Source organism: Tachysurus vachellii, chromosome 3, assembly GCF_030014155.1.
Source record: "Tachysurus vachellii isolate PV-2020 chromosome 3, HZAU_Pvac_v1, whole genome shotgun sequence".
NCBI classification, from domain to species: Eukaryota; Metazoa; Chordata; class Actinopteri; order Siluriformes; family Bagridae; genus Tachysurus; species Tachysurus vachellii.
Genome location: NC_083462.1, coordinates 5,456,403 through 5,528,491, shown reverse-complemented (window position 1 = coordinate 5,528,491; position 72,089 = coordinate 5,456,403). Strand labels below are relative to the sequence as shown.

Genomic DNA, 72,089 nt, shown 5'->3' with positions numbered 1-72,089 from the left:
TCAGTATGTGGACTTTGCAGGTACTCTGTCTATCCATGGCCGACGTGAGGAGAACTCTATGCAGAGTTAACCCATGCTGTCATGCTAGTCATGAGGCACATCAAGACCCAATTACCTCCTTCACTGGACACCCTACAGTTTGCGTATTGTCCAAACCGCTCCAGGGACGATGCCATTGCAACGGCCCTTCATTTAGCCCTCACTGAGAAAATCAATGGAGTCTCTCTTCCTTCTATCATGGGCACTTACACCACAAGCCATCAGACTCCTTAATAACTGAACTGTACTGAGCACAACGCACACACATCAAATATATGGACTGCACAGACCTACACTAAATACACACACTTCCAATATATATCCATCAATCTGTTTACATGGTGTTTTTTGCACACTTTTTGCTATTTGCACATTCTGTCTGACATTTCAGTCGATTGCTGTTTTGCACAATACTTTACAATATCTCAGGTAACTGCTGCTATAACACTGTGTTCATTCCAGTATTTCTCCACACGCAATATTGTTCAACATACAGTATTTACACTGGCGCTGATTCTGTTTGTCTTTTGTGTATTGTCTTGTAATTTTTTGTTGCACTGTCTTTTGTCCTGCACTGTCTTGTCTGTCTTGTTTGTCTTGTCCTGCACTGTTTGCACCAGGTTGCACAGTAGCACTTTATGTATCTAGGACTAACTTACTAAGTCCTTAGCTCTGTCTTTGTTTTATGTAGCACCATGATCCTGGAGAAACGTCGTCTCATTTCACTGTGTACTGCAACAGCTATGCATGGTTGAAATGACAATAAAAGCTTTTTGACTTGACTATTGACTTGATATTTGTGTTTTTTGTTTTTGTAAGTGTGTTTTGTGTGTGTGTGTGTGTGTGTGTGTGTGTTGTAGGGCACTCTGAAAGATGGGGAACGGAAGAAGAGGCACAGAGCCGGGATTCGAGCAAACAGTGTCGTGGTTTTATTTATCTTTAAGTTGCCGGTGCAATTTAGTGCAGCAGATAACCAGTGGTACCTTGAAAACAAACTTATCCCTTTTATCCAGGGGCTATAGGAGCTCTTGTGCAGGGATCCAGGCTTCCAGCCTAGGCAGCATGGACAGCAGAAGCAAGGTGAAGCAATCCTCTCCAGGAGCGTGGCGTAGTCTCAGCCGGCAATCTGGGGGTTTGGATCAGCTTGAAGTTTCTTCCAAAGAATATCAGAGAGATCCAGTCCATTAGTTCCATCAGGCATGCCCTCTTACCTCCCTTTAGACGCTGAGCCTAGCTTTCTGCTGTGCTCTTCTCCTGGATTGTGAATGTTCAAGCGGCGCTCCTGATTGGCCCGTGCTCTTTGGCGGGCGTTTCTGCCACCCCGCCTCACTCTCATTCCCAGCGACGCTGACCATGGTACTGAAGTTTGAGAGCTCGCGCTCAGCGCCGCTGGCCAATGTGCTGAACCGCCTCCTATTACACTCTCTCTCATCTTGGCTGCCGATGCAGGGGGCAAAGAGCGGTTCTTTCTCCATGAATTTGCGTCAGTGCACGCTCTGCCGTCACAGTGTGTACAGTATGTGTGTGTGTGTGTCTGTTTGTGGGTGTTTTTGTGTCTTGAGGTGGGATGAGTTTAAAAAATCTATTTTAAAGTAAAATAAGATCAAGTGATTGTTGTGTTGGAGTGAAAGTGGTGGCTGAGCTGATCTTTCCTGTCCTGATAGCTGACTGTAGTAATGTCAATATGACAAAGAATAAAAAAGCAGCATGAGGAGGAAAGAAACCTAATAACTTCACTTCATTTGATAGATTCACATTGTTGTTCTTAGAAATCAGATAATCCTGAGATTTACACAGATATATAGACTGTGATTAAAGCATGAAGATACCAGTGTGAATATATTTTAGCACAAACATTAGAGTGAGGCCTCTTGGGGCTGAGCCGCTCATATCTTAAAATACTAGTCAGGACGTGTTGAATAGAATAAAATGATTGTCATGTTGTGTTGTGGTTTTAAAGGTAAACATATGGTTACATATGTTAGTAGTGTAGTGTATAACACTGAAGGATGCTGTAGGATGAGTCCTGTGATGTCATAGATGATCCGGAACACAATGACATCATCACCATTTACATTTAAATTGTTGACAATCAAATTTAAACACAGTGAGCGAACTTCATCGAGCGAGCAACTATTTAGAGACACTGAGACTATTCACGATTTACACATCATACGTTATTATTTTCATACAACACACACCACACTTTTTACACAACACACAACACACATTTTACACAACACACACCACACTTTTTACACAACACACACCACACTTTTTACACAACACACACGACACTTTTTACACAGCAAACTTTCATTTGCACAAATTTGACTTTTCAAACGAGGCCCATCAAGTTTGGAAAATGGTAAGTTTCCTGATTATGACTTTGTTGATTAGTACATTTTAAAGAAATATTTACATTTAAATATATCTAATATTAATCTTGTATTTTTGTATTATATTAATATTTATATTAACCTTTTGTTTTATGTTTATGTTCTGTAAAGCTGCTTTGAGACAATGTCAATTGTTAAAGTGCTATACAAATAAATTTGAATTGAATATAAACAATTTAATTTGATCATCAGGATCCATTTTACGTAAACATTCATACTGTCTAGATTAATATTAAGTTTGTATAGATTAATATTCACATAAATTATTATTAATTTGATAGTAAATAGTAAGACAAGTAGCTTATTGTCTTAGGGAGCAGTAAAGCCTTAGACATGATGATTTAACACAGAAGTGGAAGATACAGTATAATAAGTAATAGATCCAGGTCTGTTTCTCATGAGAAATGTCATTATTTTCATCAGTAAGCCTCAGTATGAACCTGTTCATTTCTTTTTGTTTTTCTGAAACTATCAGTTTCTCTAAAAGCCAACTCTGTTTCTTCTTTCAGTTCCAACCTGAAGAAACAGTGTATGTGCCTGCCACTACACCTGACTCTGTACACGTCCAAGTCAACATCGACCCCGTCTACGACCCCGTGTACGACACTGTGGACAACCCCGTGTACGACCCCGTTTACGAACCCGTGTACGACACCGTCTACGACACTGTGGACAACCCCATGTATGACCCTGTCTACGAGCCTGTGTACGACCCCGTGTATTACCCCATGTACGACAACGTGTACGACCCCGTCTACAACACTGTGTATGACCCCGTCTACGACACCGTGTACGACCCTATGTATGACACCGTGTATGACCACGTGTACTACCCTGTGTACTACCCTGTGTACAAGCCCGTGGACTGTGAAGAGTACTACCACGTCCTGCCACTCGACGTCTACCCCAAACCCCCAACTGTGGAGAGTGTTGAAGAACTACTGGAGCCTGTGTCTCCACCTGAGACTCTGTCTCCTGTATTTATGCCTGAATCTGTGTCTCAATCTGCATGTCCAACTGAACCTGTGTCTCCCGCAATGTCGGTGTCTCCACTCGAGACTTTGCCTCAACTGGAGCCTGAACTTCCACCTGAGACCATGTCTCAACCCGACCATTTGTCTCCACTTGAGAATTTGTCTCAACCCGAGTCTGTGTCTCCTCCTGAGACTTTGTCACAACCCAACCCTGTGGGTCAGTTTGAGACTTTGTCTCCACCTGAGCCTGAACCTCACCTGGCCTCGGATCTGCCTCCTGTGCAGACCAATAATGCTGCGTCCATCGACTCTTCACCGTCTCCTCCAAAACTGACATGGGGAGAAATTATGGACTCACTGGTTGCTGAGCTGGAGGAGGCAGAGAAGCTCAAGGAGCAGGATGTCAGCGAGGAGAAGGAGAGTCTTAAACTGGTCGAGAAAAAGAGGGGGAAAGTTATTAAGAAGAAGGACAAGATTGAAGAGGTCATAGAAATGAAAGAAAAAGTTGAGGACTTGGCTAAAAAGAAAAAGATAGAGCAGAGGGAGGAGGCAGTGGATGTTTGGAAACAGAAGACTTCCTACAGCACACCAAACCCAAAGGTACAGCATTAAAATATGTCTGTACATCACAGACCTGAGAGGACGTGCCTTTGTGTCCGTATATGGACATGGGGACGTGCTGCTAATGTGATCTGATTATCATGAAGCTAGAGACACACTGCACTCACTTTTACATGCTGCTTTGTGATTTTCTGTTTATTTTTCTGTTTCATTGATTGATTTATTTAACACACTGGATGTTAACTGAACTTTTCCCTCTGTTCTGCAGGGAGTTGAGCTGTTCATTAGGGGTTTGGACTCTAATGTTGACGAGTATCCCCTCTACAAGGAGTTCCTCAAGTTTGGGAATATCAGCAGAGCAAAGGTGAACTACTAATCCCTCCAGTTTCTTCCTTTCCCAATACACTGTGTTCACTTCCCCTTACTCTCTCTTTTAGGAGACATGTGTTTTTTCCATACACTGTATTTTGTATAGCTGCTCTCTGAAATTTGATCAGTATAGATAGATAAGATGTATATATGGACTATAGGGGGTTCAATCACAGTTCCCTGATACTAACACAGCATAGCTGTTCTGTTTTATATATATTTTAGTGTGTGTAATGCTCATTGTTTGCTTTCTGTATCTCCTTGTACAGTTTTTGATGTTAAAAGGATATGGATTCATCACATATTCCTCTAAAGATGAAGCCTACACAGCTATCAGGGAGATGAATGGGAAGATTGTGGGAAGGAAGCAGCTGATTATTACTCTGTCTAAAACAAAAGAGCAACTAGCAGAGCAGAAGATCAGGAATTGCTGGACAAGAAGGATGAGTTAAAGCGAAGACTTAAAGAGCGTCTGATCATTGCTTTAATGAATGCGAATAAAAATGTATAAAAATACATCTTCCAAATGTTGCACAAATGGTCTGAGTTTTTAATCACAGTAAATAAATGTTGGTGTAAAAGACACACAGCAGCAGTAAAAGTGCTGTAAAATAATCAGCTCTAAAATTCCAGCTCAATAAAATAGAATTAGAAATGAATAACTGAACATCATTAAAACCTCAGTTATGAACTATGTAATAACTGATGAACAGTATTTATCATAACTGAGTAAATACATATAGATATAAATACAGATCATGTTTGTAACAGTAAACTGATCAGAGACTCACACAGTAGAACACGTGTGAGAGTCAGAACACACGTGAGATTTATTTATTGGTGTGGGGTAAAAACAGTAAAGATTCATTTGTACTTTTACTTAAGTACTTTTTTAACACCATCACTTTTACTTGAGTACAAATTTTCAGTACTCTTTCCACCAATGTTTATTAAAACCCTCATTAAAAAAAACTAATTTATATCCTACCGAACTATCAAATCCCATTTCAAACCTTCTGTTTATGTCTAAAATATTAGAAAATGTTGTGTCTGTTCAACTCTGCTCCTTCTTACAGGAGAACAATATCTTTGAAGAGTTTCAGTCAGGTTTCAGACCCCATCATCACACAGAACCTGCACTTGTTAAAGTTACAAATGACTTGTTCTTAGCTTCAGACCAAGACCGCATGTCACCATCAAGTAGAACTAATAGTTTTAAAACTTCTGCTTGTCTCAATATACAGTACATGCGTCCCGTAGGGAACATCATTAGAAGGCATGGGATTAGTTTCCATTGTTATGCTGACGATACACAGTTATATATCACATCAAAAACAGATGAAATATCTAAATTGCCTACGTTAACTGAGTGTGTTAAAGAGATAAATGTTTGGATGACCTGTAATTTTCTATTGTTATATTCTGATTACACAGAAATATTACTCATCGTCTATAAACCAGTACACAGAAGCACTCACAATTTAACTTCCACTTAGAGTAAATGTAAATAACATAATAAAATGATCATACTGCACATTTTCCCCATAGTTCAAACACTATTTAGATCACTTTAAATTCCCAAAATGTAAGAAACACTTTAAATGATTAGTGACATTTTCAGCGGCAGTGCGTCTGACATTTAAATGATCAGGATTCAGAAACCACTTCAGGTTAGCTAACGCAGAGAAAAATCCTTACTTGCATCTTATACCGATTTGCCGCAGTTAGAATAACAGTTTGTAAACACGTTAGCATGTTAACATATTAGCGATTAAAGCAGCTGTATGTGATATCAATGGAGGTTTGGCACAAGGTGCTGCTTCGTGTTTGTAGGTTGACTTGGTGTTGTGTCTGGAGCAATATGTGTGTGCCTGGAGGAAAATGTACGTGTCTGTATTACACACCGGTATGTACTGTAGACTACACACTGTACTAACGCACAAGCCATTCCTGAACCATTCCCATGGTGGGAAAATCCCACAAGACCTGGTGTTTTGGAGATTCTGGCAATTCTGCCCTTGTTTTAATATTATGGCTGATCAGGGTACAGCCTGTGTGTGTGTGTTTTGTCTGCATGTGCATGCGTGCATGTGTGTGCGTGTATGTACAGTATGTGTGTGTATATGTGTGTGTTTATGTGTATATGTATGTGTGTGTGTTTGTGTGTATGTGTGTGCATGCGCGTGCGTGCGCGTGTGTGTGTTTATGTGTATATGTATGGGTGTGTGTGTGTGAGAGAGTCTGTTTTAAAGTGTGTAAGAGTCTGTTTTATAAAAGATATAATCCTACAGAATAGGGTCAAATAGGGGGATTTAGAAATATAAAATACAACAAAATAAAAACAAAGTAGAATAGATTAAAAAATCTATTTTAAGGTAAAATAAGATCAAGTGATTGTTGTGAAAGTGTTGGAGTGAAAGTGGTGGCTGAGCTGATCTTTCCTGTCCTGATAGCTGACTGTAGTAATGTCAATATGACAAAGAATAAAAAAGCAGCATGAGGAGGAAAGAAACCTAATAACTTCACTTCATTTGATAGATTCACATTGTTGTTCTTAGAAATCAGATAATCCTGAGATTTACACAGATATATAGACTGTGATTAAAGCATGAAGATACCAGTGTGAATATATTTTAGCACAAACATTAGAGCGAGGCCTCTTGGGGCTGAGCCGCTCATATCTTAAAATACTAGTCAGGACGTGTTGAATAGAATAAAATGATTGTCATGTTGTGTTGTGGTTTTAAAGGTAAACATATGGTTACATATGTTAGTAGTGTAGTGTATAACACTGAAGGATGCTGTAGGATGAGTCCTGTGATGTCATAGATGATCCGGAACACAATGACATCATCACCATTTACATTTAAATTGTTGACAATCAAATTTAAACACAGTGAGCGAACTTCATCGAGCGAGCGACTATTTAGAGACACTTATACTATTCACGATTTACACAGCATACGTTATTATTTTCATACAACACACACCACACTTTTTACACAACACACACCACACTTTTTACACAGCAAACTTTCATTTGCACAAATTTGACTTTTCAAACGAGGCACATCACACCATCAAGTTTGGAAAATGGTAAGTTTCCTGATTATGACTTTGTTGATTAGTAAATTTTAAAGAAATATTTACATTTAAATATATCTAATTTTATTATTATTATCTTGTATTTTTGTATTATATTAATCTTTATATTAACCTTTTGTTTTATGTTTATGTTCTGTAAAGCTGCTTTGAGACAATGTCAATTGTTAAAGCGCTATACAAATAAATTTGAATTGAATAGAAACAATTTAATTTGATCATCAGGATCCATTTTACGTAAACATTCATACTGTCTAGTTTAATATTAAGTTTGTATAGTTTAATATTCACTTACATTTATATTCATTTGATAATAAATAGTAAGACAAGTAGCTTATTGTCTTAGGGAGCAGTAAAGTCTTAGACATGATGATTTAACACAGAAGTGGAAGATACAGTATAATAAGTAATAGATCCAGGTCTGTTTCTCATGAGAAATGTCATTATTTTCATCAGTAAGCCTCAGTATGAACCTGTTCATTTCTTTTTGTTTTTCTGAAACTATCAGTTTCTCTAAAAGCCAACTCTGTTTCTTCTTTCAGTTCCAACCTGAAGAAACAGTGTATGTGCCTGCCACTACACCTGACTCTGTACACGTCCAAGTCAACATCGACCCCGTCTACGACCCCGTGTACGACACTGTGGACAACCCCGTGTACGACCCCGTGTACGAACCCGTGTACGACACCGTGTACGACCCCGTCTACGACATCGTGTATGACCCCGTCTACAACACTGTGTATGACCCCGTGTACGACACCGTGTACGACCCTATGTATGACCCCGTGTATGACCACGTGTACTACCCTGTGTACTACCCTGTGTACAAGCCCATGGACTGTGAAGAGTACTACCACGTCCTGCCACCCGACGTCTACCCCAAACCCCCAACTGTGGAGACTGTTGAAGAAGAAAAACTGGAGCCTGTGTCTCCACCTGAGACTCTGTCTCCTGTATTTATGCCTGAATCTGTGTCTCAATCTGCATGTCCAACTGAACCTGTGTCTCCCGCAATGTCAGTGTCTCCACTCGAGACTTTGCCTCAACTGGAGCCTGAACTTCCACCTGAGACCATGTCTCAACCCGACCATTTGTCTCCACCTGAGAATTTGTCTCAACCTGAGTCTGTGTCTCCTCCTGAGACTTTGTCTCAACCCAACACTGTGGGTCAGTCTGAGACTTTGTCTCCACCTGAGCCTGAACCTCACCTGGCCTCGGATCTGCCTCCTGTCCAGACCAATAATGCTGCGTCCATCGACTCTTCACCGTCTCCTCCAAAACTGACATGGGGAGAAATTATGGACTCACTGGTTGCTGAGCTGGAGGAGGCACAGAAGCTTAAGGAGCAGGAGGTCAGCGAGGAGAAGGAGAGTCTTAAACTGGTCGAGAAAAAGAGGGGGAAAGTTATTAAGAAGAAGGACAAGATTGAAGAGGTCATAGAAATGAAAGAAAAAGTTGAGGACTTGGCTAAAAAGAAAAAGATAGAGCAGAGGGAGGAGGCAGTGGATATTTGGAAACAGAAGACTTCCTACAGCACACCAAACCCAAAGGTACAGCATTAAAGTCTGTCTGTACATCACAGACCTGAGAGGACGTGCCTTTGTGTCCGTATATGGACACGGGGACGTGCTGCTAATGTGATCTGATTATCATGAAGCTAGAGACACACTGTACTCACTTTTACATGCTGCTTTGTGATTTTCTGTTTATTTTTCTGTTTCATTGATTGATTTCTTTAACACACTGGATGTTAACTGAACTTTGCCCTCTGTTCTGCAGGGGGTTGAGCTGTTCATCAGGGGTTTGGACTCTAATGTTGACGAGTATCCCCTCTACAAGGAGTTCCTCAAGTTTGGGAATATCAGCAGAGCAAAGGTGAACTACTAATCCCTCCAGTTTCTTCCTTTCCCAATACACTGTGTTCACTTCCCCTTACTCTCTCTTTTAGGAGACATGTGTTTTTTCCATACACTGTATTTTGTATAGCTGCTCTCTGAAATATGATCAGTATAGATAGATAAGCTGTATATATGGACTATAGGGGGTTCAATCACAGTTCCCTGATACTAACACAGTATAGCTTTCTGTTTTATATATATTTTAGTGTGTGTAATGCTCATTGTTTGCTTTCTGTATCTCCTTGTACAGTTTTTGATGTTAAAAGGATATGGATTCATCACATATTCCTCTAAAGATGAAGCCTACACAGCTATCAGGGAGATGAATAGGAAGATTGTGGGAAGGAAGCAGCTGATTATTACTCTGTCTAAAACAAAAGAGCAACTAGCAGAGCAGAAGATCAGGAATGGCTGGACAAGAAGGATGAGTTAAAGCGAAGACTTTAAAAGGGTCTGATCATTGCTTTAAGGAACCCTTCTTCTTCTTCCTTGATAATTAATTCAATGTTGTTTAAACATGATTCTTGTTACTTTCTTTGGAAAGAATGGAAGATTCAGTAAATGCTGTTTTATGTTAACTAGTCTTGTCTCCTCTTTATTGTCGTAGTGTTATTCCTAATCCTTAAAAACATACATTTAAAGAAAAGACCACCACAACAATCATTTTCAGAAACAATGTTTCCATGCTGTTTAGAGCCACTGAGAAAACTACAGTGTTTGAAAAACATCTACACACATGAGTAGTCTACAAATTAGCCAATGTTGGTAGATGGGATCACAAGACCCTGCAGCGGATAGTGAGGACAGCTGAGAAAATCACTGGAGTCTCTCTTCCCTCTATCTTGGACATAAACCAGTAGCATTGTGTATGACCCCACACACCCCTCACACACACACTCTTCACCCCACACACTCTTGACCCCACATACCCCTCACACACACTCTTCACCCCACACACCCCTCACACACACTCTTCACCCTATTGCTGTCTGGAAAAAGGTACCGAAGCATTCGGTCCCTCCTGACCAGACTGTTTAACAGTTTCTTTCCACAAGCCATAAGACTCCTTAATAACTGAGCTGACCTGTACTGAGCACAACACACACACACATCAACTGTTTGGACTGCACAGACCTAAACAAAATACACACACTTCAAATATATATCCATCAAACTGTTTACATGCTGTTTTGCACACTGTTTTTTTGCTCTTTGCACATTCTGTCTCACATATTAGTCGATTGCTGTTTTGCACAATACTTTACAATATCTCAGGTAACTGCTGCTATAACACTGTGTTCATTCCAGTATTTCTGCACATGCAATATTGTTGAACATACAGTATTTACACTGGTCAGTGCTGTTTCTGTTTCTTGTCTTTTGTGTATTGTCTTTTGGGTAATGTCTTGTATTTTTTTTGTTTGCCCTGCAATGTCTTGTTTGTCTTGTCCTACACTGTTTGCACCAGGTTGCACAGTTGCACTTTATGTGGCTAGGACTAACTTACTAAGTCCTTAGCTCTGTCTTTGTTTTATGTAGCACCATGATCCTGGAGAAACGTTGTCTCATTTCACTGTGTACTGTAACAGCTATATATGGTTGAAATGGCTTCTTGACTTGATCTATGGACTTCCACCATCAAGGCGGGAGGCTAGAGCTCATGTGGGTATTAATTTATTCAATGGATTGTTTTAACCCGACTATTTCCAGTACATGGACACCAGAGACACCGGTGTATACAACCACCAGGAACTAATAAAATACAGAAATCGTGCAACAACCAACCTGCACGATGATGTACTGGAAAGGCTTCGTGAACTCAGCTTGCTGTGGAGAAACCAGGCATCCAGTCCTCGGTGTCGCCTGATACCGGAGACCAGGAGAGGGGACGCTGAAAGCGGTGCGCGAGGAAGTGGAAGATCGGTGCTGTCCGTGCTATAGGCTAAAAACAAACCCTAGCCGGCCGGCTCTCCCGTCCATTCTACTCTCCAATGTTTGCTCCCTGGACAATAAACTGGACTACATCCGACTCGAATGCGCTACATGGCGAGAGTTTTATAACTGCTGCGTGTTTGTTTTCACAGAGACATGGGTCACACACAGAGTTCCGGACACTGCCATTCAGCTGGAAGGGATCACTTCATTTAGATTCAAGATTCAACATTTTTATTTGTCACATACACAATTATATAGAGCGTATATAACCAGCAGTGAAATGTGAATCAGGTCTGCTCCATGGACAGTGCAATTATTAAAAAATACAACACAGATGAAAATAAAGTGAAATAAAAGTAAACAATAAACATATAAGAATAAAATATAAAAGAAGATGTATACTGTGGAGTTAAATATAGAATGAAAAATAGTGTGCATGAAAGTAAACTGTTGTCATAAATATTGAGATACACAGAGATGTACAAAAGGCAATGTGCATATGTGCATTATACTGTAGTCTTAAATATTAAGATACACATTAATGTGCAAGAGGCAAATGTGCAAACAGGTTGACAGGTGTGTGTTTACATCAACACTGAATGGTGTAAGAGCTCTGTGCTTGTTTCTAGTTACTGCTCATCGTCAGTAGAGTTTGTGACGGTTAGATGCAGGCCATTTTTGTATTTACCACGGGAATTCACCAATGTTTACATTGTCGAATTTAGAGATGCTAATGCTAAAGAGGAGCTAATTCTAAAGGGCACTAACACTAAAGGGGCGCTAATGCTAAAGGGGCACTAACGCTAAAGGGGCACTAATGCTAAAATGTGGCACTAATGCTAAAGAGGCGCTAATGCTAAAGTGGCACTAATGCTAAAGAGGCGCTAATGCTAAGTAGTCGCTAATGCTAAAGGGGTGCTAATGCTAAAGAGGCGCTAATGCTAAAGAAGCGCTAATGCTAAAGGAGCGCTAATGCTAAATAGGAGCTAATGCTAACGTGGCACTAATGCTAAAGAGGCGCTAATGCTAAATAGGCGCTAAAGCTAAATGGGTGCTAATGCTAAAGAGGCGCTAATGCTAAAGAAGCGCTAATGCTAATGGAGCACTAATGCTAAAGAGGCGCTAATGCTAAAGGGGCACGAATGCTAAAGAGGAGCTAATGCTAAAGAGGCGCTAATGCTAAAGAGGCGCTAAGTGAGCTATATGGGGCTATTAGCGATCTGCAGAATGTTCACCCCGACGGACTGTTTATCATCGCCGGAGATTTCAATCATGCAAATCTCAAGTCAGTGCTCCCTAAATTCCATCAGTATGTGGACTTTGCAGGTACTCTGTCTATCCACGGCCGACGTGAGGAGAACTCTATGCAGAGTTAACCCATGCTGTCATGCTAGTCATGAGGCACATCAAGACCCAATTACCTCCTTCACTGGACACCCTACAGTTTGCGTATCGTCCAAACCGCTCCAGGGACGATGCCATTGCAACGGCCCTTCATTTAGCCCTCACTGAGAAAATCAATGGAGTCTCTCTTCCTTCTATCATGGGCACTTACACCACAAGCCATCAGACTCCTTAATAACTGAACTGTACTGAGCACAACACACACATCAAATATATGGACTGCACAGACCTACACTAAATACACACACTTCCAATATATATCCATCAATCTGTTTACATGGTGTTTTTTGCACACTTTTTGCTATTTGCACATTCTGTCTGACATTTCAGTTGATTGCTGTTTTGCACAATACTTTACAATATCTCAGTTAACTGCTGCTATAACACTGTGTTCATTCCAGTATTTCTCCACACGCAATATTGTTCAACATACAGTATTTACACTGGCGCTGATTCTGTTTGTCTTTTGTGTATTGTCTTGTAATTTTTTGTTGCACTGTCTTTTGTCCTGCACTGTCTTGTCTGTCTTGTTTGTCTTGTCCTGCACTGTTTGCACCAGTTTGCACAGTAGCACTTTATGTATCTAGGACTAACTTACTAAGTCCTTAGCTCTGTCTTTGTTTTATGTAGCACCATGATCCTGGAGAAACGTTGTCTCATTTCACTGTGTACTGCAACAGCTATGCATGGTTGAAATGACAATAAAAGCTTTTTGACTTGACTATTGACTTGAGATTTGTGTTTTTTGTTTTTGTAAGTGTGTTTTGTGTGTGTGTGTGTGTGTGTGTGTGTGTGTGTGTTTGTGTTGTAGGGCACTCTGAAAGATGGGGAACGGAAGAACAGGCACAGAGCCGGGATTCGAGCAAACAGTGTCGTGGTTTTATTTATCTTTAAGTTGCCGGTGCAATTTAATGCAGCAGATAACCAGTGGTACCTTGAAAACAAACTTATCCCTTTTATCCAGGGGCTATAGGAGCTCTTGTGCAGGGATCCAGGCTTCCAGCCTAGGCAGCATGGACAGCAGAAGCAAGGTGAAGCAATCCTCTCCAGGAGCGTGGCGTAGTCTCAGCCGGCAATCTGGGGGTTTGGATCAGCTTGAAGTTTCTTCCAAAGAATATCAGAGAGATCCAGTCCATTAGTTCCATCAGGCATGCCCTCTTACCTCCCTTTAGACGCTGAGCCTAGCTTTCTGCTGTGCTCTTCTCCTGGATTGTGAATGTTCAAGCGGCGCTCCTGATTGGCCCGTGCTCTTTGGCGGGTGTTTCTGCCGCCCCGCCTCACTCTCATTCCCAGCGACGCTGACCATGGTACTGAAGTTTGAGAGCTCGCTCTCAGCGCCGCTGGCCAATGTGCTGAACCGCCTCCTATTACACTCTCTCTCATCTTGGCTGCCGATGCAGGGGGCAAAGAGCGGTTCTTTCTCCATGAATTTGCGTCAGTGCACGCTCTGCCGTCACAGTGTGTACAGTATGTGTGTGTGTGTGTCTGTTTGTGGGTGTTTTTGTGTCTTGAGGTGGGATGAGGATCATATAGAAATTGTTGAATAGATATTACATAGATATTAAATGACATGTAGGATTTTTAAATCTGTCCTTTCTACAGTATTTGCTGTGTACTTTTGATAGGTTCTGCAGCAAGGATGGATGGACGTCAGAATTCCACAGAGCTAAAAAATCTTGGTAAATAATGTATGTGGAAAAAAGGAAAACGTTTTTCTTCTTTTACTGTGTAGTCAGGTGAAAAGTATCAGCCTTATTAAAGTAAATACATGTATTAGTGTCCTTGTTATTGACTGTGTCAGACATCAGCTTTTAAAAGCGTATATGGTCACAATTTTTATAATGAAATTTGAACTCTATTGATGACACACAATCATACAGGATACCACATGCAGTGAGCTGCTATTTACAAGAGTCTGTTTTATAAAAGATATAATCCTATAGAATAGGGTCAAAATAGAGTTTTAGAAATATAAAATACAACAAAATTAAAACAAAGTAGAATAGTTTAAAAAATCTATTTTAAAGTAAAATAAGATCAAGTGATTGTTGTGAAAGTGTTGGAGTGAAAGTGGTGGCTGAGCTGATCTTTCCTGTCCTGATAGCTGACTGTAGTAATGTCAATATGACAAAGAATAAAAAAGCAGCATGAGGAGGAAAGAAACCTAATAACTTCACTTCATTTGATAGATTCACATTGTTGTTCTTAGAAATCAGATAATCCTGAGATTTACACAGATATATAGACTGTGATTAAAGCATGAAGATACCAGTGTGAATATATTTTAGCACAAAAATTAGAGCGAGGCCTCTTGGGGCTGAGCCGCTCATATCTTAAAATACTAGTCAGGACGTGTTGAATAGAATAAAATGATTGTCATGTTGTGTTGTGGTTTTAAAGGTAAACATATGGTTACATATGTTAGTAGTGTAGTGTATAACACTGAAGGATGCTGTAGGATGAGTCCTGTGATGTCATAGATGATCCGGAACACAATGACATCATCACCATTTACATTTAAATTGTTGACAATCAAATTTAAACACAGTGAGCGAACTTCATCGAGCGAGCAACTATTTAGAGACACTGAGACTATTCACGATTTACACATCATACGTTATTATTTTCATACAACACACAACACACATTTTACACAACACACACGACACTTTTTACACAGCAAACTTTCATTTGCACAAATTTGACTTTTCAAACGAGGCACATCACACCATCAAGTTTGGAAAATGGTAAGTTTCCTGATTATGACTTTGTTGATTAGTAAATTTTAAAGAAATATTTACATTTAAATATATCTAATATTAATCTTGTATTTTTGTATTATATTAATATTTATATTAACCTTTTGTTTTATGTTTATGTTCTGTAAAGCTGCTTTGAGACAATGTCAATTGTTAAAGTGCTATACAAATAAATTTGAATTGAATAGAAACAATTTAATTTGATCATCAGGATCCATTTTACGTAAACATTCATACTGTCTAGATTAATATTAAGTTTGTATAGATTAATATTCACATAAATTATTATTAATTTGATAGTAAATAGTAAGACAAGTAGCTTATTGTCTTAGGGAGCAGTAAAGCCTTAGACATGATGATTTAACACAGAAGTGGAAGATACAGTATAATAAGTAATAGATCCAGGTCTGTTTCTCATGAGAAATGTCATTATTTTCATCAGTAAGCCTCAGTATGAACCTGTTCATTTCTTTTTGTTTTTCTGAAACTATCAGTTTCTCTAAAAGCCAACTCTGTTTCTTCTTTCAGTTCCAACCTGAAGAAACAGTGTATGTGCCTGCCACTACACCTGACTCTGTACACGTCCAAGTCAACATCGACCCCGTCTACGACCCCGTGTACGACACTGTGGACAACCCCGTGTACGACCCCGTTTACGAACCCGTGTACGACACCGTCTACGACACTGTGGACAACCCCATGTATGACCCTGTCTACGAGCCTGTGTACGACCCCGTGTATTACCCCATGTACGACAACGTGTACGACCCCGTCTACAACACTGTGTATGACCCCGTCTACGACACCGTGTACGACCCTATGTATGACACCGTGTATGACCACGTGTACTACCCTGTGTACTACCCTGTGTACAAGCCCGTGGACTGTGAAGAGTACTACCACGTCCTGCCACTCGACGTCTACCCCAAACCCCCAACTGTGGAGAGTGTTGAAGAACTACTGGAGTCTGTGTCTCCACCTGAGACTCTGTCTCCTGTATTTATGCCTGAATCTGTGTCTCAATCTGCATGTCCAACTGAACCTGTGTCTCCCGCAATGTCGGTGTCTCCACTCGAGACTTTGCCTCAACTGGAGCCTGAAATTCCACCTGAGACCATGTCTCAACCCGACCATTTGTCTCCACTTGAGAATTTGTCTCAACCCGAGTCTGTGTCTCCTCCTGAGACTTTGTCACAACCCAACCCTGTGGGTCAGTTTGAGACTTTGTCTCCACCTGAGCCTGAACCTCACCTGGCCTCGGATCTGCCTCCTGTGCAGACCAATAATGCTGCGTCCATCGACTCTTCACCGTCTCCTCCAAAACTGACATGGGGAGAAATTATGGATCACTGGTTGCTGAGCTGGAGGAGGCAGAGAAGCTTAAGGAGCAGGAGGTCAGCGAGGAGAAGGAGAGTCTTAAACTGGTCGAGAAAAAGAGGGGGAAAGTTATTAAGAAGAAGGACAAGATTGAAGAGGTCATAGAAATGAAAGAAAAAGTTGAGGACTTGGCTAAAAAGAAAAAGATAGAGCAGAGGGAGGAGGCAGTGGATGTTTGGAAACAGAAGACTTCCTACAGCACACCAAACCCAAAGGTACAGCATTAAAATATGTCTGTACATCACAGACCTGAGAGGACGTGCCTTTGTGTCCGTATATGGACACGGGGACGTGCTGCTAATGTGATCTGATTATCATGAAGCTAGAGACACACTGTACTCACTTTTACATGCTGCTTTGTGATTTTCTGTTTATTTTTCTGTTTCACTGATTGATTTATTGAACACACTGGATGTTAACTGAACTTTTCCCTCTGTTCTGCAGGGAGTTGAGCTGTTCATTAGGGGTTTGGACTCTAATGTTGATGAATATCCCCTCTATAAGGAGTTCCTCAAGTTCGGGAATATCAGCAGAGCAAAGGTGAAACACTAATCCCTCCAGTTTCTTCCTTTCCCAATACACTGTGTTCACTTCCCCTTACTCTCTCTTTTAGGAGATGTGTTTTTTCCATACACTGTATTTTGTACAGCTGCTCTCTGAAATTTAATCAGTATAGATAGATAAGATGTATATATGGACTATAAGGGGTTCAATCACAGTTCCCTGATACTAACACAACATAGCTGTTCTGTTTTATATATATTTTAGTGTGTGAAATGCTCATTGTTTGCTTTCTGTATCTCCTTGTACAGTTTTTGATGTTAAAAGGATTTGGATTCATCACATATTCCTCTGAAGCTGAAGCCTACACAGCTATCAGGGAGATGAATGGGAAGATTGTGGGAAGGAAGCAGCTGATTATTACTTTGTCTAAAACAAAACAGGAACTAGCAGAGCAGAAGATCAGGAACGGCTGGAAAAGAAGGATGAGTTTAAACGAAGACTTAAAGAGCGTCTGATCATTGCTTTAATGAATGCGAATAAAAATGTGTAAAAATACAACTTCCAAATGTTGCACAAATGGTCTGAGTTTTTAATCACAGTAAATAAATGTTGGTGTAAAAGACTCACACAGCAGCAGTAAAAGTGCTGTAAAATAATCAGCTCTAAAATTCCAGCTCAATAAAACAGAATTAGAAATGAACAACTGAACATCATTAAAAGCTCAGTTATGAACTATGTAATAACTGATGAACAGTATTTACCATAACTGAGTAAATATATATAGATATAAATACAGATCATGTTTGTAACAGTAAACTGATCAGAGACTCACACAGTAGAACACGTGTGAGAGTCAGAACACACGTGAGATTTATTTATTGGTGTGGGGTAAAAACAGTAAAGATTCATTTGTACTTTTTCTTAAGTACTTTTTTAACACCATCACTTTTACTTGAGTACAAATTTTCAGTACTCTTTCCACCAATGTTTATTAAAACCCTCATTAAAAAAAAACTAATTTATATCCTACCGAACTATCAAATCCCATTTCAAACCTTCTGTTTATGTCTAAAATATTAGAAAATGTTGTGTCTGTTCAACTCTGCTCCTTCTTACAGGAGAACAATATCTTTGAAGAGTTTCAGTCAGGTTTCAGACCCCATCATCACACAGAACCTGCACTTGTTAAAGTTACAAATGACTTGTTCTTAGCTTCAGACCAAGACCGCATGTCACCATCAAGTAGAACTAATAGTTTTAAAACTTCTGCTTGTCTCAATATACAGTACATGCGTCCCGTAGGGAACATCATTAGAAGGCATGGGATTAGTTTCCATTGTTATGCTGACGATACACAGTTATATATCACGTCAAAAACAGATGAAATATCTAAATTGCCTACGTTAACTGAGTGTGTTAAAGAGATAAATGTTTGGATGACCTGTAATTTTCTATTGTTATATTCTGATTACACAGAAATATTACTTATCGTCTATAAACCAGTACACAGAAGCACTCACAATTTAACTTCCACTTAGAGTAAATGTAAATAACATAATAAAATGATCATACTGCACATTTTCCCTATAGTTCAAACACTATTTAGATCACTTTAAATTCCCAAAATGTAAGAAACACTTTAAATGATTAGTGACATTTTCAGCGGCAGTGCGTCTGACATTTAAATGATCAGGATTGTCAGGACTCTGCCTGGACTTTGGCCATGTGCCTTTTGTTTATGTTTTCATGTTCACGTGTCTGCCCCGCCCTTGTCTTTTCTGCCCCGCCTCTGCACTCCTGTCCCTCATGTTAATTAATTATTTGTGTTATTTAGTTGAGCCGCGTTGCATTGTGCAGCGCGGAATCCTCTTGTCTATTGTCTCCTGTTATTGTCTTCATGTCTGTTGTTGCCCTTGTCCTGTTTCGTGTTTCTTTTGTTTATTAAACCCTGTTTTTGTTAAGCTGTCCTGCGTTTGGGTCCGTTTTTATCCCGCGTTCGCTGACAAGGATTCAGAAACCACTTCAGGTTAGCTAACGCAGAGAAAAATCCTTACTTGCATCTTATACCGATTTGCCGCAGTTAGAATAACAGTTTGTAAACACGTTAGCATGTTAACATATTAGCGATTAAAGCAGCTGTATGTGATATCAATGGAGGTTTGGCACAAGGTGCTGCTTCGTGTTTGTAGGTTGTCTTGGTGTTGTGTCTGGAGCAATATGTGTGTGCCTGGAGGAAAATGTACGTGTCTGTATTACACACCGGTATGTACTGTAGACTACACACTGTACAAATGCACAAGCCATTCCTGAACCATTCCCATGGTGGGAACATCCCACAAGACCTGCTGCTGTTTTGGAGATTCTGGCAATTCTGCCCTTGTTTTAATATTATGGCTCATCAGGGTACAGCCTGTGTGTGTGTGTTTTGTCTGCATGTGCATGCGTGCGTGTGTGTGCGTGTATGTACAGTATGTGTGTGTATGTGTGTGTGTTTATGTGTATATGTATGTGTGTGTGTGTGTGTGTTTGTGTGTATGTGTGTGCATGCGCATGCGTGCGCGTGTGTGTGTTTATGTGTATATGTATGGGTGTGTGTGTGTGTGAGAGAGTCTGTTTTAAAGTGTGTAAGAGTCTGTTTTATAAAAGATATAATCCTACAGAATAGGGTCAAATAGGGGGATTTAGAAATATAAAATACAACAAAATAAAAACAAAGTAGAATAGATTAAAAAATTTATTTTAAAGTAAAATAAGATCAAGTGATTGTTGTGAAAGTGTTGGAGTGAAAGTGGTGGCTGAGCTGATCTTTCCTGTCCTGATAGCTGACTGTAGTAATGTCAATATGACAAAGAATAAAAAAGCAGAATGAGGAGGAAAGAAACCTAATAACTTCACTTCATTTGATAGATTCACATTGTTGTTCTTAGAAATCAGATGATCCTGAGATTTACACAGATATATAGACTGTGATTAAAGCATGAAGATACCAGTGTGAATATATTTTAGCACAAACATTAGAGCGAGGCCTCTTGGGGCTGAGCCGCTCATATCTTAAAATACTAGTCAGGACGTGTTGAATAGAATAAAATGATTGTCATGTTGTGTTGTGGTTTTAAAGGTAAACATATGGTTACATATGTTAGTAGTGTAGTGTATAACACTGAAGGATGCTGTAGGATGAGTCCTGTGATGTCATAGATGATCCGGAACACAATGACATCATCACCGTTTACATTTAAATTGTTGACAATCAAATTTAAACACAGTGAGCGAACTTCATCGAGCGAGCGACTATTTAGAGACACTTATACTATTCACGATTTACACAGCATACGTTATTATTTTCATACAACACACACCAAACTTTTTACACAACACACACCACACTTTTTACACAACACACACCACACTTTTCATACAACACACAACACACTTTTTACACAACACACACCACACTTTTTACACAACACACACCACACTTTTTACACAACACACACCACACTTTTTACACAGCAAACTTTCATTTGCACAAATTTGACTTTTCAAACGAGGCACATCACACCATCAAGTTTGGAAAATGGTAAGTTTCCTGATTATGACTTTGTTGATTAGTAAATTTTAAAGAAATATTTACATTTAAATATATCTAATTTTAATCTTGTATTTTTGTATTATATTAATCTTTATATTAACCTTTTGTTTTATGTTTATGTTCTGTAAAGCTGCTTTGAGACAATGTCAATTGTTAAAGCGCTATACAAATAAATGTGAATTGAATAGAAAAAGTTTAATTTGATCATCAGGATCCATTTTATTTAAGCATTCATACTGTCTAGTTTAATATTAAGTTTGTATAGTTTAATATTCACTTACATTTATATTCATTTGATAATAAATAGTAAGACAAGTAGCTTATTGTCTTAGGGAGCAGTAAAGTCTTAGACATGATGATTTAACACAGAAGTGGAAGATACAGTATAATAAGTAATAGATCCAGGTCTGTTTCTCATGAGAAATGTCATTATTTTCATCAGTAAGCCTCAGTATGAACCTGTTCATTTCTTTTTGTTTTTCTGAAACTATCAGTTTCTCTAAAAGCCAACTCTGTTTCTTCTTTCAGTTCCAACCTGAAGAAACAGTGTATGTGCCTGCCACTACACCTGACTCTGTACACGTCCAAGTCAACATCGACCCCGTCTACGACCCCGTGTACGACACTGTGGACAACCCCGTGTACGACCCCGTTTACGAACCCGTGTACGACACCGTCTACGACACTGTGGACAACCCCATGTATGACCCTGTCTACGAGCCTGTGTACGACCCCGTGTATTACCCCATGTACGACAACGTGTACGACCCCGTCTACAACACTGTGTATGACCCCGTCTACGACACCGTGTACGACCCTATGTATGACACCGTGTATGACCACGTGTACTACCCTGTGTACTACCCTGTGTACAAGCCCGTGGACTGTGAAGAGTACTACCACGTCCTGCCACTCGACGTCTACCCCAAACCCCCAACTGTGGAGAGTGTTGAAGAAGAAAAACTGGAGCCTGTGTCTCCACCTGAGACTCTGTCTCCTGTATTTATGCCTGAATCTGTGTCTCAATCTGCATGTCCAACTGAACCTGTGTCTCCCGCAATGTCGGTGTCTCCACTCGAGACTTTGCCTCAACTGGAGCCTGAACTTCCACCTGAGACCATGTCTCAACCCGACCATTTCTCTCCACTTGAGAATTTGTCTCAACCCGAGTCTGTGTCTCCTCCTGAGACTTTGTCACAACCCAACCCTGTGGGTCAGTTTGAGACTTTGTCTCCACCTGAGCCTGAACCTCACCTGGCCTCGGATCTGCCTCCTGTGCAGACCAATAATGCTGCGTCCATCGACTCTTCACCGTCTCCTCCAAAACTGACATGGGGAGAAATTATGGACTCACTGGTTGCTGAGCTGGAGGAGGCACAGAAGCTTAAGGAGCAGGATGTCAGCGAGGAGAAGGAGAGTCTTAAACTGGTCGAGAAAAAGAGGGGGAAAGTTATTAAGAAGAAGGACAAGATTGAAGAGGTCATAGAAATGAAAGAAAAAGTTGAGGACTTGGCTAAAAAGAAAAAGATAGAGCAGAGGGAGGAGGCAGTGGATGTTTGGAAACAGAAGACTTCCTACAGCACACCAAACCCAAAGGTACAGCATTAAAGTCTGTCTGTACATCACAGACCTGAGAGGACGTGCCTTTGTGTCCGTATATGGACATGGGGACGTGCCGCTAATGTGATCTGATTATCATGAAGCTAGAGACACACTGTACTCACTTTTACATGCTGCTTTGTGATTTTCTGTTTATTTTTCTGTTTCACTGATTGATTTATTTAACACACTGGATGTTAACTGAACTTTGCCCTCTGTTCTGCAGGGAGTTGAGCTGTTCATTAGGGGTTTGGACTCTAATGTTGACGAGTATCCCCTCTACAAGGAGTTCCTCAAGTTTGGGAATATCAGCAGAGCAAAGGTGAACTACTAATCCCTCCAGTTTCTTCCTTTCCCAATACACTGTGTTCACTTCCCCTTACTCTCTCTTTTAGGAGACATGTGTTTTTTTCCATACACTGTATTTTGTATAGCTGCTCTCTGAAATTTGATCAGTATAGATAGATAAGATGTATATATGGACTATAGGGGGTTCAATCACAGTTCCCTGATACTAACACAGCATAGCTGTTCTGTTTTATATATATTTTAGTGTGTGTAATGCTCATTGTTTGCTTTCTGTATCTCCTTGTACAGTTTTTGATGTTAAAAGGATATGGATTCATCACATATTCCTCTAAAGATGAAGCCTACACAGCTATCAGGGAGATGAATGGGAAGATTGTGGGAAGGAAGCAGCTGATTATTACTCTGTCTAAAACAAAAGAGCAACTAGCAGAGCAGAAGATCAGGAATGGCTGGACAAGAAGGATGAGTTAAAGCGAAGACTTAAAGAGCGTCTGATCATTGCTTTAATGAATGCTAATAAAAATGTATAAAAATACATCTTCCAAATGTTGCACAAATGGTCTGAGTTTTTAATCACAGTAAATAAATGTTGGTGTAAAAGACACACAGCAGCAGTAAAAGTGCTGTAAAATAATCAGCTCTAAAATTCCAGCTCAATAAAATAGAATTAGAAATTAATAACTGAACATCATTAAAACCTCAGTTATGAACTATGTAATAACTGATGAACAGTATTTAACATAACTGAGTAAATACATATAGATATAAATACAGATCATGTTTGTAACAGTAAACTGATCAAAGACTCACACAGTAGAACAAGTGTGAGAGTCAGAACACACGTGAGATTTATTTATTGGTGTGGGGTAAAAACAGTAAGTTTAATATGTTTAAAAAAGGACACGTCTGCTGCATCACATGTCACCAATCTGACTCGTATCACTCATGACCTCTGCTTACTTTTTGACCTTGCTGAGTTCCTGTGCACGTTCTCCACAGTGTTTGTATGGGTTTCCTCCAAGTTCTCTGGTTCAAAAACATGACAGTCGGCAGAGCAGCTACACACACTAAAGTGACCCTGTGTGTTTATGGAGCCTTAAAACTAGTTCCTTAAACATTATTGACCTTAGAGAAATTTATTCTTGCTTGATGAGGTCACGTGGCCGAGGAGCCAGAGATCTGATTCGGATAATGAAGCTGCTGAGATTTGAAGATGCTCAAACAAACAATAAAACACAAAAGACATCTGTAGCCCTTTATTTGTTACAAACATCAAACCTAAATCCTTCAAGTTAGCAGTTATTAACAGTTATTAACTACTCACGTTACTGTAATTAAGTACATTTTTTTGGTATTTGTACTTTTAAGAGTATATTTTCAAGTCTATGACTTGTACTTAAGTACATATTCAGGTAAGTAATTTACTTCATTAATTTAAAAATCACAATTCTGCATTTCGGTAGTCAATAAAAATATCTCATTAGTGATGGGAAGTTCGGATCATTTTACCAATTCGGTTCATTGAATCTCGTTCAGCAAAATAAAAAAATCTTTTTTCGAGTCATTTCGTTTACTTAAGAAGAATGGAATTAAAATGTTTCCGGCTCAGACTCCATTGCCTTAGCCTATGGTGCTGTCACGTGATGAACAAACCACTCGAAAGGTGAAGAAATCAACACAAAATGAATGAATCACTCCCCGAGTCGACTCGTTATTCTCGAGTCATGGTTCGTGAACGACACATCACTATATCTCATCTTAACGGACCAATGAAAAGCCTTGCATTTGAACGAAAAACAAAAGATTCAAGTGTTTTTAGTAACTTTTATAAAATGTGTTTTGTTGTCTGGATCTTGTCTGATTCAGCAGTTACTGATAATTCAATAAATATCACCAGCTAAAAATGTTTAGAGATGTGTATATTGTATATGATGACCACTAGAGGGCAGTGTAACGCTACCAATACAGTTAAGTTGTGACTGTGTGTAACACCGTAAGCAGTTAATAAACGGGGTTCCGAACGGGATACTCGGTGTGTAAGTCTCATCAATACAAAAAAGTTACTTGTTCTCTGAGTAGTTTTTATAAAGAGTCATTTGTACTTTTACTTAAGTACTTTTTTAACACCATCACTTTTACTTGAGTACAAATTTTCAGTACTCTTTCCACCAATGTTTATTAAAACCCTCATTAAGAAACTAATTTATATCCTAATAAACTATCAAATCCCATTTCAAACCTTCTAGTGATGTCTAAAATATTAGAAAATGTTGTGTCTGTTTGTGTGTGTTTTTGTCTGTGTGTGTGTACGTTTGCCTCTTTTTGTCTGTGTGAGTGTTTGTGTGATATATGTGTGTGTGTGTTTGTGTGTGTGTGTGTGTGTACGTTTGCGTCTTTTTGTCTGAGTGTGAGTGTTTGTGTGATATATGTTTGTGTGTGAGTGTGTTTGTGTGTGTGTACATTTGCATCTTTTTGTCTGCGTGTGGGTGTTTGTGTGATATATGTGTGTGTGTGAGTGTGCTTGTGTGTGTGTGTGTGTACGTTTGCGTCTTTTTGTCTGTGTGTGAGTGTTTGTGTGATATATGTGTGTGTGTGAGTGTGTTTGTGTGTGTGTACGTTTGACATCAGCTTTTAAAAGCGTATATGGTCACAATTTTTATAATGAAATTTGAATTCTATTGATGACACACAATCATACAGGATACCACATGCAGTGAGCTGCTATTTACAAGAGTCTGTTTTATAAAAGATATAATCCTACAGAATAGGGTCAAAAAGGAGGATTTAGAAATATAAAATACAACTAAATAAAAACAAGATTAAAAAATCTACTGTAAAGTAAAATAAGATCAAATGATTGTTGTGAACTCTGTATGAAAAAACTGTATGAATAAATACATGGATGCTGCTTCAATAGGTCGCGGAATAAGAATACTATCAGTCTAAAAACGCTGTTGGAAATTTAGAAATTCAGAAATTTAGAAAGAACTGCACAGATAACTTTTAAGTTTAAACCGCTAGGCCTTTAGCTGTCACTGTGATAGTATCAGATGTTTGGACTTTTAGGTGCAGTTCACTTCATAACTGAAATGTGTGCTGTATCATTGTCATTATCTTTTCACCTTGACTGCAGCACTAATAGCATTCCTTGTGCTCCATAGATGTTGGAGATAAGCTCCTAAACTAATAGAAAGTGGAGCGAAATTTACTAAACACATCGTTACAGTTACATTCGATGTTTAATTCAATCTTTCAGGCTCATTGTTTTTCTGCTGATAAAGGATTTCGTCTTTAAAATTAAAAATTAATCATCTGGTTTAAAAATTGGAAATATGACCAATAAAACCCAATATTTGAGGCCCAATAAATTATTGACATAAGATGATGTAGATAATGTTTTATATGAAACAAACCAGCCATGATTCCAGTAAATGAGTCAGTTCCAGGAGCATGTTATATAAGTGTTCATTTAGAAAAAAAAGTTTTTTATTGTTTAGCCACACCTCTTTCCGGATCTCGCCCTCTTCATAAGGGATATCAGCTGCTTCACATTCAGATCGTTTTGACTTTTATTAAGCTGAGCTTTCGTGCTTTGTCGTCTCTGAAAATTTCACCTCCACATCCAACACTAGCTTTCCTGCGTTTCTTCCAGATGGAGGTCTCTGTGATGCGGTGCACTTGGGCGGCTCTCTGCATCGCCGTGTTGGTGATGTCAGGTAAGGTATCTGGTTAGGGTGAAGCTCATGCTGTTACATTAAGTTATTAATCCTGTAGTTTGAAGAAATATTAGAACACTCAATATCAGTCAGTTCATATCTTTATTATTACAATTATTAATAATAATGCTTGTAGTTAGGAGTAAATGAAGTTATTCCTCAATGTTGTGAAACGTTTTACATTTGTCTGTAGAGTACAGCAATATGAAAAAAAATAAAGCAAACAAACAAACAAACAAACAAACAAATAAATAAATAAAATATTAAGAAATAATAAATACTAATTTGAAATAAAAAATATTTATTCTGAAAACTCAGCTTTGTTGAATAGAGATGAAAATTTTGCGGAAACCTTCTGCAATTAAAACATTATTTTAGTTTTTTAATAGATTTTCTAGAAAACACTGTTTTAAATACAAACATCTGAATTGAGAAAGTGTAAATATTTCATATATACCAACAATTTATACACACAAACATGAAAATTGGTAATTTATTCGAATTTTCTGTATTGAAGCATTTAAACATTTTAGCAACGAGGTTTAGTAACTGCTCAGGTTTCATTCTTAAGTAGAAATCTTAATATCTGAATAAATAAAACAGTATTATTTAATAAATACTAAGTTACTGTCCTTAGATCGTTCTGTCACAGTAAATATATAAAAGGCGATATGTACGTATGTTTTTCTTTTTTCCCACTACAGGCTCTGCTGAAGGTGCAAGTTTGGTGAAGTTAACACCATCGAACACGGACACACCGTTCATGTGTGTCCTCACTATGGACATCACCAACCGTGTCTTCAATGATTCCCTCCTCAACCCTGATGATCTAGACTACAAATTCATGTATGAGGAAGTTAGCAGTGTGGTGAGAGATTTACCTTCTTAATGTCTTCATTAGGACATTTCTATATTACTTATTTCCAGTCACTGGTCTCTTGCTATAATCAGCCTACAATTTGACAACAATGTAAAGGAAACATTCAGCAAAGGTTTTCTGATCATTCTGCCAATTTGCATAAAATTCTATTATACAAAATCCTAAATACAGTACATAAGTTCAGATTCATGACTCAGTGAGAGCAAAATGTTAAACAAATCCACCACTGACACAATGTGAGAACTGTGATGAAAAAGGCTAGAAATGTCACCTGGGTTATTGAGACATATTTTGTTCATGAAATCCACCTTGATATAGAATTATATATATATTTAAAAATCTAAACAGATTGAAGCATCTCTAACTGTGAACTTGTTCTTTCTTCCCAGCTCTACGATGTCTACGGCTGCCCCTTTTGTGACACAAGTGCATTTTATCAAGGTGTAACAGACATGGAATTCAGGTAGGACTTTAAATCTCTGACTACTTCCTCCTCTAGCAACAGCATTTATTTTATAAGTACACAAGCCTGTATCTTGTACTCCAGGATAAAAAGGTCACTGAATGTGAGTGAACGTTTCTGACAAACAAGAACATTTCCAACATGAGATCTAACGTAGCGATCAGACCTCTTTGTGTACACAGTGTTTAAGTTATTAATTAAAGATTATTCCTCACTTCTTGATCCTTATTATAACAGTAAACTTAATCTACATCCTGAAACAACACTTGGCCTTTGCATGCAGTAACAACATCTACTCTAAAATGATATCAACCCTCATCCTTTCAGAACGAAATCCTTTTAATCGGCAACAGAACGGTTGTATAAGTGTGTTTTTTATCTGATCTATTCTCAGGCCAACTGTTATCACACAGACTGGTCATATCATTGTATTTAGGTGCTTTACCATCTGTATATAGCACAGATGAACTCATGAGCTGTTTTTACACTGCATCAGGTAGTTGAGTTCCAGATCAACCACTGCCAAATTCTTTAGCGAGTTATCCAGATTAAAACCCTGCATAACGATTACCTCTCTGTGGCTTTACGTCTAGTGACATGTCTGGATCTGTGGTTGTTCATGCCACCCTGGTGTTCTACACAAACCAAATCAATGATATGGTGGTTAAATATCTGTTTATGGAAGCCATCAATGGCAGAAATGAAATAAACGGTCTGGCGATCAACCCTGAATTCATAGAGGGTAAGACAAATGTGACTATACAGTACAAATAATAAAAGAAATTTATGAAATGATGAAAATACCAATGCTGTGCTTTTCTCACAGTCGTACCAGGACCAAGTCCTACACCAATGGCTGTCAACAACACTCTGAGCGCAACCACTCCACCAACTATAGTAACCACCCCTACCACCACTCCAACCATAACTCCAACCACTACACCAACTACAGTAACCACCACCCCTACCACCATTCAAGCGTTCACCTGTGACCCCTATTATTCAGCCCCTTCCCTTCACTTCTATATTTCATGTCTTACCACTACACCAACCACCACTCCAACCACTACACCAACCACCACTCCAACCACTACACCAACCACCACTCCAACCACTACACCTACCACCACTCCAACCACTACACCAACCACCACTCCAACCACTACACCAACCACCACTCCAACCATCACTCCAACCACTACACCAACTACAGTAACCACCACCCCTACCACCATTCAAGCGTTCACCTGTGACCCCTATTATTCAGCCCCTTCCCTTCACTTCTATATTTCATGTTTTATCACTATATCAACCACCACTCCAACCACTACACCAACCACCACTCCAACCACTACATCAACCACCACTCCAACCACCACACCAACCACCATTCCAACTACAGTAACCACCACCTCAACCACTACACCAACCACCACTCCAACCACCACCCGAACCACCATTCTAACCACCACCTCAACCACCACCCGAACCACCATTCTAACCACCACTCCAACCACCACCCCAACTACAGTAACCACAACCCCAACCACCACCCGAACCATTTTGTAGTCTATTAAAACAGGTTGGACCCATTCTAAAAATTCCCTACCATTATTAAACCCATTAATCAAATTGTTTAAAAAAAGAAGAAAGAAAAAAGACGTATCATTTGATATCAAATTCACAATGAAACATTAAACACTGAAACTATTACACGATTGATCGAAGTATAATGCCGTGATTTTAAACGCCCCCGTGTTCAAACTCCATCTGTGTCACCAGCCTCATGGCCAACCTGGAGTAAATCTATAATAATATAGTAATAATCTACATATTAGTACAAACCATGGAAGAAAAGAGATTAATGAATTAAATGTTCTTCTGTTGTCTCTACTCTCTCATTTATATATTCCCATCAACCTCCTTTAGTTGTATCACTACTCAAACACTACACATTTACAAAGTCTGATATTTAACATTATATCACTAGGTTCAGATGAAACCAGCATGGTAAAAGGACAAAAACTAGAATTGTCTCCTGCTTTATTGTGTCCCTGTTGAAGATGAACGTCTTAGTCACGTCACACTCTACAGTGGTGTTAACATGAAGCTCATAAAAAAAAGTAGAAACTCAGGACTTTAACAATTGGTAGAGTTTCATCACTATTTCTGTTTTCATCTAGAATACTAGAGGTGTTATATTCATAGACATGTGTTTATTTTTTCACAAAAATGTATCTTCAGAATAAATGTTGATATCAAACCCGTTTCTGCTCTCTGAGATGCTCCAAGTGTTTGTTCATCTAAAATGCAGCTCAGATTTCTCTTCAACACTAAAATTCAGTGTAAGATTATCAACAGAGGGAAAAACACGCGACTAAAACACACTGAGAGAACAACAGAGTCCTGACTCAGTTTAGATCAGACTCACAGACACAACATGAGTCGTTTGTTTATTCTGTCTGATAAGTCGATTTCCGTTCCACAGACAGAACAGAACACCAGACAGAGCAGAAATTATCTGAATAACAGTTAACACAGATTTTCTACACATTTTATGAAATGTAAAGGACTTACTCATTAACAAGCTTTCAACATGAATCATAGCTCTCATGTTTCCTATACCATTCAAGAGCCCATGGTTTAAAACACGTTTTACGTCATATTTTCTCTTTTCTGTATCTTTTTTCTTACCATTGCTGTCATTATAATTGAGTCTCTAGAGGAATGTGTTCGGATTTGTCCAAACTGTCTCAGCTGTAAACTGAAGAAAACCATATGAAATAAAAAAAAAAGCCTGAAAACGTCACTTACAAGGTGTGTGTGTGTGTGTGTGTGTGTGTGTGCGTGTGCATGTGTGTTTATTGTATATTTATATGATACTTAGTCTAAGACAAATTGCAGAGTCCAATACAATCTAATTAAAACGTAAAATATTAAAATATATTTCTATCAATATTGCAGATTTATGTTTAAATAAAATATGAATATAAAATATAGTTAAATATAATCATCAATCAGATGGTTGGCACCCCGACACCCTTATCTTATTATTAGCAACTTACATTTATCTCATTTAAAACAACAGAGCAAATAAGTGGATAGGTTTTTGCTCAAGGGCTTTTGACATATTGATTTCCAAAAAATAATGATGTCTTTCTAGTAATGTGAAGCAGTCATGTGACCAATTCAGCTCAACACAAACAGGATGGAGGATGATGATGACAATGGTGATGACGATGATGATGATGATCTGTTAAAGCGGTTTAAAAACCTACCAATCGCATTTTGTTTAAAAGGGGACGGAGCGTTCACACACAGTAACATTGCCGCATCAAATCAAAGAGACAGGAAGTAAATAAATGGCTGACAGAAATGACACAGGCCAAAGATTTATGTGTTTTCACGCATGCAGTATAGGGATGTGAGCGTTTCAGACGTTTCAGTGCGGATAGGTAATTTTGTGTAAAGCGTTTTGGAAAATATAGTGTTTTAATACGAAAATGTTTGTCGGGTAAACATCTGTCTGTCCACGTCATGACTTATTTAATTTAACTGTAAGATTCTGGCAATTACTTTTAAACAGAACATGAGTCGTAAAACATGTAGCAAAAAATGTACTAATCACATTGTTTCCAACTGATTTCTGTCACTTATACAGATTATACTTATACTGATTTCTGTCACTTACACAGATTATACTTATACTGATTTCTGTCACTTATACAGATTATACTTAATGTACAAAAAATGTACTAATCACATTGTTTTCAACTGATTTCTGTCACTTATACAGTTCACATTAACTAGATCCTGATATCTAAACAAGTCAAGTCAAGTCAAGTAGCTTTTATTGTCATTTCAAACATATATAGCTGTTGCAGTACATAGCGAAATGAGACAACGTTTCCCCAGGATAATGGTGCTACATTAAACAAAGACAGAGCTAAGGACTTAGTAAGTTAGTCCTAGCCACATAAAGTGCATCTGTGCAATCTGGTGCAAACAATTCAATTCAATTCAAGTTTATTTGTATAGCGCTTTTTACAATGGACATTGTCACAAAGCAGCTTTACAGAACATAAACATAAAACAAAAGATAAACATAAGGAGAAGTATAAAGAATTAATATAATAAAAATTCAAGATATATACAGTTCACAGTGTGTATGTATGTATGTATGTATGTGTGTATGTGTATTTGTCCCCAATGAGCAAGTCTGAGGGCTCAGGCAACAGTGGCAAGGAAAAACTCCCTTAGATTGGTAAAGGAAGAAACCTTGAGAGGAACCAGACTCAAGGGGAACCCATCCTCATATGGGTGACACTAGATGGTGTGGTTACAAATATACAAGTATCACAGAGTCCAACTGGAGCCGGTAGATCTGTAGATGTCTCAGGGTTCTCACAGAGTCAGCCTTGTCTCAGTGGAGGTCCAGAATTTTCAACGCACGGAAGACGATCTTAGCATGGGTGTCTCAGCATGGGTAGAAAAAGAGAAGAGAAGAGCAGTGCATAGGGATTAACATATCTGCTGTTCATAAGAATGTGCAAGTCTAGTGTGATAGTGCACAATATTTATGGGATGTATTATGTGTACGCCTGACTAAAGAGATGAGTTTTCAATCTACATTTAAACTGTGAAAGTGTGTCTGAGCCCCGAACACTATCAGGAAGACTATTCCAGAGTTTGGGAGCTAAATAAGAAAACGCTCTACCACCTTTAGTAGACTTAGATATTCTGGGAACTACCAGAAGTCCTGAGTTTTGTGATCTCAGGGAGCGTGAAGGATTGTAACGTGTTAGAAGACTAGTTAGATACATGGGAGCTAAACCATTAAGAGCCTTGTACGTAAGTAGCAGCAGTTTGTAATCAATTCTAAACTTAACAGGTAGCCAGTGTAGAGATGATAAAATTGGGGTTATATGGTCATACTTTCTTGTCCTAGTGAGAACTCTGGCCGCTGCATTTTGGACTAACTGTAGCCTATTTATTAAAGATGCAGGACAACCACCTAGTAATGCATTACAATAGTCCAGTCTAGAGGTCATGAAAGCGTGAACTAGCTTCTCAGCATCAGATACAGACAGGATGTTTCTCAGCTTGGCAATATTTCTGAGGTGGAAGAAGGCTGTTTTTGTGGTTTGGGCGACGTGATTTTCAAAAGACAAGTTACTGTCTAATATAACACCCAGGTCTTTCACTGTCGAGCTACTAGTAACAGTACATCCCTCTAATTGGAAATTAAGTTGTGAGAGTTTCTGTGTACTAGTTTTTGGGCCTATAAGTAGTGTTTCTGTCTTATCAGAGTTTAACAACAGAAAGTTACAGCTCATCCAGTCTTTTATCTCTCTAAGGCATTGAGTTAATTTCGACAATTTAGTTATTTCATCTGGTTTTGAGGAGATGTATAACTGTGTGTCGTCGGCATAGCAATGGAAGCTAATCCCATGTCTTCTAATAATGTTCCCTAATGGAAGCATGTATATCGAGAAGAGCAGAGGTCCTAGAACTGATCCTTGAGGGACCCCATAATTAACTGGTAATAAGCTGGAGGATTCACCATTTAATTCTACAAAATGGTATCGATCAGACAGGTAGGATCTAAACCAACTTAAAGCCTGTCCATGAATACCTGTGTAATTTTGTAAGCGATCTAGGAGAATGTTGTGATCTATAGTGTCGAATGCAGCACTAAGGTCAAGTAGAACTAATAGAGACATACAGTCTTTGTCCGAAGCTAAGAACAAGTCGTTTGTAACTTTAACAAGTGCAGTTTCTGTGCTATGATGGGGCCTGAAACCTGACTGAAACTCTTCGAGGATATTGTTCTCCTGTAAGAAGGAGCTCAGTTGAACAGACACAACCTTTTCTAGTATTTTAGACATAAACGGAAGGTGTGAAATCGGTCTGTAATTTGAAAGTCCATTAGGATCTAAATTAGGTTTCTTAATGAGTGGCCTAATAACTGCCAACTTGAAGGATTTAGGGACGTGACCTAAAGATAACGAGGAGTTAATAATATTAAGAAGAGGCTCACCGGCTTTATATAACACTTCTTTCAGTAGTTTAGTTGGAATGGGGTCTAGTGAACAAGTTGTTGATTTAGCTGTAGTAATAAGTTTAACTAACTCTTCCTGACCTGTACTTGTAAAGCAATGTAGTTGTGTGTTTAGAACCTTAGGTGAGACCGGGATGCTAGTTGCTCTTATGTGTTGAGCGTCACCTATTTTATTCCTGATACTTTCGATTTTATCAGTGAAGAATCTCATAAAATCGTCACTACTGAACTGTGATGGAATTGTGTGTTCAGATTTTTGGTTTTTTGTTAGTCTAGCCACTGTGCTAAATAAAAACCTGGGATTGTTCTGGTTATTTTCTATGAGTTTGCTCAGGTGCTCAGCCCTGGCTGCTTTTAGAGCCTGTCTATAGCTGGACATACTTTCCTTATATGCAATTCTAAAAACCTCTAATTTAGTTTTTCTCCACTTTCGCTCGAGGTTACGGGTCTCTCTCTTGAGGGTGTGAGTATGACTATTATACCATGGTGCAAGCGTTTTATCTCTAACCTTCTGTAATCTGATTGGGGCAACAGTGTCTAGTGTGCTAGTGAATATAGCGCCTATGCTGTTAGTAATTTCATCTAGGTCGTCTGTGTTTAAGGGTGCAGTAAGAAGTCCAGACAGATCAGGCAGGTTATTTGTGAATCTGTCTTTAGTGGTCGGAATAATAGTTCTACCGAGACGATAACGTGGTGAAACGCAGTTAGCCTGTTCTACAGGTAGTGTGTACATTATGAGATAATGGTCTGTGATATCATCACTTTGAGGAATGATATCTATATCAGTGACATCTATTCTGTGTGATATTATTAAATCTAGTGTATGATTACGACGGTGAGTTGCTCTAGTGACGTTTTGTTTGAGCCCAAGTGAGTTTAGTAAGTCCATGAATGTGAGTCCTAGCGCATCATTTGTGTCGTCAACATGAATGTTAAAATCTCCTACAATTAATGCTTTATCAAAGCTAACCAGTAGGTCAGAAAGAAAATCTGTGAATTCTCTAAGAAAATCGGTGTAGGGCCCTGGTGGTCTATACACGGTCGCTAGCGCAAGAGACATCAGGGATTTTTGTTTCGTGTGCGTGTGCGATAGTGTAACATTAAGGACAAGCACTTCAAAAGACTTAAATCTATACTGTGTTCTCTGGGTAACAGTAAGGCAATCGTTAAAGATAGTGGCGACACCACCTCCACGACCAGTCTGTCGAGGCTCGTGCTTATAGATATAACCTGATGGTGTAGACTCATTTAGACCGATGTAGTCATTTGGTTTAATCCAGGTTTCGGTGAGGCATAATGCAGTAAGGCTATTGTCTGAGATTATTTCATTTACGATAAGTGCTTTGGGTGCAAGTGATCTAATGTTCAGAAGCCCAAATTTTAGGAACTGTCTAATTACAGTAAGATTATTTCGAGAACGTCTTACATAATTACTTTTTAATCTCACTGCTCGGGGAACAGACACAGTTTCTATGGGGAGAGGTATGTGTGCATTTGTATCGATGTGTTGAGGTGAAGGATGGCTATTGAAATTTAAATTTAAGGCGTAGTTTACCAGTCAGAAGGTGTGCAGCGCCCTGGAGATGTGGTCCGAGAGGATCTCCGCTCCAACTCTGCTGGGGTGCAGGCCGTCAGCGCGGAACAGCCTAGGACGCTCCCAGAAAACATTCCAGTTATCAATAAAGTGTAGACTCTGAGCCGGACACCATGACTGAAGCCATTCATTAAAAGCAAAAAGTCTACTAAACCTTTCAATTCCTCGCTGGTACGTTGGAAGTGGTCCGGACACGATGATCCTCGCCGTGGGCGCTGTGCTGCGAACCGTCTCCACCAGGGTCTTGAAGTCTCTCTTCAGGATCTCCGACTGCCTCAGGCTGGTGTCGTTCGAGCCGGCGTGAAGAACCACAGCTCCGGTGTTTCTGCTCACGACCCTAGGTACCTGTGCAGCGACATCAAGAACACGGGCACCAGGTAAGCAGTGAGTGCGAGCCTTACCTTTAGTCACAGTAGCACGGACGTGGCGGACGATGGAGTCTCCGATGATCACAGTGTCGCGGTCCGTCTCACGAAGGGGGGCGAAGCGGTTCCGGGTGGGGATCTCGAAGACCGGCGGTGGTGGAGGGGGAGAGGTCCTCGACCGGGGCCCGGCACGTGTCCTCCGCTGCTGCACCCAGGATCCGCGGTGCCCCGGCGCTAGAGTGAACTGCCCCTGGCCAGGCCACTTCCTGGGTGCGTTGGGCCTGGACAGAGAAACACACGGAGTAGAGGTGGAAGGAGTAGTGATTAAATGCCGGGAGTTTACCTGAGACCGGGGGGCTTCCAGCGCTGCTTTCCGCTCCCGCAGCTCGGCCTGCTTCACCTGTAGGTCGCGGATCTGCTTCTCCACAGCCTCCAGCTCCAGTTCCACCGAGTGCAGCTCGAACGTGTCCTCACCTGCACTCAAAGGCAGAGACGTAACCGACATGGTGTTATATAGTAAGAGCAACAGAGATAATTGATGTAAAAGGTGTACTAGCGGTACTCGGCTAACAGAGGCGGACGCTGGGAAAACAAATAAATAGGATGTAACGATATCGAAATGTATATCGCGCGATTATTCTAGGTTTTAAGAAGTATTTGCAGATGTGTTCGCCCTGTGTAAAAAAAATAGGGAGTTAGAGTGTAGTGTGTACTAGCGGAAGCGGGCTAATAGGCTAGCGGTGCTAACCAGCTAGCAGCGGGCACTGGGAAAACAAATTAATAAAGATGTCAAAGGGTAAGGAGTTAGAGTTTAGCTCAAGATAAATCGCAATTGAGTAAAGATACTCAGCCAAGCAAACAAATGAAAGTGAGAGCTCCAAATCCGCTGCTGCTGCTGAAAACGCTGCTGCTGCTGAAAACGCTGCTCACGCTGAAAACGCTGAAAACGCTGCTCCTCCAAACAGTGCAGGACAAAACAAACAAGACAGACAAGACAGTGCAGGACAAAAGACAGTGTGACAAAAAAGTTACAAGACAATACACAAAGTACAAAAAATACAATACACAAAAGACAATAAACAGTAAACAGAAACAGCACCGACAGGCCAGCATAAATACTGTATGTGAATACTGAATGTTCAAGCAATATTGCGTGCAGTAACATTAGCATGAACACAGTTTCTTAGCCACATGGCACCAGGACACCCTAGGTCGGAGGTCGATGATCGACTTTGTGGTTGTTTCATCTGACCTCCGGCCGTATGTCTTGGACAAAGGTCTCTTGGGTAAAGAGAGGGGCGGAGCTGTCAACTGATCACCACCTGGTGGTGAGTTGGATCCGATGGCGGGGGAGGAAGTTGGACAGACTTGGCAGACCCAAACGTACTGTGAGTGTATGCTGGGAATGTTTGACAGAGTCTCCGGTCAGAGAGATCTTCAACCCCCCCTCCAGCAGAGCTTCAACCAGATCCCGAGGGAGGTTGGAGACATTGAATCCAAGTGGACCATGTTCTCCACCTCCATTGTCGACGCGGCCGCTCGGAGCTGTGGCCGTAAGGTCTCCGGTGCCTGTCGTGGCGGCAATCCCCGAACCTGGTGGTGGTAAGGGAAGCCGTCAAGCTGAAGAAGGAGTCCTATCTAGCCTGGTTGGCTCGGGGGACTCTGGAGGCAGCTGATAGGTACCGGAGGGCCAAGCGAGCTTCAGCCCGGGTGGTTGCGGAGGCAAAAACTTGGGTCTGGGAGGAGTTCAGTGAGGCCATGGAGAAGGACTATCGGTTGGCCTCGAAGAAATTCTGGCAAACCGTCCGGCGCCTCAGGAGGGGGAAGCAGTGCCCTGCGCACACTGTTTACAGTGGGAGTGGGAATCTGCTGACTTCGACTGGGGACATCCTCGGACGGTGGAAGGAGTACTTCGAGGTTCTCCTCAACCCCACCGACATGTCTTCCATTGAGGAAGCAGAGGCCGAGGGCTCAGTTGAGGACTCATCGATCCCCCAAGCTGAGGTCACTGAGGTAGTTGAGAAGCTCCTCAGTGGCAAGGCACCGGGGGTGGATGAGATCCGCCCTGAGTACCTCAAGTCTCTGGATGTTGTGGGGCTGTCTTGGTTGACACGCCTCTGCAACGTCGCGTGGTGGCTGGGGACAGTGCCTCTGGACTGGCAGACTGGGGTGGTGGTCCCTCTGTTTAAGAAGGGGGACCGGAGGGTGTGTTCCAACTACAGGGGGATCACACTCCTCAGCCTCCCCGGAAAAGTCTATGCCAGGGTACTGGAGAGGAGAATTCGGCCGATAGACGAACCTCGGATTCAGGAGGAACAATGCGGGTTTCGTCCTGGTCGTGGAACACTGGACCATCTCTATACCCTTGCCAGGTTGCTAGAGGGTTCATGGGAGTTTGCCCAACCAGTCCGCATGTGCTTTGTGGATCTGGAGAAGGCATTCGACTGTGTCGCTCCTGGTGACCTGTGGGGGGTGCTCTGGGAGTATGGGGTGAGGGGCCATCTGCTAAGGGCTGTCCGATCCCTATATGACCAGAGCAGCAGTTTGGTTCGCATTGCCGGCAGTAAGTCAGACTTGTTCCCGGTGCATGTTGAACTTCGGCAGGGCTGCCCTTTGTCACTGGTCCTGTTCATTATCTATATGGACAGGATTTCTAGGTGCAGTCGGGGGCCGGAGGGAGTCCGGTTTGGGGACCACAGGATTTCGTCTCTGCTTTTTGCAGATGATGTTGTCCTGTTGGCTTCCTCAAATCAGGACCTTCAGCGTGCACTGGGACGGTTTGCAGCCAAGTGTGAAGCGGCGGGGATGAGAATCAGCACCTCCAAGTCCGAGGCCATGGTTCTCAACCGGAAAAGGGTGGCTTGCCCCCTTCAGGTTGGTGGAGAGCTCCTGCCTCAAGTGAAGGAGTTTAAGTATCTTGCGGTCGATATACCGGTCTGCTGTGGTGAAGAAAGAGCTGAGCCGCAAGGCGAAGCTCTCTATTTACCAGTCGATCTACGTTCCTACTCTCACCTATGGTCATGAGCTTTGGGTCATGACCGAAAGGGCAAGATCCCGGATACAGGAGGCCGAAATGAGTTTCCTCTGCAGGGTGCCTGGGCGCTCCCTTAGAGATAGGGTGAGGAGCTTGAGGAGCTCAGAGTAGAGCCGCTGCTCATCCACATCGAGAGGCGTCAGCTAAGGTGGCTCGGGCATCTGTTCCGGATGCCTCCTGGACGCCTCCCTGGGGAGGTGTTCCAGGCATGTCCAACCGGGAGGAGGCCCCAGGGAAGACCTAGGACATGCTGGAGGGACTATGTCTCTCGGCTGGCCTGGGAACGCCTCGGTATTCCCCCAGAAGAGCTGGAGGAAGTGTCTGGGAGAGGGAAGTCTGGGCATCCCTGCTTAGACTGCTGCCCCCGCGACCCGGCCCCGGATAAGCGTTGAAAATGGATGGATGGATGGACAGTTTCTTAGCAGCAGGTCCTTGAGATAATATATAGAATTGTGCAAAAAAACAGCAAATGACTGAAATATTGTATAGTATGTGCAAAATGGCCAAGATATTGTACAATATGTGTAAAAACAGCTAAAATGTTGGACAGTTTGTGCAAAAGAGCAAAAAAGTGTGCAAAACAGCATGTAAACAGTTTGATGGATTGTAAGCAGCATTTAAACAGTTTGATGTGTCAGAGTGTGTGGTTTGTGTGGGTCTGTGCAGTCCATACAGATGATATGTGTATATGTTGTGCTCAGTACAGTTCAGTTCAGTTATTGAGAAGTCTGATGCTTGTGGTAAACATGGCCTTTAGTAAGTTCAACTCTAGACTCTCCATTGTGAGCACTGTATCCTTGTTGCTATCTATTCAACCTGAATGTGCTCCAAAAATAAATAAAATGTTATTTCTGTACATTCCTAGTCGTCTTGTCGTATTTGTAATTGAAATGGTATTTGAGTAACATATTTCTGATAAAAGTCTTCATGGAAAGATAAATCTAGGCATGTTTCCAGTAAAGGAATCAGAGTTACAGTCAACACGTTAATAATCATAATACATTTTTAAAAAGTTTCCTTCTAGGTGTGAGTTTTTTTATTGTTTAACCACACCTGTTTCCGATCCCGACCTCTTTATAAGGGATATCAGCTGCTTCACATTCAGATCGTTTTGACTTTTATTAAGCTGAGCTTTCGTGCTTTGTCGTCTCTGAATATTTCACCTCCACATCCAACACTAGCTTTCCTGCGTTTCTTCCAGATGGAGGTCTCTGTGATGCGGTGCACTTGGGCGGCTCTCTGCATCGCCGTGTTGGTGATGTCAGGTAAGGTATCTGGTTAGGGTGAAACTCATGCTGTTACATTAAGTTATTAATCCTGTAGTTTGAAGAAATATTAGAACACTCAATATCAGTCAGTTCATATCTTTATTATTACAATTATTAATAATAATGCTTGTAGTTAGGAGTAAATGAAGTTATTCCTCAATGTTGTGAAACGTTTTACATTTGTCTGTAGAGTACAGCAATATGAAAAAAAAAAGCAAATAAATAAATAAATAAATAAAATATTAAGAAATAATAAATACTAATTTGAAATAAAAAATATTTATTCTGAAAAGTCAGCTTTGTTGAATAGAGATGAAAATTTTGCGGAAACCTTCTGCAATTAAAACATTATTTTCGATTTTTAATAGATTTTCTAGAAAACAAACATCTGAATTTAGAAAGTGTAAATATTTCATATATACCAACAATTTATACACACAAACATGAAAATTGGTAATTTATTCGGATTTTCTGTATTGAAGCATTTAAACATTTTAGCAACGAGGTTTAGTAACTGCTCAGGTTTCATTCTTAAGTAGAAATCTTAATATCCGAATAAATAAAACAGTATTATTTAATAAATACTAAGTTACTGTCCTTAGATCGTTCTGTCACAGTAAATATATAAAAGGCGATATGTACGTATATTTTTCTTTTTTCCCACTACAGACTCTGCTGAAGGTGCAAGTTTGGCGAAGTTAACACCATCGAACACAGACCCACCGATCATGTATGTCCTGACTATGGACATCACCAACCGTGTCTTCAATGATTCCCTCCTCAACCCTGATGATTTAGACTATAAACTCATGTATGAGGAAGTTAGCAGTGTGGTGAGAGATTTACCTTCTTAATGTCTTCATTAGGACATTTCTATATTACTTATTTCCAGTCACTGGTCTCTTGCTATAATCAGCCTACAATTTGACAGCAATGTAAAGGAAACATCCACCAAAGGTTTTCTGATCATTCTGCCAATTTGCATAAAATTCTGTCATATAAAATCCTAAATACATAAGTTCAGATTCATGACCAGTGTTGAGCTAGTTACTAAGAAATAGTAACTAGTTACCGTTACTAGTTACGTCATTCAAAATGTAACTCAATTACTTTGTTGATTACTTTTACCAAAACGTAATGCGTTACTGTTAAAAGAAACTTTTTAGTTACTTTTTTAAAGAACATTCTTTAATGTTCCCATTAATGCCCTTTTATGCTTTATGGAATATACAAACACAAAACTGTGTGTTGATCTGTCCCTGTGTGTGTAACAGTCCGGTTAAAATCTAGTCGCTGTTGTTTGGCTGGAGGGGCTTGACTCACTTCGAGTGTGTCCACTGACACCGGGTTAGATTCTAGCTTCGTCGAGGCGTGTAGTTTCTACCTCCAGATTGGAGTTGCTGTTTATCGCAGTAGATAGGACCTTTGAACTAGAAAGACACAGCTTACATTTGATTAAAAGGTTTTTGTTACTAGTAACGCGTTACTGCCCAACACTGTTCATGACTCAGTGAGATCAAACTATTAAACAAATCCACCACTGACACAATGTGAGAACTGTGATGAAAAAGGCTAGAAATGTCACCTGGGTTATTGAGACATATTTTGTTTATGAAATCTTGATACAGTATTATATATATATTTAAAAATCTAAACAGATTGAAGCATCTCTAACTGTGAACTTGTTCTTTCTTCCCAGCTCTACGATGTCTATGGCTGCCCCAATTGTGTCACAAGTACATTTTATCAAGGTGTAACAGACATGGAATTCAGGTATGACTTTAAATCTCTGACTACTTCCTCCTCTAGCAACAGCATTTATTTTATAAGTACACAAGCCTGTATCTTGTACTCCAGGATAAAAAGGTCACTGAATGTGAGTGAACGTTTCTGACAAACAAGAACATTTCCAACATGAGATCTAACGTAGGGATCAGACCTCTTTGTGTACACAGTGTTTAAGTTATTAATTAAAGATTATTCCTCACCTCTTGATCCTTATTATAACAGTAAACTTAATCTACATCCTGAAACAACACTTGGCCTTTGCATGCAGTAACAACATCTACTCTAAAATGATATCAACCCTCATCCTTTCAGAACGAAATCCTTTTAATCGGCAACAGAACGGTTGTATAAGTGTTTTTTTTTTTTATCTGATCTATTCTCAGGCCAACTGTTATCACACAGACTGGTCATATCATTGTATTTAGGTGCTTTACCATCTGTACATAGCACAGATGAACTCATGAGCTGTTATTACACTGCATCAGGTAGTTGTCAAGGTTACGAGGAAATCTCCAGATCAACCACTGACAATTTTTTAGCGAGTTATCCAGATTAAAACCCTGCATAACGATTACCTCTCTGTGGCTTTACGTCTAGTGACATGTCTGGATCTGTGGTTGTTCATGCCACCCTGGTGTTCTACACATTCAATGATATTATGATTAAATATCTGTTTATGGAAGCCATCAATGGCAGAAATGAAATAAACGGACTGGAGATCAACCCTGAATTCATAGAGGGTAAGACAAATGTGACTATACAGTACAAATAATAAAAGAAATTTATGAAATGATGAAAATACCAATGCTGTGCTTTTCTCACAGTCGTACCAGGACCAAGTCCTACACCAACTACTGTAACCACCCCTACCACCACTCCAACCACTACACCAACTACTGTAACCACCCCTACCACCACTGCAACCACCACCCCTACCACCATTTATGCGTTCACCTGTGACTCCTATTATACAGCCCCTCCCCTTCACTTCTCTATTTCATGTCTTATCACTACCATTCCTACAACCACTCCAACCACCACTCCAACCACCACCTGAACCACCATTCTAACCACCACTCCAACCACCACCCGAACCACCATTCTAACCACCACTCCGACCACCACCCCAACTACAGTAACCACAACCCCAACCACCACCCGAACCATTTTGTAGTCTATTAAAACAGGTTGGACCCATTCTAAAAATTCCCTACCATTATTAAACCCATTAATAAAATTGTTAAAAAAAAAAAAAAAGAAGAAAGAAAAAGACGTATCATTTGATATCAAATTCACAATGAAACATTAAACACTGAAACTATTCTCTCATTTATATATTCCCATCAACCTCCTTTAGTTATATCACTACTCAAACACTACACATTTACAAAGTCTGATATTTAACATTATATCACTAGGTTCAGGTGAAACCAGCATGATAAAAGGACAAAAAATAGAATTGTCTCCTGTTTTATTCTGTCCCTGTTGAAGCTCATAAAAAAAGTAGAAACTCAGGACTTTAACAATTGGTAGAGTTTCATCACTATTTCTGTTTTTATCTAGAATACTAGAGGTGTTATATTCATAGACATGTGGTTTTTTTCTCACAAAAATGTATCTTCAGAATAAATGTTGATATCAAACCTGTTTCTGCTCTCTGAGATGCTCCAAGTGTTTGTTTGTCTAAAATGCAGCTCAGATTTGTCTTCAACACTAAAATTCAGTGTAAGATTATCAACAGAGGGTAAAACACACGACACACACACACGTGTGTGTGTGTGTGTGTGTGTGTGTGTGTGTGTGTGTGCGTATGCGTGTGTGTGTTTATTGTATATTTATATGATACTTAGTCTAAGACAAAGTGCCGAGTCCAATAAAATCTAATGAAAACATAAAATATTAAAATATATTTCTATCAATATTGCAGATTTATGTTTAAATAAAATATAAATATAAAATATAGTTAAATATAATCATCAATCAGATGGTTGACACCCCGACACCCTTATCTTATTATTAGCAACTTACATTTATCTCATTTAAAACAACAGAGCAAATAAGTGGATAGGTTTTTGCACAAGGGCTTTTGACATATTGATTTCCAAAAAATAATGATGTCTTTCTAGTAATGTGAAGCAGTCATGTGACCAATTCAGCTCAACACAAACAGGATGGAGGATGATGATGATAATGGTTTTCACACATGCAGTATAGGGATGTGAGCGTTTCAGACGTTTTAGTGCGGATGAGTAATTTTGTGTAAAGCGTTTTGGAAAATATAGTGTTTTAATACGAAAATGTTTGTCTGGTAAACATCTGTCTGTCCACGTCATGACTTATTTAATTTAACTGTAAGATTCTGGCAATTACTTTTAAACAGAACATGAGTCGTAAAACATGTAGCAAAAAATGTACTAATCACATTGTTTTCAACTGATTTCTGTCACTTATACAGATTATACTTATACTGATTTCTGTCACTTATACAGATTATACTTATACTGATTTCTGTCACTTATACAGATTATACTTGGTAAATACCATTATAAATGGTATTTGAGTAACATATTTCTGATAAAAGTCTTCATGGAAAGATAAATCTAGGCATGTTTCCAGTAAAGGAATCAGAGTTACAGTCAACACGATAATAATCATAATACATTTTTAAAAAGTTTCCTTCTAGTTGTGAGTTTTTTATTGTTTAGCCACACCTGTTTCCGGATCTCGCCCTCTTTATAAGGGATATCAGCTGCTTCACATTCAGATCGTTTTGACTTTTATTAAGCTGAGCTTTCGTGCTTTGTCGTCTCTGAATATTTCACCTCCACATCCAACACTAGCTTTCCTGCGTTTCTTCCAGATGGAGGTCTCTGTGATGCGGTGCACATGGGCGGCTCTCTGTATCGCCGTGTTGGTGATGTCAGGTAAGGTATCTGGTTAGTGTATGCTGTAGTTGCTGGAACTGTTACTTTAAGTTATCAATCACTCAATATCTTCTGAATGCTCAGACAGCTGGGAATCATGTTAACATATACATGTAGGGAACAAACAATGAGTTCATTAATTATGTTTTCTTTAATTGAACCATTGAATATTTTAGTGAGATGTTATTTTGTTTTATTTCACTGTTATGCAGTTTACTATAATTTAGCAAATTGATTTTAGCTAATAATCTTGAATATTAAATATTAAAAATATGATACTTTCTGTTTTTGGATACTTTACTTCTGCATATCTGTTTTTGTGTTTGTTGAATGGTGTGTGAATGGAGACCGAAATCACTTTTGCGGTACAATATTATGCTTTTAACCAAATTACAAATTACAAATTGGCATACAATCCTCCACAATTGAAGATTGTGTAAAAATGTTTATACACATTTAATTGATTTACCCTATTCAATCAGGAACAGTGTTATATTCATAGTGTTTGCGATCGTCCTCAAACAAACCGACTGAGGATTCATTGTGATGAATCTGAGGATTCTGAGGATTCATTGTGATCTTAAATTAAACTTTTTTTTAATTAATGTGAATTATTTAGTTCAGTATCAGAAACCAGAAGCTAGCAAGCTGTAGCTGCTGTGGTTTAAATGAAATTGTTATCAGAATAAATAAAACAGCATTTAAATAGTTCTCCTCTTCAGGTCGTTTTATATAACAGGACATTATACAACAGATAATAAAATTCTCTTTCTCACTGCAGGCTCTGCAGAAGGTGCAAGTTTGGAAGTAACAAAATCGACGAAATCAGACCCATTGTACACTTATGACTTCACCCTTAACATCATCAACCGCATCTTCAATGATTCTCTCCTCAACCCCAAATCTCAAGACTATAAAGTCATGTATGAGGAAATTAGCAGTGCGGTGAGAGATTTACCTTCTTTTAACGTCTTACAGGAAATACAAATAACTTCCATTGTTTATAAGATTTTTATGTTATAGCAATTACTGATTACCAAAATGTAGAATATATTCTTCAATAATAATAATAATTCAGTATTTCTTGTGTGGGTCTTTTCACTGGTTCTTACTTTAATCATCCTACAATTTGACAGCGATGTAAAAGAAACATTCACCATCACTTTTCTGTCCATGCTATCAATAAAAAACCTGCATCGACTTATAAATACAGAGTTTCAGATCCATCACTCAGTGAGAGACCAGTGTTGTATAAAGAACTAGAAAACAATACTTGAGTAAAAGTACAAGTATCGTACTAGAAAAAGACTTTGGTAGTAGTGAAAGTTACCTTTTAGAATATTACTCAAGTAAAAGTCTTAAAGTATCTGATATTTACTGTACTTAAGTATTTGAAGTAAAAGTAAAAAGTAAAATTTCAGTGATTTTCGGTAGGCATAAGAGACACTTCATCCGGTAGGAAGAATCTTTCATTCCAATGTACAGAAACATTTCTTGCAAATACGGCCACGTGTGTATAACGTTATCTTCTTCACCCTGTTCACCGAGTTCACCACTATCCTCAGGGTGGTTGTCTATGATAACGGGAGGTCCTCCAGTAGGTGCTTCCATGGCGGTTTCAGTTGTGCTTCCTCCTCCTATGGCAACATTACGCTGAAATAGTGCGTGCGGAGCTGCGTAATGAAATCTAGAAGCAGTGATTCGCCAAACCTCCCTTATTGCAGTCACACACATTTCTTATGATTTTATTTTGTAGTAATGAGTAACGAAGACGCTTAGTGGAAATATAACGGAGTAAATGTATACATTTTATCTAGGAAATGTAGTGGAGTAAAAGTGAAAGTTGACATAAATTTAAATAGCGAAGTAAAGTACAGATACGTGACATTTCTACTTAAGTACAGTAACGAAGTATTTATACTCCGTTACATTACAACACTGTGAGAGACCAAACTTAAAGAAACTTGTGGGGAAAATCCAAATATGGACCTTGATTTTAGACAAATTCACCAATGTGAGGATTTAAAAAAAATCTAGAAATGTCATCCAGATCACTGCTATATGTCTAATTGTTCTTTAGATTGATCTCTAACTGTGAACTTGTTCTTTCTTTCCAGCTCTACTCTGTCTACGGCTGCCCAGCTTGTGACACACACTCAATTTATCAAGGTGTAAAAGCCATGACCTTCAGGTATGACCTTAAATAAATTTCACTGTCCTGTATCCCGTACTCCAGGATTTAAGAATGTTTGTTCTTATGACAAACAAGAACTTTTCCAAAATGTAAATCAAACTGAGATCAGACCAAGAGCGGCATCTGAGTGGTACATTTAGCTTTTATTTACGCATATTGGCCAGCTCTTAAATGGAAAAACACCACCACTGAGCAGAGCTGATTTGGGTGGTGGTTCTTCCTCGGTGTGTCTGGTGTAGCTGTACTGATGTGTTTTAAGACATACTGCATATATTGAGTAGTAGTTAGTTAGTCAGCTTGAGCGCCAGTCAACGCTGATGCAACATCTGAATAGAACACTGGAAATCGAGTCACTTCAGTGATACACAATTCTTATAGATCATAATTTGCCTTCCTGATTCTTGTCTCTTTGGCTTTATGTTTAGTAACAAAACTGGATCTGTGGTTGTTCAGGCCACCCTCATTTTCCTCCAAGGACAAATCAATTCTGTGGTGATCAAATTTCTATTTCTGCAGGCCATCAATGGCAGAAATGAAATAAACGGGTTTAAAATCAACCCTGAATTCACACGGGGTAAGCGTTAGTGCTGTGCTTCAAAATGCATTTTTTCGCTTATAATCAAAACACTAACAATACTTTCTCTATACAGTCATATCAGGATCAGCTCTTGTGCCAAGTGTCTCCAGCACTTCCCAACCAACTAGTACGACCACCACTAGCACCACCATTCGCCTAACGACTTATCCTTGTGAAACCTTTACTTCAACCAATCATCCTATTAATGATCTCTTTATGTGTGACCCCTTTCTCTCAAGCACTACTACTACTACTACTACTACTACTACTACCCCAACCACTACTCCTGCTACTACTGCTACTACCCCAACCACTACTCCTACTACTACTACTACTACTACTACCCCAACCACTACTCCTACTACTCTTCCATCCACTACCCCAACCACTATTACTACTAGCCTTCCAACCCCTACCCCAACTACTACTCCTACCACTCCCCAAAAAGTACATAGACTGACATGGTAGTGGCAACTATGGGGTGTATTATCAGTGGTGGTGTTAATGCGTTTAAATGCTGGGTACAATTATTTGCCCCTTCATTAGAGACACCTAACATCTTGATCTTTCTTGTAGTGATCAACATAATCTACATCCTTAAACAACACTTGACACCAACCCTCATCCAATAAGAATGAATACCTTTTAGTGTCCAAACAAATGGTTGATGGTACTGAACTGTAAATAAGCCGGACCAACTCAAACGTGTGGCTTTCTGCCCCTCACCAGAGATACACAATTTTAGAGAGTAAAGGATTCAGATTCAGATGAAAATAACTAGTAACAATGCCGGATCTGTGGTTGTTCAGGCCACGAACATGTTCTATATAAACCAAACCAATTCGCTGGTAAATAAAATCTGTTTTTTTGCAAGCCATCTATGCCAAAAATTAAATAAATTGCCTGCAAATTAACTCTGAATTCATACAATGTAAAAATAAATTCTGACTTTAGTGAAAATCTGACTCTAAAGTGCAAAATATAATATAATGAATGCAATGAAACATACTAACACTAAACTCTTTTAACAGACATACCCCAATCAGCTCCTGCACTTATGAGCACTTCCCATTCAACCACTCCTCCAATTACTCCTACCACCACTCCTCCAATTACTCCTACCACCACTCCTCCAATTACTCCTACCACCACTCCTCCAATTACTCCTACCACCACTCCTACAATTACTCCTACCACCACTCCCACAATTGCTCCTACCACCACTCCTCCATTTACTCCTACCACCACTCCTACAATTACTCCTACCACCACTCCTCCAATTACTCCTACCACCACTCCTACAATTACTCCTACCACCACTCCTACAATTACTCCTACCACCACTCCTCCAATTACTCCTACCATTACTTCTCCAATTACTGCTATCAGTATTCCTCCAATTACTCCTACTAACACTTTTCCAATTATTCCTACCATCACGTCTTCAATTACTCATAGTATTATTACTCATTTAATTTCTTCTACCACTTCTCATCCAATTACTTCTATCAATTCTCCTCCAATTATGCTGACCGTTACTCCTCTATTTACTCCCCCAGTTATATCCAACACTGCTTCTATAATTGCTTTTCCAATTACTTCTAACAAAATTTCTCCTATACCCCTTTTCCACCAAAAAGAACCGGGTGCTGGTTCAGAGCTAGCACTGGTGCTGGTTCAAAGTTGGTTCCACTGGTGAACCTTGCATGAACCGGTTTGTCTTTCCACCGGCTAGAGAGCCATTACAGAGCCGAGTCTGACGTCACTGTATACGTGTCACGTGTGCCAGCAACGTCAGCGCAGCAGCTGCAAACACAAACACATCAATGGCGGATGTTTGAGTGCTGGTTTTGTGAACCTACATTAACACCCAAACGCGGCGAATCCAACGTGTACGTGCAGCTCCATGTAATCTGTATAAACGGAGGTTGTAATCGAGAAAGTACATAACGTTATTTTATCATTAACACAGAAAAAAGTTAGCCTTAGCATGTAGCTACTTACTATCATGTGTGCTGATAATGTATCATATCACGGTAAAGTAAAAGTGTATTAAACATTAGTATACTTAAGGTACATTATCAAATGCGCTAACAGTAGCCCCACCCACAGCCCTTGACACAAGTGGTTCTTAAGTCTAGACCAGCAACGTTTTGGTGCTACTTAAGAACCACTTTTCCTGGTTCAGAGCCGGTGCTTTGGCTGTCAAAAAAGAAAGAAATGGTTCTAAATAAGGCTCCGAACCAGCACTCAAACTCTACAATTTCTTCCACAGCATTTGATGAACAACTATCAATACCACTTGTCGAACCACTACCCCTAACATCCATCAGACCATTACCTCTACCATCTATCAAACCACTACCTCTGTGACCTATTGAACCACTACCTCTACCATCTATTGAACCACTACCTCTACCATCTATTGAACCACTACCCCTACCATCTATTGAACCACTACCCCTACCATCTATTGAACCACTACCCCTACCATCTATTGAACCACTACCCCTACCATCTATTGAACCACTACCCCTACCATCTATTGAACCACTACCCCTACCATCTATTGAACCACTACCCCTACCATCTATTGAACCACTACCTCTACCATCTATTGAACCACTACCCCTACCATCCGTCGAACCACTACCCCTACCGCTCTCGAGCACTTCTTATCCCACCGCTATTCCAAACACTTCTCCAAACACTCCAACTATTTTACCCCCAGTTTTCTAATTTTCCAAATATTCCAACCACTTAGTGTTAATTTTGTCACCTATTTTTTATTTAGTCTTAGTCTTAGTCTTGTGCCAAATGTCCTTGTTAGTTTTAGTCATATTTAGTCATTCACATATCTTTTTTGTTAGTCTTAGTTTCTTAGTTCCTTAGTTAGTAAAAGTCTCATCATTTTAGTCTAGTTTTAGTCAAAAGAAAACTCAAGGTATCTTAGTCAAGTTTTAGTCGACTAAAAGTCTTTTAATTTTAGTCTAGTTTTAGTCAAAAAAATGTAGCTTGAAAACATCTGGAATCTATTGTAAGAATAAATACAACGAGGCCTCATTAAATGCAATAATATCAGGAACACAAGTGTTAATTATATATAATTTATTATACATAATTTATATATATAAATTACCAACTTAATGCAAGTTATACATGGTATTGCACACACCATTATTGATGATATTTGGAGCAATATTATATGTAATTGTTAAACTTGATTCCCTTACATATACATTTGCTTTTAAGCCTAATTATTAATTGTGATTATGATGTGATTGTGACAGGGGGGTGGGAAGAGGTTTCAGGTTGGGGGTGCTGAGTTTTTTCTGTCACCACTTTTGAATAAGAAACAATATCAAGGCTATAAAACTTGTCAAAACTCCGCGAATCACAAAAGTATCAGTGAGAAATTGAGAACACTCGTTTAAACAGTGCATACACTCGAACTTGACCGCACATCACATTTTTTACTTTATTGATGCTGCTTTTAATCGTAATGCAATGACCGGTCATCGGGATTTATTTGGTAGGTAGCAATATAATAAGCGGGATCCGCTTCGCGGACCTGTAACTTGTTGTGAATATTTTAAAGGCGTAACAGCTGATGAAAAAGCAGAGACAATTATAGACGAAAATGAAGAGAGATTTTATCTTAGTTTTTATTTTATACAAAACATTTTCGTCTTGTCTTTTTTCGTCAACAATAATGTATGTTAATTTAGTCTTAGTCAGCGTTTTTGGACAGTGGTGCAGTGTTGTCATAGTCTCATCTTAGTCATGAAAAAAAAGGTTGTTGACGAACATATTGCGTCTCGTCTCGTCTGACGAAATTAACACTACAACCACTCAAAGAGCCAGTACCACTTACTGTGGTAGGAGTAAGTGGTACTGGCTCTTTGAGTGGTTGTAGTGTTAATTTCGTCAGACGAGACGAGACGCAATATGTTCGTCAACAACCTTTTTTTTCAGTGTGATGCACTGTTGCTTATCGAGCCACTTAAGATAATTAATTATCATGTCTTAATACTACGATTACTCCTATAGCATTTGGCTGACACTTTTATTATCTCATTGTTATACAATTGAGGGTTAAGGGTCTTTCTCTGGGACCCAGCAGTGGCAGTTTGGTGTACCTTGGATTTGGTAGACCAACACCTTATCCGCTAGGCTTCCACATGCTTTAACTTCCTTTACTACTACTACTCTTACCACTCCACCAGCCACTACTCTGGGGGTACTAAGGGCCACATTTTATTTGTAATTTGTTATTTTATCCATCAACTATTTGTACAACTCATTGAGTCTATTAAAGAATAATGAAACCATTATTTTAAGCCTTCTCCTCCTAATTAAAACCACTAAATCAAACTGATTAACAAATAATTTTGTTTATTTAGACATATTACATTCAAATTAAAATATATAAATAAAATTAATTATCTAAAGGCTTTGTTATTATTCTGTCTTTAAATTGCAACACACACCCTCTGTGTTTAAATGCCATATGTGTCACCAGCACCACGGTGTTTGTTTGTCCGTGATAGCAGATACTGTAGGACACTTGTGTAAACTCATAGTGTGCTTTAGTAAGAATAATTATTGCCAGAAATACAAGTTTGTATCAGAGCACATGATAAGGCTTCACAATGAAACATAGAAACAGCATTGTACAGATAGATATCAAATAAAGGGCCATACACAGAACAGATGCACACACTTCAGCAAATACAACATATTTGAAAAGGCTGGCTTTCAGTGATCTCTCAATATCCCAAGACATTCATGTTGAAGACCAAATGTTCTAATACTCTAGCAACAGAATATCAGAACTTGATTTTGTCAGAAATTATTACAATAACTAATAACAAAAAAATGAAAACATTTTTTTTTAATAATTTCCGTAATTTCAAACAGGTCTGCAGACACAGGGTTTTTTATTGCAGAGAATCAAAACAAATCAATATGTCAAAACAAAACCCAGTAGAAGCATAGAGCTGTTAATGCTGGATCCAGTCAAAACAAAAGCCTGCTAAAGAAAGGTGTCATGATCTAGCCCGGCGCCATGTGTTTTTTTGTTTATGTTTCGTGCTCCTAGTGTTTCCTGCTTTTTTGTGTTATGTTTTATTGTTTAAATTTAAAATAAATCATGTTTCAACTATCCCTGCATTTGGGTCTGAATTGTATCTCGAAGACACCCCCCTTTTCTGACAAAATGTCTAATTCAAATGAAAAACTGAAAAAGTAATGTCCGATCTAATCATAAGCCCTGGTAAAGTATGGTCCAATCAAAACATATGAGCTGTTAATGTAGGGTCCAATTTAAACACAAGAACTGTTAAAATCTGGTCCAATCTAACCTAAAGTGTTTTTAAAGTATGGTCCAATCTAAACATATGAGCTGTTAATGCGGGGTTCAATTTTAACACAAGAGCTATTAAAATCTGGTCCAATCTAAACTAAAGTGTTTTTAAAGTAGGGTCCAATCCAAACAAAAGAGCAGTAAAACATGATTCAGTCCAAAACACAGAGCTGTTTAATGTAAGGTCCAATCCAAAAAAATACAAGTTGTTAAAGTTGGGTCCAATCCAAAGAGCTTCTAAACCAGAGTGCTTAGAGCATAAAGCTGACAAAGCAAAATCTAATCCAAACAAAGAGCTGGTAAAGCAGGATCCAATCAAAATATAGAGCTGAAGTAAAAGCCAATCCAGTTCCACACTGTATTTAAATTATATCTTTATATTCTACAATTTATTTTCTTTTTATGTTTCTGCCCTTCGGTTCAGTAACAAAGATGGATCTGTGCTCGTAACAGCAACTCTTGCATTCACGTCCAGCCAAACTAACCCCGTCATCCTCAAAGAACTCTTCAAGCGTGCTCTTGCTGATGGGACCGAAATAAACGGCCTTAAAATCAACCCTAAGGTCCCAATTGGTAAGCAGTGCTGATTTATCTGAAGGGTGAAATATAACCTGTATTCATTATCTCAGTGAACATCCTAAAGCTAATTTCTCTGTCCAGTTGTTTCAGATTCGCATCACAACGCCGCACCTCCATCCTATCATCAAGGTCGCATCACTCCGTTTCTCCACTTCAGCCTTTCATTTGGTCTGCTTTTTCTCCTCGGATATTCTTTTTGATTCTTACGTGGTCTATTAGTGTGAAGACGTATGAATGTAATTGAGGATAAATAAGGGATATTGCTGGGGCTCATATACTCTTAGATATGTATGATAAAATCACAAAGCGTTTTCTGGGTGAAATGGAGGATTCTAAATGATTTAAGATCACATTATCAACAGATATTGTTTCTCTGTTATTAGTAGACCTACATATACTTTAGGGGAAAATCACCATGTTACAGTATATTAGTCATGAATTTTCACATTCATTCATTCATTCATCTTCTACCGCTTATCCGAACTATCTCGGGTCACGGGGAGCCTGTGCCTATCTCAGGCATCATTGGGCATCAAGGCAGGATACACCCTGGACGGAGTGCCAACCCATCGCAGGGCACACACACACACACACACACTCTCATTCACTCACGCAATCACACACTAGGGACAATTTTCCAGAGATGCCAATCAACCTACCATGCATGTCTTTGGACTGGGGGAGGAAACCGGAGTACCCGGAGGAAACCCCCGAGGCACGGGGAGAACATGCAAACTCCACACACACAAGGTGGAGGCGGGAATCGAACCCCGACCCTGGAGGTGTGAGGCGAACGTGCTAACCACTAAGCCACCGTGCCCGAATTTTCACATTCACCTTTTAAAATTATTATTTTTAATTTTTTGACTAAATATTGTGCATATATACAGAGTTGGAGGCTTTAAATCAGAAACCTTTAATTCTGGGGAAGTTTTCTTTTATTCACTATCCAAGCTTGTTCTGCATTATGAAGCTGAGCTTGGAAAATGAATAAAATAAAATAGAAATGAAATTAAATGTAATGAAATAAAATGAAATTAAAGACTAGTTAAAAATGGCAGATATTATCTGGACTCTAAGTTGCCCATGAAAGCTTTTTATAAGAATCTGAAAGTGTTTTTTTTATCTCTCTCATATCTCTGTGGTGATTTTTTAATGTAAACAGCCCAAGACTAATAAAATGAAATTGTACAAGCATGATAAGACGTGTTTGAGTCATTGCTCCGTCTACTGTTTTAAACTCAATCTTAAAGGACAATCTACAAGGAAGTGAAAAGGTACAAATCACATGCACATTTTCCGAGTTTTGTGTCCTTTCCCCTTCTGTGAATTGGCTTTTCCGGTTAAATTGTGGTGTTTGTTCTGATTGCTGCTTTAGCTTTGTGACTCCTGTATCATTGAAGCAAACGGTCAAAAATCATAATCCATAATGATTTAAAAGGCACATTATGGAATATTAAGCTTTGAGGAAGAACAAGGGAAAGAAAATTCATAAACAAAGAAGCAATTATTCTGAGTATTCCAAACTACTGTGTATGTGGGTTTGCTTATTTTACAACTACACTGAGTAGTTTCAGAGATTATCTACTGTGTGTGTATCTGTGTGTGTATGTGTGTGTTTGTGTGTGTGCTACAAAATCGCTACTAGCTCCAATACTCCCTGCATTTATACTCCACTTGCCCTTCAAAATGTAAGCCATGTAGTGTGTGTGTGTGTGTGTGTGTGTGTGTGTGTGTGTGTGTGTGTGTGTGTGTGTGTGTGTGTGTGTCTGTGTGTGTATTTGTAAGCGAGCAGACACTATGTTCCCATATACATGTTCTGAAGAAAACCACCACATACCTTTGTATGTAGATGTTATGGGAAAATACATGAACGAGACTAGAGTACTGTGAGTGTGTGTGTGTGTGTGTGTGTGTGTGTGTGTGTGTGTGTGTGTGTGTGTGTTTATTGATTTCATTATCTCAGTCTCTTTCTTCGATGACCTTCTGACAAGCTCATACACATGAGCTGTTGTAAAACGGCTCCTGTGAGCAAACATTTCTCACCTCACACCTCAAGGTTAGACTAACATCAAAAACACAAAGCATTATGGGTAAATGTTGTTTAGGATATAAACTAAACTTACATATACAATCTAACATTATTTCTGATACAAAAACATCATAATGTTCAAGGTAGGACATGTTAATTAATGTTATCTGTTTGTGTTTCGCTGCTTTATGAAACATTGCTCTCTCTCTCTCTCTCTCTCTCTCTCTCTCTCTCTTTGGCTTAGTCACTTTTTGTCTCATGACTCTCTATCTATCTATCTATCTATCTATCTATCTATCTGTTTGTTCTGTGTGCACATATACCCCCTCCCCAAATTCCACCCTTTCTTATCCACCTCTATAAACATAATGAAGGTTATAAGAGCACGTCGACAGTGTTTTTTTTTCTCTGCACACTTTCTATCCAGTTCTGTGTTAGTATCTGTTCAGAAGACATAATCTGTTCAGGCCATATACAGTAAACATGGATGTATACTATATACGTAAGGAAATCGCGCCCCCTGCTGGATGGTTTAATCACCTCACGGTAATTAAAAAAGTTTAAAACCTCTCCAACACCAAACCATAATTATTAGATCATTTTTAAAAATAAATACATTATAATAATAAAATAAATAAATAAATAATAATAATAATAATAATAATAATAATAATAAGAAGAAGAAGAAGAAGAAGAAGAAGAAGAAGAAAAGTTTTTATCTTCCTGAGTTCCTTCGTGTTTGTATATTTTTATTTAAATCAGTGTTTTTAAGTAAAAGAAAAAGAGTCTAAGACTATTTGTCCTTGTGTGAAAAAGTAATCGCCCCCTTAGTTATTTAGATACAAATACACTTCCTCGTGCACACTAAACTCTTAAATCTCCTTAGCCAGTGGAGAGCACGTGTGCGTTTGTTTACATATCGCGTAGACGCGTGACTTCCGGATCCGCCCCCTTTTTCCTGCCGGTGCGGAAGTGGAATTCTCCGGAGCTCCCACGTGGTTAAGGTGGTTAATAAGAGAGTTCGCGTTACAGTTTGTCAGCAGAAAACTCAAAACTAGCAAATTACACCATAATAATCTGGTGTGCTTTTTAAAAAAATATATTTTTTATTTATCATACATGGAGAGTTAGCTAAAGTGTTAGCTTAGCAGGATAATTAGGAGGTTTGCACTAGGGGACCTAAAGAGGAGTTGAGCTGAGCATCGATCAGAGATAAAGTATTTTTATTTATTAAAACCTGTGTTATTACTGATATTATAGAATATATTCATGTTTATAAATGTGGTATTACTAATATTACATATATATTCATGTTTATAAATGTGTTATTGATATTACAGCTATATTCATGTTTATAAATGTTATTACATGCTTTATTATTATTCACATCAAGTCATGATGTCATGTAACAATGTCTTTAATATGTTATAGAATATAAATGATATAAAAACAACTGATAATATTGTAATGTTTGATACAAGTCGTGCTTTTTCTCGTCATAATGATTATAGTCACTGATTTACTGATTAAATGATTTGAAGCAAAACGGATGTGAGGTTTACAGAGTTATTATTATACACACTAAATATATTATTTTATACAACACAGACTCAGAAAGCGATGGAAGAACTCAATTTTCAACCCAGTGTGTTAAACGCAACAAAATAAATATTGGAGTTCAACAAAGTCTTTGTGCGTTTGTTCATCCTGTGTTTGTTGTTAGACGAGATGTCAGGAAGAGGTCGAGGTCGGAGTCTCTTCACCTTTAATGTGGATTCTCTGGGTTTCGGCAGAGGAGAAGCTTTACCCAGCAGCGTTCAGGCACCTTCAGCGCTCTACCCTGTACGCATGGGTTTCACTCCAACACATTAATCCTCACTCAGATATCCGAACATGTCTCACAGTAATCTGTAATATCTACGTGTTCATTTTCAGCCCATGCAGTTCAGACCGGTTCCTCTGCAGACAGGAGAGGAGGTGGACTACATGCTCGCTCTTAAACAGGAACTCCGAGCCTCCAGCAAGAACCTGCCTTTCCACATCCAACCATCTGCACCTAAGAAAGGTAGAGAGATAATAATGATGCACACACAGCTAACCAAGGACTTCTGATTACACATACATTAATGTATACATAGAATAGACATGTCTATGTACAAAGAAGAAAATTTTGTGTTCTGTTTTATACCACAACACTGTTCATAGCAAATCTTAAATCTGATTGATCAGAATGATTCAGAAGGATTAGCTGTTCTGTAATAACAGCATTCACATGGACATTAGTGGATGTCATCATGACATGGTCAAGTTTTCTGTAAGGGACTTTGGACAAGGGGCATTGTTTTTTTTTAGTGGTTTACATATAAATGAAGCCTGTATGGGTTTAACTGTCCAAACACAATAGAAAACTGTTTCTCAGTTAGCAGGTCATCAGGCATCTCAACGACTTGGTCGTAAGACACATTGTTTCTGTTTTTTTTTTTTGTTTGTTTGATTCTCTTAACAGACGTGAGCCGTTACTCTGATAAATACCAGACTGGAGAGGCGAAGCACAATGAATGGACTCCAGGTGAGCAAAGCAGCCAAGCATCAGATAATCAGTGTTAGGAATGTGTTATAAATCAGTATTATACATTTGCTTTTAAAAGGCAGACGGTTGAGCAAAAGTTTACTTATGTTTTATTTATGCACCGCTGCAGAAAAAATGGTAGGAGGAAATGGATGGAAATGTAGAAACTGTATTGCGATAACCACATGACACGTTTACTTAGCACATTTATTTTATATAATGTGTCTGTGTGTGCTACAAAATCACTCTACTGCCTGCAATACTCCCTGCATTTACACTCCACTTGCCCTTCAAAATGTAAGCTGTGTGTGTGTGTTTTTGTGATGGTAGACATGTTTTTCATGTGTTTTGGGAAGTGTTGTCTTGGTCAGCCATGTTTGTAGGCCATGGTGTATTGAGTATGAGTTCTTGGAGGATGTTGGAGTTGCCGTGACCTGTGAACTGTGTTTGTGTTTCAGACTGGAGTCGACTCCCTAAAGAGCTCTGCATCAAAGTTCAGAAGTCGCGCAAAGCCAGTGAGTGAATTATCCACGATGCAGCACGTCTTTGTATCTAACACACACACATACACACACACACACACACACATAAACACTGTTGTTTCTGTCCACAGAGTCCAAACCTTTAATGAAGAGCAAAATTAAACCTGCTGCTGCCAAAGAACTCATACAGAAACTGGAGGTAAAATATCCTACTGTAACGTGTAACACGTCTGCATTATAACAGTACTGGTGTTATTAATATTTACAGCACAGCACCTCCAAATCCTGGAATCTGATTGCTCAAAAGATTAATATTTCTATGTCTATAAAAGCTGATCAGAATGTAATTCAGTCTTAATGACTCCTGAAGTGATTCCTCAAATGATTCCCACAATTGATTCCCCAGGATATTCCTCAGGAGATTCCCCAGGTTACCGCCTAATCATTTCAGAATTGATTCTCATCTGATTCCTTAAGTGATTCCCTAAGTGATTCATTGAATGATTCTCAATTATTCCAATTAGGTGGTGTAATAACAATTTTGTTATAAAATAATTGCAATAACCCTGTCCTCTCCATCTTATTTATTATCTGTAATGATAGAAGAAAGACTGACAGATTGATGCAAAGATACATTCAGCTCTAGAATTATTGGCACTCTTTATAAAAAAAAAAAAAAAAAAATCTTACTACTAAAAAGTGTAAAAGAGCTGTGAATGTACTTGAATATATTTGACACTAAAACATTTCCTTTTTCAAAAGAACCTGGAAAAGAAAGAGGAGGTGAATGGGTCAGAGGAGGAGGAGGAGGACGAGGAGAAGAAGAAAAAGACCGGAGAGGAAGAAGAAGAGCCTGACAATGCAGAGGAGTACGATGAAGAACATTTTGAAGAGGTGAGAAGTTTGGAGTTGTGCTCGGGTCGATAAAAACACCTGTGCGTGTTTGTATTCTAGTCAAAATTAGTTTGCGTTTGTTATTGTTAAATGAATCGGCACCTACCAACCAATCAGAATGGAGAATTCTGCTCTTAGACGCCCAAACGCTGCTGTGTGTTTCAGGAGACGGACTACATCATGTCCTACTTTGACAACGGCGAGGATTTTGGAAGCGACAACGATGACAACATGGACGAAGCCACATACTGAAAAAATGTAGACAAAGTTTAGATGATTTCTCACATGCTGGATTTTCTTTTAGACTAGAGAGTGTGTGTGTGCGTGTGTGCGTGTGTGTGTGTGTGTGTGTGTCTGCTTAAAGGAAACTGATTAAACAAGATGTAGTTCATTCTTGTTCATCAGAGCTGAGTTTAAGTGGCATAAACCCCCAGTTTTAACTCACGTATATTTTATCTTATTTTTAGGAAATCGCTGCTGTTTACATTCTTTAGCAGCTTTGTCCGATATTTTTGCTGCTTTAAAAAAGATATTCCAGATGCATCTTGGACATTCTTATATTTTCTTTTCTTTGTCTGTCATAATGTCTCTGACTGTGTTTGATACAATAAGCTGTGAAATCCTATGTTAAACACTGGAGTGTAAAGGAAGAAATAATGACACTAGTAGGCGTGACATGACAATCGTAAACAGTGTGTATCTGAAGTGCTATTATACATTAAAACGTGTTGTAAAGTGTTTATCGGAACTATAACGTTTGAGTTTTCTCTTTCAGTTTTTTTCTTTTTTACCATCCTAAATAAGTGCTTAGGGCAATATTCTGGGTCTCTATGAGAGATACAGGGGAATTCACCCTGGATCGTTCTGTCACAGTGCACCACACACACACACACACACACACACACACACACACACACACACACACAGCTCAGGGTCATTTATTTTAGTCAGTCCACATACAGTCTATGTTTTTCACACGAAATAAAAAATCCTACAAAATTCAAATAACATTTTTTACAAAAAAATAATCCTCAAATTAGTCCATAGATGATACTAATAATATTATAATAGATGATACTAATAATATTATAATAGATGATACTAATAATATTATAATAGATGATGCTAATAATATTATAATAGATGATGCTAATAATATTATAATAGATGATACTAATAATATTATAATAGATGATGCTAATAATATTATAATAGATGATACTAATAATATTATAATAGATGATGCTAATAATATTATAATAGATGATACTAATAATATTATAATAGATGATACTAATAATATTATAATAGATGATGCTAATAATATTATAATAGATGATGCTAATAATATTATAATAGATGATGCTAATAATAATATAATAGATGATACTAACAATATTATAATAGATGATGCTAATAATATTATAATAGATGATGCTAATAATAATATAATAGATGATACTAATAATATTATAATAGATAATACTAATAATATTATAATAGATGATACTAATAATATTATAATAGATGATACTAATAATATTATAATAGATGATACTAATAATATTATAATAGATGATACTACTATGAAAACTGACATATTGAAACAATCCTGTCCTGTCTTTTCCATCTTAGTTTTTTGAATTAATTATAATGATATCACATAAACTTTCATGAAGAAATGAATTTTGTGTTCTATAAATTCTACTCTGTTGTGTAATATTATAACACAAGGAGGCGACATAGTGCACGTGCTGGACCAGGTTTTTCTGTTTAAACTTCATGACTACACAATACTACACAATACTGATACTACAGAGTATTATGAAACAGGATTTCCTGCTGAGGAGATGAGAAGACTAAAAAACAAGAAATAAAGCAGATAGCATTTGAATAATAAATAAAATGTATAATCACCAAACATTTGATGCACAAGCATTAGGAGAAATGTTCAGCACTGACTCGGAGCCCACACTAACGCTGGGTTTATTATTCATTACCTGCTCGCTTCAGGACTAAATGTGCATCTGTTCTTGATGTGTTTGTGTTTATTCACCTCCTGAAATCTTTTGCATGATTGAAGCAGCACACCTTGAGGTGTGACAAAGTGTACACCGTTTTAACACACTTTTCCCTTTACACATTGTGTGTGTGTGTGTGTGTGTGTGTGTGTGTTTGAACCTGTCTGAAGGTGATGGAAAAATTGTTGTGTAACACTATGAGAGGCAGCTGCAGAAAAGCAAGTCATAACATAGTAGTGGTCATAACACAGTAGTGAATAAGGAACACACACACAACACACACAAACACTGTTGGTGAGGGGAACACAGGTGATGAGGAGGTGATGGGCAAGTTTGGAGTTAAGGAAAGGAACCTTGAAGGACAGATGGTAGTAGACTTTGCTAAGAGGATGGACATGGCTGTGGTTAACACGTATTTTCAGAAGAGGGAGGAACATAGAGTGACTTACAAGAGTGGAGGTAGGAGAACACAGGTAGACTACATCCTTTGTAGAAGAGGCAATCTGAAAGAGATTAGTGACTGTAAAGTGGTAGTGGGAGAGAGTGTAGCCAGACAGCATAGGATGGTGGTGTGTAGGATGACTCTGATGGTCTGTAAGAGGAAGAGGTCAAAGATAGAGAAGAAAACTAAGTGGTGGAAGCTGGAAAAGGAGGAATGTTGTGAGGAATTTAGACAGAAGTTGAGACAGGCTCTGGGTGGTCAGGTAGTGCTGCCGGATGACTGGGAAACTACAGCAGAAGTGATCAGGGAGACAGGGAGAAAGGTGCTGGGTGTGTCATCTGGAAGGAGGAAAGAAGATAAGGAGACTTGGTGGTGGAATGAGGAAGTTCAGGATAGTATACAGAGGAAGAGATTAGCCAAGAAGAAGTGGGATATGGACAGGACTGAAGAGAATAGACAGGAATACAAGGAGTTACAGCGCAGAGTGAAGAGGGAGGTGTCTAAGGCCAAGCAGAAGGCATATGATGAGTTGTACACTAGGTTAGACACTAGAGAAGGAGAGAAGGACTTGTACAGGTTAGCTAGACAGAGGGATCGAGATGGGAAGGATGTGCAGCAAGTTAGAATTATTAAGGATAGAGATGGTAGGGTGCTCACAAGTGAGGAGAGTGTACAGAGGAGATGGAAGGAATACTTTGAGGAGCTGATGAATGAGGAAAATCAGAGGGAAAAAAGAGTAGAAGGGGTGAACTCTGTGGAACAGGAAGTAGATAAGATTAGAAAGGATGAAGTCAGGAAGGCCTTGAAGAGGATGAAAAGTGGAAAGGCAGTTGGTCCTGACGACATCCCGGTAGAGGTCTGGAAGTGTCTAGGAGAGGCAGCAGTGGAATTTTTAACTAGTTTGTTCAACAGGGTATTAGAAAGTGAGAGGATGCCTGAGGAATGGAGAAGGAGTGTGTTAGTGCCGATCTTTAAGAATAAGGGTGACGTGCAGAGTTGCAGCAACTATAGGGGGATAAAGTTGATGAGCCATACAATGAAGTTGTGGGAAAGAGTAGTGGAAGCTAGGTTAAGGAAGGTGGTGGAAATTTGTGAGCAGCAGTATGGCTTCATGCCCAGAAAGAGCACAACAGATGCAATTTTTGCTCTGAGAATGTTGATGGAGAAGTATAGGGATGGTCAGAGGGAGTTGCACTGTGTGTTTGTAGACTTAGAGAAAGCGTATGACAGGGTGCCAAGAGAAGAGCTGTGGTACTGTATGAGGAAGTCAGGAGTAGCAGAGAAGTATGTCAGAGTGGTGCAGGACATGTATGAGAGGAGCAGGACAGTGGTGAGGTGTGCTGTAGGTCAGACAGAGGAGTTCACAGTGGAGGTGGGACTGCATCAGGGATCGGCTCTGAGCCCCTTCCTGTTTGCTATAGTGATGGACCAGTTGTCAGAGGAGGTCAGACAGGAGTCTCCTTGGACGATGATGTTTGCGGATGACATTGTGATCTGTAGTGAGAGCAGGGAGCAGGTGGAGGAAAACCTGGAGAGGTGGAGGTTTGCGCTGGAGAGAAGAGGAATGAAAGTCAGTCGTAGTAAGACTGAGTACATGTGTGTGAATGAAAGGGAGGGAAGTGGAACAGTAAGGTTACAGGGTGAAGAGGTGAAGAAGGTACAGGAGTTTAAGTACTTGGGGTCAACAGTCCAGAGTAATGGAGAGAGTGGGAAAGAAGTAAAGAAGCGAGTGCAGGCAGGTTGGAGTGGGTGGAGAAAGGTGTCAGGAGTTCTGTGTGATAGGAAAATATCAGCGAGAATCAAGGGGAAGGTGTACAGGACCGTGGTGAGACCGGCCATGCTGTATGGTTTAGAGACAGTGTCACTGAAGAAGAGACAGGAGTCAGAGCTTGAGGTAGCCGAACTGAAGATGTTGAGGTTCTCTTTGGGAGTGACAAGATTGGACAGGATTAGGAATAAGTACATCAGAGGGACAGCCCATGTTGGACGTTTGGGGGACAAAGTTAGGGAGGCGAGATTAAGATGGTTTGGACATGTTCAGAGGAGGGAGAGTGAGTATATTGGTAGGAGAATGTTGGACATGGAGCTGCCAGGCAGGAGGCAAAGAGGAAGGCCAAAGAGGAGGTATATGGATGTAATTAATGAGGATTTGAAGCTAGTGGGTGCAAGTGTTGAGGATGCAGAAGATAGGGTTAGGTGGAGAGAGATGATTCGCTGTGGCGACCCCTGAAGGGGAAAGCCGAAAGAAGAAGAAGACACAACACACACAAACACACAGAACACAGTAGTGAATAAGGAACACACACACACACACAACACAGTAGTGAATAAGGAACACACACACAACACACACAAACACACACAACACAGTAGTGAATAAGGAACACACACACACAACACAGTAGTGAATAAGGAACACACACACAACACAGTAGTGAATAAGGAACACACACACACAACACAGTAGTGAATAAGGAACACACACACACAACACAGTAGTGAATAAGGAACACACACACACAACACAGTAGTGAATAAGGAACACACACACACAACACAGTAGTGAATAAGGAACACACACACAGCACACACAAACACACACAACACAGTAGTTAATAAGGAACACACACACAACACAGTAGTGAATAAGGAACACATACACACAGAGGAGATGTCTCAAGGTTCCTAATAAGTTTGTATTATCTGTGTATTGTGTATCTGGTGATAGTGTAAATATAATTTTTTTACACTTGGTTGTATTTAACGGCAAAATCAGGAGCTTTTCTTATGTTAACCGATTGAGATTTTTTGTCTGACGATGATCTCTAGCACTTGAGAGTCACTGTGAAGTAATTTGAGTTTATAAAGACCCATAAAGCACATCTGGTGAGAAATGAGACATATTTAGAGAGTTATGAACGTAAACGCCACCTGTAGTTAATGTGGTTGACAGCTCAGTCTGCACAATGCACATACTAGAGATTATTTATGGTTTGAGTGACGCGTGTACTTTACCAATACACACCACCGTGACCTTTGTTCACAGTGCCGAGATACATGTGTGTGTGTGAGAGAGAGAGACTTCCGTTGTGAAGGAGGATGTAGTTACGCATGCAATGAGCTTAAAGAACACTGTGCTCCACAAACACCATCACATCACCCACGTGCTTGTGTGTTACACAATACAGTGAGAAAATTAATCACATAGCTTGTGTGTGTGTGTGTGTGTGTGTGTGTGTGTGTGTGTGTATTATTATTCTATATTTTGACATATGACATAGATCTAGAGAAATATTGAGACTGTTTTTGCACCAAAATATTCCAGAAAATAACGATTTTCTTTCTACTTTTGAATGAAACTTACAAGATAGATGTTGCTAAGACGGAGGAACGGGATTACTCTGGGATTAGTACCTCAAAAAGATTACTCTGGGATCAGTACCTCAAAAAGATTACTTCAGGTTTAGTCTCAAAAAGTCTTACTAAGATAATTATTTAGAAGTTATTTGTTTAAATTATTAACTTAATGCCATGTTATCATCTGAATACACACACACACACACACACACACACACACACACACACACACACACACAAAACACAGTAGTGTATAAGGAACCTAAGGAACACACACAGACACACACACAGAAGACAGTATTTATTTTATTTTATTTTTATTTATTTATTTATTACAATTCACAGATGTTTTCAGATTCTGCATCCAGCTTCATTCTTTTAACCAGTTAGAATTGACTCCATGAGTCTTTTTACAAAATACTGCAGTTTTTTTTTGTCTATCTTTATCTGCCTGGTTTGTGGACAGACTGAAGAGATGTTATAGTGTCTATAAATGTCATGTAGTGGGAGCAGTGACAGATGTAGGTGTATTACATGTGTACTTATTAAAAGAGCAGGCGAACAAGTTCAAAACAGATAGAAACAGGAAGGCGAGGGTCAGGTACATACAATGATAACGAGTTTCTAAACTAATATGAATTAATCAGTGTAAATATATTCATTCTGGTCCAGAATGTGCTTGTTTGTACATGATCAAAATATCAGAGACCTAATCCAAAACAAAACAAAACAAAACAAAACAGAAAAAAAAAATCAAAACAGAAAAAACTAAACAAAACAAAACAGAAAAAAATCAAAACAGAAAAAACTAAACAAAACAAAACAAAGCAGAAAAAAAATCAAAACAGACAAAACAAAACAAAACAAAACAAAACAAAACAAAACAAAACAAAACAAAACAAAACAAAACAAAACAGAAAAAAAATCAAAACAGAAAAAACAAAACAAAACAAAACAAAACAAAACAAACAAACAAAAAAAACATTTAAAAAAAGGTTAAAGAAACATTAATCTTTCTTGCCGGTAGGTGGCAGAATAAAACAAGACACACAAGGGGGGAAAATCCAGATTTATTTTTTATCAAGCAGCTTCTTAGAAGTTAAAAAAAAAAAATTTGTACCAGAGAGAGAAAAAGTCAAAAAGAAGAAATGTGTTTAAATTATTCAAATCCAGCAACGCAGACAGAAATGATGCCTCTAATACCAGCTTTAAATCGTGTACTAATTAAAAGTAGAATTAGTATCAGCATCATGCAGCAGCATCCAGATCATCACTGACTTTCTTGATCAAACGCACATGAAGGAATTTTAAAGTCGGGTTGATTTACAAAATAATGACGTGTGTTTCAATAATAATAATTGTTAAATTATTTGGAAAAAAACACACTTGAAAATAATGATTGTGAAAATAAAATGACTCGTGTGAAGAATTTTTAACATGGGTGTATATTTACATATGGATTGTTTACTGCTTTTTTATGGATTTTTTTACTGTTTTTTGTAAGAGTCAAACAACTCCATTGAGGAGAATTCAAAGAAAAATATAATAAAATAGTTAAGGAGTTAAAGTGTGGAAATCAGGCAGGAAGTGGGAGAAAAAAGCAGTGAAGAGGGAGGGGGTTGGATTGGAGAAAAGGCCTTTAAGGGGTTTAGTTCAAACCATTGCATTATTATTATTTATTTGTTTGTTTGTTTGTTTGTTTGTTTTATGGCTGAAACAAAAGCAACTCACAGAAAGACAGACCTTCAACCTGATTAAAAATAAGTTCCATTTTGAAATAAGTTGTTGTGAAATTTCTCAGCTGTCTGGTCACACAATCACACAGAGATGACTACAAAATTATACCCACTCAGCAAATCTATTTCACAAAACATTTCCTAACTTGTGTTAACGAAGCAGGATCTAAAGTGATCTTATTCTGAACGAGTCAGTCTTCATCATCCCATTTTACTTTGGAGTTTAATTTTTTTACTGAGCGGTTTTAAACTTTGCCATGATTTCTTTTCTTCATTAAATCAGTTCATTATAAAATCCGATTAAGTTAATCATTAAGTTTGCATGTCTCTTCCAAGCTCAGGTCAGTAAACCGTCCCTTTTCCTGTGTGTTTCCTGTTGTAGTCTGGTACAGGAAGTGTGACCAGGGCGTAGCTGCTCCCTGGGTTTCCTTTATTTCAGTAAAAATCTGGACTCTGTGTCAGAGCTACAATTCATGTACAGTTTGTTCCAAAGACATATCAAATCTTTGAATAGTTATTACCCATGATGCCCTTAAAGTATGCCGTATGTTAGGCCTTGTGTTTAACGGAGCAAGTCGGTATTCAAACACAAGCTTTAACTTGCTGAGTATCTAATGGTGTTTTCACACTTGGTCCTTTTAAAGAGTCTGAGCTGGATTTTTGTCCCATATACGATCTCGGAGCCGAGACCTACTCGGGTGGTGGTCTGAGTACAGTTCACTTTCAGATATGGGTACGGTTTGTGCATAAATCTTGTTAAAAAAAATCATGAACACAAATTTCTGCAGGTTTATTTCATCGCAAATTTTCTTTAGTTCTGTTGTAACAAGCTTCTGTAAAAATTGCTCTATTCAAAACCTGGCTGCTGCTGCAAGAGGGATATTATGGACAGACGAGAAAACGGCTTCAAATCTGTAAGGAGGAATATTGAAGGATTTAACCAGAACACCCTGCAATGCCAGGTTCATATGATAAAAAATTACAGCCACACAAGACAAACTTCGATCTAGTGGACAGCAATGTAAAGTGGCCAGTTTAGGGTGTACTGGACAAAACTGGGCAGTATGAACACAAAGAGGTCTGAGACCCCATTACTGATTACGTTGACCAGCAAAGATCTTTTTTTCACTTGGTTCACTTCTTGAATTCTTGATTTGTTTTTTTTGTTTTTTTTTTTTTAAGTGGACTCAAGGGTGAAAAGACCCTGATAAAATATCTAATAAAAGCCTTTAATAAAGAAGGAAAAGAGCAAACATGGTGGAAATTTAATCTATCGGGTTTTTTATGCCTTTTTGAGGAGCAACTAAAAGTAGATAGATAGATAGATAGATAGATAGATAGATAGATAGATAGATAGATAGATAGATAGATAGATAGATAGATAGAATCTAATCAAATTCTATCCTCCGGCAGTGTTTGGGACAAAGCGCTGGTCTTCTGTCAGGATAATAACACATGCTTTCTCTGTTTATTTATCTCAGAGTTATCATTTCCTCCAGGTTCAGATCTGCAACACAATGCCAAGTTATATCAATAAACAGCGAGGTTAATAAGCCCTGCTCATGTTTCCCCAGTCAATAAACAATCTGCTTCGGGCCTCCTTACGATCTCAGGTGGTGCCTTTAGATTTTTTATATACAGATCCACATTTTTTTTAAATTCTGGATATATCATATATATACTTGGATTACAGCATGTTAATACAAGACATGACATAAACGCAGGAACGGAACCTTTCTCACGTTCAGGATTCGTCCTAACGCAGCTGACTCTGCAGTCTGTGGTGGAAAATAAGAAGCAGAAATTGGTTTCGTTTTCATGTCATTCTCAGAAAGAATGTCAAAAGAACTTAATACTAAACTGTTAATCTTAGTTAAGCTCATAAACACTAAACAATACTGCTAATACTTATCCCATATCCGAATATCTACATCTAACATGAGATCTGGACTCCTAAACACTTATAAATAAACACTACCACTTCATTCATGCACTAACTAAAAACTAAAGTTATCATCATTCTAAGGCAGATCTAAAAACCCAGCTCTAGATACTAACCCTAAATCTAAATCATATAAAACTTGGTTTATCTTTGGTTATGCTATCACATATTAAAAAAAAAAATAGACAAGAACAAAAACAATAATATGAGTTCAGTCATAACACAGAGTCAAGGCCTGGTGGCCTGGACCTTATCGTGCGTTTTCTTTCCCGACATTCTGAAGGTGTTGATGTTTTGGTGTTGTTATGCAAATGACATGAAATACTAAGAAAGTGAAGTAAAAACATTACAGGAAACTTGGGAAGACTACTCTACAGATCAGGGCCTACAGTACCAGCTTTATACAGGTAGAAGGAAGTTAGAAGGTAGAACCATGCTTATTCACTCAGCAGTGTGACAGCACGTTGCTTTACCAGCTATTTCTTGGCTCCGTCTGTGGAAAGCCCAGCACATCGGCCTGGAAATGGACAGGACAATGAGGTCCTGTGACGTTCTTCCAGTGTTTAAACCCACACCAAAGTTGAACACAACAAGAGCTCTGTGAACCTTTACCTACTTACCCACCCTGCACACTGACCTGTGCTGCCAAGCTGTTTCGGACCCTGGCACCATGTTTATCTCACAGTGTCACAGGTGTAATTTATATGTCCACACACTGCTGGGATTTCCCTCTGTGCTCTAGCACTGATTCAGGCTTACTGAGGCTTACTAGATCATAATACGATATTTATTCTGTCTCATAAACACTCTATAACCAACCAGTAAGATGTCACAAGATACGAATGTTGTATGCGGTCACAGTGAGTGTTCAATATCAGATACTGTGACAGTAATATCTTTTTATTGCATTTGATTCAGTGCCGACTGCATCCAATTCAGTGCCTACGGCATTTGATTCATTTCCAGTGTTTAGATGCATTACCTTTTACCTACTTACCCACAATGCCCTGCAGCTGTTTCAGTCTCTCCATGTGTCCCAGTTTGTTTACTACCCATAATAAAGAGGATCTGAGAATAGAATGAGCCTAGAATTGGTTCACTATAGTGTGGGTCCACAAACATTTTTCAGATAACATTACCCACAAGTTCTGCGCTTGACAGAGAAGGAAAATAAACGGTTTTGGTGAATGGCGAATTCATTGATGCAGTATAAAGATATAAAATTAATGAATGAAAAAATGTTGGATTACGGTGACACCGTGCATTTCTAGGCAACATCGTTCTCTTGCGTAATATATTAAAAGCTAAATAATGTAATAATAGTGTTGATTAACGCTCTGTATCATGAGATCTCATTGATCGTGATAGAAGAATGATGTGAAACTAATACACCCACAGACACACAGACACACAGACTTCTTCTTCTTCTTCTTCTTTCGGCTTTTCCCTTCAGGGGTCGCCACAGCGAGTCATCTCTCTCCACCTAACCCTATCTTCTGCATCCTCAACACTTGCACCCACTAGCTTCAAATCCTCATTAATTACATCCATAACACAGACACACAGACACACTCTCTTAAAGATAGTATATATTTTATTTTAATATCTATTGGTTTAGGGTTATAATGCTTTTCTGGCTTTATCTGTTTCCTCTAAAAAAGTAAACACGATCATCAGAAAAAGTGATAAAGTCAATTGGATGAAATGTGTGCTTTCAGTTTCAACTCTGATTGCAGTTAGGGGGAAAGGATAAAAGTAAATAATCCACTCTATTCACCAATTCTCTCTCTTTCTCTCTCTCTCTCTCTCTCTCTCTCTCTCTCTCTCTCTCTCTCTCTCTCTCTCTCTCTCTCTCTCTCTGTGTGTGTCTCTCTCTGTGTGTCTCTCTCTCTCTGTGTGTCTCTCTCTCTCTCTCTCTCTCTCTCTCTCTCTCTCTCTCTCTCTCTTTCTCCCTAACACACACATTCCCAATCACTCAATCAGTCTAAAAGAAGATCCAGGGGGCTTGACCTTCTGTGCAGTCACCTGCCACGATGAAGGTCTACAGCTAGAAAAGAAATCAGCACTTCTACAAAAATCCCAAATATTTTGCTATAAGTTTTTGCTCAATATTCTGCAAGATTATATAGATCTGTTTTATTTGCATATCAGTGAGGCACATTTACACCAGCTGCCCTGCACCGTCTTTCCATCTGCACCCTCTGTTTTACTTCCTAGCGTCTTCTCTGTTTTTTTTCTCCAAACTTGAGTGGGAACATTCCGATCTCAGCCTTCGAGGGAGGAGTGTGTTTGCACACTAATGTTCCTATAGCGTTCTGCACGTCTTGCATGCATTCGTGTTTTGAACAAAGTTGCAGTGAAATACGACACCGCGGTTTTGCCACCAAACACAAACCACCGCCATTACGTAATATTTTATCTGGGTGTTTTTTTTTTTTTTAAACTGTAATGTTTACGTCTCTGTTACACTTCCACGGGGCAGGATACGAAAATAAAGCCGCTGATTCCCTTCACCTGGTGTTGAGTTTTGAAACCTTAAACTTTATGATCTTAAATCTTAAAGTGTTTTTAAACACATATTTAGCTTTATTGTGCTTCATTAGCATTCTGCAGAACACGTGTTCTCGCTCGTCCGCTTGCACATGGCCTGTACAGGAAGTAGCAGAGCAGGACTTAACCCATTTATAACGAAACAATGAGAATTGCTCAATAATTAGAACATAAATGTAGTAAACATGACAGAGTTTACTAAAATAAAGTAAATAAAATGACTGAAATAAAGAAGTATATAAAATATATAAATGAAAAAAGGATGTATCGTGATGTCACAATTTTACATAAACAATAAAACATCACAGCATGTTGGTATTATTAATATTGTGCAATAGAAATGATTTATTCCTCTTAAATCACCTGCTATTTTTTGTTTTTAGGCTTAAACGTATTAGGATGTGTGTAAGCTAGTAGAAGCTACACTGCTTCTTT

General features: G+C 38.9%; 3 protein-coding genes across 10 annotated transcripts; all 3 read left to right on the top strand.

Annotated features, from left to right (window-relative positions):
- The first annotated feature begins 26,371 nt into the window (after positions 1 to 26,371).
- On the top strand, positions 26,372 to 30,147 carry LOC132842686 (mucin-2-like). Of its 4 annotated transcripts, XM_060865496.1 has the most exons (7): positions 26,373 to 26,537; positions 27,242 to 27,405; positions 27,807 to 27,880; positions 28,474 to 28,622; positions 28,707 to 29,208; positions 29,257 to 29,352; positions 29,389 to 30,147. In XM_060865496.1, exons 1-7 carry the CDS (start codon positions 26,474 to 26,476, stop codon positions 29,447 to 29,449), a joined length of 1,110 nt encoding a protein of 369 aa, XP_060721479.1. In that variant the 5' UTR covers positions 26,373 to 26,473; the 3' UTR covers positions 29,450 to 30,147. The 4 variants fall into 4 exon arrangements, with proteins under 4 accessions (XP_060721477.1, XP_060721479.1, XP_060721478.1 ...); XM_060865494.1 differs by having other exon boundaries at positions 26,372 to 26,537; positions 28,707 to 29,352; XM_060865495.1 differs by having other exon boundaries at positions 29,257 to 30,147.
- A 9,880-nt stretch (positions 30,148 to 40,027) lies between these two features.
- LOC132842691 (G8 domain-containing protein DDB_G0286311-like) lies at positions 40,028 to 50,345 on the top strand. 2 transcript variants are annotated; one of them, XM_060865503.1, is made up of 5 exons: positions 40,028 to 40,199; positions 40,872 to 41,035; positions 41,902 to 41,975; positions 42,588 to 42,730; positions 42,815 to 43,251. In XM_060865503.1, exons 1-5 carry the CDS (start codon positions 40,136 to 40,138, stop codon positions 43,045 to 43,047), a joined length of 678 nt encoding a protein of 225 aa, XP_060721486.1. In that variant the 5' UTR covers positions 40,028 to 40,135; the 3' UTR covers positions 43,048 to 43,251. The 2 variants fall into 2 exon arrangements, with proteins under 2 accessions (XP_060721486.1, XP_060721485.1); XM_060865502.1 differs by lacking the exons at positions 40,872 to 41,035; positions 41,902 to 41,975; positions 42,588 to 42,730; positions 42,815 to 43,251 and adding exons at positions 45,696 to 45,859; positions 47,032 to 47,105; positions 47,534 to 47,682; positions 47,759 to 50,345 and having other exon boundaries at positions 40,029 to 40,199.
- A 6,302-nt stretch (positions 50,346 to 56,647) lies between these two features.
- On the top strand, positions 56,648 to 60,307 carry polr3gla (RNA polymerase III subunit GL a). 4 transcript variants are annotated; one of them, XM_060865507.1, is made up of 8 exons: positions 56,648 to 56,665; positions 57,385 to 57,503; positions 57,597 to 57,726; positions 58,168 to 58,230; positions 58,689 to 58,745; positions 58,844 to 58,911; positions 59,475 to 59,606; positions 59,772 to 60,307. In XM_060865507.1, the coding sequence occupies exons 2-8, from the start codon at positions 57,390 to 57,392 to the stop codon at positions 59,856 to 59,858; spliced, it is 651 nt and encodes a 216-aa protein (XP_060721490.1). In that variant the 5' UTR covers positions 56,648 to 56,665; positions 57,385 to 57,389; the 3' UTR covers positions 59,859 to 60,307. The 4 variants fall into 4 exon arrangements, with proteins under 4 accessions (XP_060721490.1, XP_060721489.1, XP_060721488.1 ...); XM_060865506.1 differs by lacking the exon at positions 56,648 to 56,665 and adding an exon at positions 56,672 to 56,874 and having other exon boundaries at positions 57,386 to 57,503; XM_060865505.1 differs by lacking the exon at positions 56,648 to 56,665 and adding an exon at positions 56,672 to 56,878.
- The last annotated feature ends 11,782 nt before the right edge of the window (positions 60,308 to 72,089 follow it).

Excerpts from the sequence above, each read along its gene's own strand:
- LOC132842686 (XM_060865493.1), top strand. The coding sequence starts at position 26,474 with ATGGAGGTCTCTGTGATGCGGTGCACTTGGGCGGCTCTCTGCATCGCC. Across the intron at positions 27,406-27,806 it reads ATGAGGAAGTTAGCAGTGTG|CTCTACGATGTCTACGGCTG; the intron begins GTGAGAGATTTA and ends CTTTCTTCCCAG. Across the intron at positions 28,623-28,706 it reads CAACCCTGAATTCATAGAGG|TCGTACCAGGACCAAGTCCT; the intron begins GTAAGACAAATG and ends CTTTTCTCACAG.
- LOC132842691 (XM_060865502.1), top strand. The coding sequence starts at position 40,136 with ATGGAGGTCTCTGTGATGCGGTGCACTTGGGCGGCTCTCTGCATCGCC. Across the intron at positions 45,860-47,031 it reads ATGAGGAAATTAGCAGTGCG|CTCTACTCTGTCTACGGCTG; the intron begins GTGAGAGATTTA and ends CTTTCTTTCCAG. Across the intron at positions 47,106-47,533 it reads GTAAAAGCCATGACCTTCAG|TAACAAAACTGGATCTGTGG; the intron begins GTATGACCTTAA and ends CTTTATGTTTAG.
- polr3gla (XM_060865507.1), top strand. The coding sequence starts at position 57,390 with ATGTCAGGAAGAGGTCGAGGTCGGAGTCTCTTCACCTTTAATGTGGAT. Across the intron at positions 57,727-58,167 it reads ACCATCTGCACCTAAGAAAG|ACGTGAGCCGTTACTCTGAT; the intron begins GTAGAGAGATAA and ends TTCTCTTAACAG. Across the intron at positions 59,607-59,771 it reads ATGAAGAACATTTTGAAGAG|GAGACGGACTACATCATGTC; the intron begins GTGAGAAGTTTG and ends TGTGTGTTTCAG.